General features: G+C 34.2%; 6 protein-coding genes across 6 annotated transcripts; 3 read left to right on the top strand and 3 right to left on the bottom strand.

The window, feature by feature from the left end:
• Positions 1-3,228: 3,228 nt before the first annotated feature.
• Positions 3,229-28,295, top strand: LOC143544766 (replication protein A 70 kDa DNA-binding subunit C-like). The gene is made up of 10 exons (XM_077036784.1): positions 3,229-3,242; positions 3,346-3,493; positions 3,611-3,878; positions 24,457-24,538; positions 24,612-24,742; positions 24,841-24,925; positions 25,023-25,158; positions 25,227-25,381; positions 27,841-27,961; positions 28,053-28,295. The coding sequence occupies exons 1-10, from the start codon at positions 3,229-3,231 to the stop codon at positions 28,293-28,295; spliced, it is 1,383 nt and encodes a 460-aa protein (XP_076892899.1).
• A 2,100-nt stretch (positions 28,296-30,395) lies between these two features.
• Positions 30,396-32,626, top strand: LOC143544767 (uncharacterized). The gene is made up of 6 exons (XM_077036785.1): positions 30,396-30,537; positions 30,619-31,057; positions 31,192-31,641; positions 31,770-31,888; positions 31,969-32,130; positions 32,235-32,626. The coding sequence occupies exons 1-6, from the start codon at positions 30,396-30,398 to the stop codon at positions 32,624-32,626; spliced, it is 1,704 nt and encodes a 567-aa protein (XP_076892900.1).
• Positions 32,627-32,858: 232 nt separating this feature from the next.
• Positions 32,859-35,071, top strand: LOC143544768 (uncharacterized). The gene is made up of 5 exons (XM_077036786.1): positions 32,859-33,321; positions 33,552-33,712; positions 33,818-34,131; positions 34,319-34,605; positions 34,689-35,071. The coding sequence occupies exons 1-5, from the start codon at positions 32,859-32,861 to the stop codon at positions 35,069-35,071; spliced, it is 1,608 nt and encodes a 535-aa protein (XP_076892901.1).
• A 13,279-nt stretch (positions 35,072-48,350) lies between these two features.
• On the bottom strand, positions 48,351-50,042 carry LOC143544760 (increased DNA methylation 3-like). Its single transcript, XM_077036782.1, has 3 exons — positions 49,969-50,042; positions 48,776-49,118; positions 48,351-48,692 (listed from the first exon to the last, which is right to left on the bottom strand). Exons 2-3 carry the CDS (start codon positions 49,080-49,082, stop codon positions 48,454-48,456), a joined length of 546 nt encoding a protein of 181 aa, XP_076892897.1. The 5' UTR covers positions 49,083-49,118; positions 49,969-50,042; the 3' UTR covers positions 48,351-48,453.
• A 1,432-nt stretch (positions 50,043-51,474) lies between these two features.
• Positions 51,475-55,512, bottom strand: LOC143544761 (AT-hook motif nuclear-localized protein 10-like). The gene is made up of 6 exons (XM_077036783.1): positions 55,389-55,512; positions 54,554-55,053; positions 53,957-54,009; positions 53,095-53,226; positions 52,812-52,973; positions 51,475-51,890 (listed from the first exon to the last, which is right to left on the bottom strand). The coding sequence occupies exons 2-6, from the start codon at positions 55,038-55,040 to the stop codon at positions 51,678-51,680; spliced, it is 1,047 nt and encodes a 348-aa protein (XP_076892898.1). The 5' UTR covers positions 55,041-55,053; positions 55,389-55,512; the 3' UTR covers positions 51,475-51,677.
• Positions 55,513-62,066: 6,554 nt separating this feature from the next.
• Positions 62,067-66,445, bottom strand: LOC143544777 (cinnamoyl-CoA reductase 1-like). Its single transcript, XM_077036793.1, has 6 exons — positions 66,325-66,445; positions 64,319-64,492; positions 64,029-64,210; positions 63,529-63,691; positions 63,139-63,328; positions 62,067-62,301 (listed from the first exon to the last, which is right to left on the bottom strand). Exons 1-6 carry the CDS (start codon positions 66,443-66,445, stop codon positions 62,163-62,165), a joined length of 969 nt encoding a protein of 322 aa, XP_076892908.1. The 3' UTR covers positions 62,067-62,162.
• Positions 66,446-72,089: the final 5,644 nt, after the last annotated feature.

A 72,089-nucleotide genomic window follows, 5' to 3' on the forward strand; every position in this document is an offset into this window, starting at 1 on the left:
CGAAATTGACTTGGGATGAGAGGATTAGGCATGATTTGATAGACCTAAACCTCTCCGAGGACATGATTGAGGATAGGAATGCGTGGAGAAGTAGAATTAAAGTTAAGGATTTTTAGAGAGAATTGAATACCTTAGGGCTTAGACTTAACTTATTTAGGTCACATACCATAATGGTATTTCCCTTACATATATTATTATTATTATTATTATAATTATTATTAGCTTTTATATAGCTGTTAAACTGTGATCTTATTATTAATATTATTATAATTAGTAGTAGTTTTTATATAACTGTTAAACTTTGATTTTCCTTTATTTTGCTTCATACACATGTACTTAGAGCCGAGGGTCTCTCTGGAAGCCCACCTCTTTATTCCTTTGGATAGAGGTACGGTGTGCCTACATCCCACCCTCCCCAGACCCTACTTATAGCTTTGCTGTCGGTGGGATTTTACTGGGCATGATATGATGATATGATATGATATGATTTTGTTCATTTACTTGTAATGACCCAAACTACCTACAAATTTACAAGATGAGTTTTTTGACCCAAACTATTTTCAATAGCTTGGGTTGAATTCAAACCCATTTTGTTAAAATCATTGGCATGAAAATGTATGGCAATTGTAGTATGGAAGCATGTTTATATTTTTAGCTTCTTTAGTTTTTACTTTTGATACCATTTTTGAACAATATGTATTGTGTATCATCTGCAGACTCTTGGGCTGGATTTGAGCATGTGTCACTTAATAATTAAACTGGTCTGGACCCTCCTGGTGTATTACAAAAAGCCCGATTTATGAAAGCCGGTTACTTTGTTGCAGGAATTTTGTACGGCCATTTTTGATGGCAAATTTGGCCTGCATTAGATATGAAAAGAAATATATGCATATGACTTTACGGTATATATTGATCTATTTTCTTTTTAATCAAATTTGGCCCGCACTAGAGGACAAAATTGATCTCTTTTCTTTTTAATCAAACTGGTCTGGACCCTCCTGGTGTATTACAAAAAAGATTTTTTTTTTGTTTGTAATTTTTTCATAATAACTTTTTAGACGCGGTTTTTTGTAAAAGAAAATCAAAACCAGATCATCATCATGTCATTTTCAGAATACCAATATAATAGTTTAATAAAGAAAGGAGACATACTCAAATGCCTAATTTATTCCGGTTACCTTGTTGCAGGAATTTTGTATGGCCAGTTTTGATGGCAAATTTGGCCCGCATTAGAGATGAAGAGAAATATATGCATATGACTTTACGGTATATATTTAACGATTTTGTTAGTATTGATTGGTATTATTAGTATTGAAATGATATAACACGTCGGGTCATTAATATTTACTCTACGATGGAAAGCTAAAACCACATATCTTATCCTAGGAGGTCCCCGAAACTAATGTCGAGCCAGTTATGGTTGTGGTTACAAAGAGCCTTAAAGAGATGGTTTTGGATTCTAAAAAAATAATGGTAACTTTATACTTGGTTTTACACTTACACATATAAATATTTGGCCTATTGATTTAACTGTTTTAAACATGGTTTTACACTTACACATATAAATATTTGGCCTATTGATTTAACTGTTTTAAACTTGGTTTTACAGTTTTACTAGAGGTCTATGCATCATGGTGTGGACATTGCAACAAGAAGTTGAAGCCTTTAAGAATGTGCTAATCAGGTACAACTACCACCTAATATTTTTTTTGCGGTTACAAATTTTGATACGGAATAATATTAAAATATAACGTTTTATAATGTTAACTTTTAATTAAAAAGTTAAACAAAAAAAAGATATTTTTTTTTTTGTAATTTTTTCATAATAACTTTTTAGACGCGGTTTGTTGTAAAAAAAATCAAAACCAAATCATCATCATGTCATTTTCATAATACCAATATAGTAGTTTAATAAAGGTAGGAGACATACTCAAATGCCTAGTTTATTTTTATTATTATTATTTTTAGCATTTAGCACCCTAAATATATGTTACAAATAATATTTAGCACCAAATTTCAACTTTTTTCGTGAGAAGATATGATTTAATGTTAATATTACAAATAATTTGGGTAAAAAAAATGTGTAATTATATTAATTAACTTGGAGGAGTTTTATATGGAAGGTATCTTTAAAATTTTAAATTAATTTATATAACTAAACAGGTCAACTTAATCCCCTAATTTTAGTCTCCTTCAAATATCCCCTAATTTTAGGAAATATTATTTAAATTATAACAACCGATTTTCCTTATTTACTATTTCAAATAATCAATACTATATTTCATAATATTGTAATATTTCTAATAAAGTTGGGTTTTTTTTCATATTAGAAACTCATTTTAACCAAAAATAAATATGTTTTTAGGAAATAATTTCATTTTTTTGTAGAAACTCATTTTTAACCAAGAATAAAGATTTTTTTATAGGAAATAATTTCAAATTACATTTAAAAAGTATATCACAAAATATAAAACATAACAACTCCCACTAATTTGGGTTTCAATATCTAAAAACACAATACAAATCATTATATTATGTGTTATATCAATATATATAAATATAAATTTAATGTTAATATTACTAATAATTTGTTTTTAAAAAAATGTGTAATTATATTAATTAACTTAGATTTTTATATGGAAGATATCTTTCAATTTTCAAATTAATTTCTATAACTAAACAGGTCAACTTAATCCCCTAATTTTAGTCTCCTTCAAATATCCCCTAATTTTAGGGGAATATTATTTAAATTATAACAACCGATTTTCCTTATTTACATAGTTCAAATAATCAATACTATATTTCATAATATTGTAATATTTCTAATAAAATTGGGATTTTTTTTTCATATTATAAACTCATTTTAACCAAAAATAAAGATGTGTAATTATATTAATTAACGAAAGAATCGGTTAAAGACGAGATTTCAAATTCACATAATCCTGAATTCAATAACACATAATCGGTTAAAGACGAGAAAAAAATGGTATAAATTCGTTTTTTTAAATAATATCTTTAAATTTTCAAATTAATTTCTATCAATAACATGTCAACTTAATCCCAAAATTTTTGACTCCTTCAAATATTCCATAATTTTTGCGGAATATTATTTAAAATTTAACAACCAATTTTCCTTATTTACTATTTTCAATTTTCAATCCTATATATAACACACAACATCTACTATCTAACACACACCCAAATCAACTCCAGAACAATATGGCAAACATGGTAATCAACAGGTTAGTATGTTTTTTTTCATATTCCACCCATTTTGCATTCCTTAACTATTACTTTCAACTATTTCATATGCTTATATGATTACCTTGAATTATTTCAATACAGATCGGTCGGTGACAAGAAAATCATTATGCTGAATCAACTTCCCTCATCAAAGGATTGTATGGAAGACTCAATCATCCGTGTGCCTGTCATCCGACTTTGGGAAAATCATATTCTTGATAAACCCGAGCAACTAATCTCCATTGACAGGGTCTTAATTGATGAAGAGATATGTTATATTATGTGTTTACATACATATGTGTTAGTTTCATTATATTTTCATATATATTGCCTTTATTAATTCATATTAATTCATTTTATATGCTAGGGAAACATGGTCCATGGAAGCGTACTAAAAAGATTTATATACAAGTTTGAGAGATATTTATCTGAAAATGCATGTTACATCATAAAGAACGTTTCGGTTGGTGACTACAGTACTAAATACAAGTATGTGGATAATGACAAAAAGGTGAATCTCTTCCTGAAGTCAACTGTTACACCTTGTGAAGATTTTGGTGGTGATTTACACGGATTCAAGTTTCAAAGCATTGATGCGCTTATTGATATGGTTACTAAACCGAACACCATTGTTGGTAAGTATTAACAAAACCCTTTTTAGTATTGAGATATTTAATCTAAAAAGTAATTAAATTTGTAATTTTTAATCTAACCCAACTACGTGTGTTTGTTGAAAATTAGTTATATTAATTATTAATAATAATACGATATTTAATGTAGTGTAAGATTACATGTATGTCATATATTTGTATCACAATTGTCTTTGTATATACAGCTGAGACTGTTATTGTTATTGTTATTGTATATAAATATAATAAAAGCTAGATTAATAAATATTACATATTTGATCATATTATTAATATACATAAAATACAACCTTAAAGAAAATGGTGCAACAAGTGAATAACATTGTATAATATAAATAAAAGCTTAGATTCTGTTTAAACCGGTATCTACCTGAAGCTGCAATTATAAATATATATATAAACAGAGCAGGCTAAACAACATATTTATGCATAGATACAATATATATCAATTCTGTTTGGGTCGGTTTTAGGTATAACTTTTTATAATGTTAACTTTTAATTAAAAAGTTAAACAAAAAAAAGATATTTGTTATAATATTAGCCCTAATTATACAAGATTATTGAAGTAATAATTGAACTTTAGTAACAAAGAAACAATAAAGTAAATGAAATGTGAGAATTGCAATTTTACTGGATGCCTATCTTTGTTACAAACACATGGTATTTATAATACCAAATAACTATTCCAAAACACTATTTAGGGGACAAGCAAATATAATTGGTGACAAATAATTATATAATTGGCATTTGAAATTTGGGGTCATACAAAATATTGTCGGCAAAAGATTGTCGGTGGTGATTCATAACACTCCCCCTTGGATGACACCATTTCAAAACTTCGGGGTCTTGAAGTACCGCCTCATTAAAAACCTTGCTAAAGAAAAACCCAATGGGAAAAAACTTTAGCTTAGGGAAAAAGAGTGCAGTATATAGTTCCCCTCAAATTTCAGGTCATTACATTGTCCGTACATGGCGCATGCCAATATCATGAACATGTTTCCTGAATGTTGCTGTGGGAAGTGCTTTTGTGAAAAGATCAGCTGAGTTGTTGCTGGACTGGACATATCTCATCTCAACCTGATTGTCTTTAATAAGGTCCCGAGTATACTCAAAATATCTTGGTGGTATATGCTTTGTTCTGTCACTTTTGATATAGCCTTCCTTCATTTGCGAGACACAAGCTGCATTATCTTCATAGATAAGAGTTGGAATTCGATCTTTCTCTAGTCCACAAGAAATCAATATGTGTCGTGACATAGATCTTAACCATACGAATTCTCTTGAAGCTTCATGCAATGCAATGACTTCGGCATGATTTGAAGATGTTGCAATGAGTGTTTGTTTCTGAGAACGCCATGAAATCGCAGTTCCTCCATTCTTAAATTAGTATCCAGTTTGAGATTTTGCTTTATGGGGATCAGATAAATAACCTGCATCTACATAACCAACTAACCCTTCTTTTGAATCGTTAGCATAAAATAAACCTAAATCAGCACTTCCTTTTAAATACCGAAAAATATGTTTAATGCCATTCCAGTGTCTTTTAGTAGGGGATGAACTGAATCTTGCCAATAAATTAACTGCAAAAGAAATGTCAGGTCTTGTACAGTTAGTAAGATACATAAGTGCTCCAATTGCACTGAGGTATGGTACTTCGGGACCAAGAATCTCTTCATTATCTACGCAAGGGCGAAATGGATCATTGGCAACATTGAGTGATCTAACACCCATCGGTGTGCTTAAAGGATTTGCTTTGTCCATATTGAAACGCTTTAAGAGTTTCTCAGTATAAGTTGACTGATGCACAAGTATCCCATTATGCATATGTTCAATTTGTAAACCAAGACAATATTTGGTTTTTCCAAGGTCTTTCATTTCAAATTCTTTCTTTAAAGGATCAATCGCTTCATTAATTTATTTTGTGTCCCAATTAAATTGAGATCATCAACATGCACAGCTATGATCACATATCCTGATGTTGTCTTCTTGATGAAGACGCATGGACAAATAAGATTATTTGTGTATCCTTTGCTTATCAAATAATCACTCAAACGATTGTACCACATCCTTCCAGATTTTTTCAGTCCATACAAGGATCTTTGTAACTTAATGAAATACATTTCCTTAGGCTTTGAGCTTAATGCTTCGGGGAGTTTAAATCCTTCGGGAATTTTCATATAGATGTCACTGTCTAGTGATCCATACAAGTAAGCTGTGACAACATCCACAAGACGCATCTCTAAATTTTTAGAGACTGCTAAGCTGATTAAATATCTAAACGTAATAGCATCCATAACAGGAGAATACGTTTCTTCATAGTCAATTCCTGGCCTCTGAGAAAAACCTTGAGCTACAAGTCTTGCTTTATATCTTGTAACTTCATTTTTCTCATTTCGTTTTCTCACAAAAACCCATTTATATCCTACAGGTTTCATTGACTTTGGTGTAATGACAATAGGTCCAATGTAAGGCCCCGTTACCGGTAGCCCTACTTTAGTGTTGGATTTACTCATAAACGTAGTTCTAAATGTCAGAGTTAATTAAAACTTTTCGCGGAATAATAAAACTTCAACCATAACATTTTACATGACCATCAAATCTTGTCTTATAAAACATTCATAGTCATTTAAAGCAGAACATAGTCTTTAAAACATCACAACATTTCTTCGAGATGCCTGGTATCTTCGATTCCATGCCATGTGTCTTCAATCAAGCGAGCTGCCTCAACCTATTTGCCTGCGTGCATACTAAAAGTCAGCTACGCTGAGTGAGTTCTAGATAATCACATAACTTACTTTACGTACACATATACGTGCCCGAAGGTACACATTACATACATAACCTGTACTTCATTCGTCTATACACATTTATAGCTAACCTTATGTTATAAAGGGCATTTCACCCTACATACCTCGGATATTGTTAGGGTCCGGTACCCTCCATCCTCGGATATTATTAGGGTCCGGTCTCCCTTCATCCTCGGATATTATTAGGGTCCGGTCTCCCTTCATCCTCGGATATTATTAGGGTCCAGTCTCCCTTCATCCTCGGATATTATTAGGGTCCGGTCTCCCTTCATCCTCGGATATTATCAGGGTCCGATCTCCCTTCATCCTCGGATATTATTAGGGTCCTGTCACCCTTTCTTCCGTACCTTCATACCATACATTTCTAAACACATAATTGTATGTTTCATACATACATACATCATTCAGTTTTCATGTATAATAATTTTATCATCAAACTTTTACCTGGCTGTACATGCAATATCCGAAGATCGTTCATGTACTATTTACATACCATACATATATAGCTTATACATCATACATACTTCATTCAAACATCAATCGTACACCATATATATCATTCATATATTTAGCTACCACCTGACGGTCCATGCCATATCCGAAGATCGTTCATGCACCGTCAAGCAATCATCATACATAATTCATATAAGGCATACACTTACCACTTAAAGTAAATGTATTAACTATCACATCGAGTATGCACACAGCCCCGAAAACATAACAAGGAAGTGGGGCTAGAAACTCACCTGAATGCGGTTACATTCACCGTTTATAGTAATCCCTTTCTTGAGTTGTGCACGACTAACTGTATAACAATTACACGTATCAATTGACTATCACTACCCATATTGTCTTTCTAGTTCAATTATTACCCACAACTAACGGGGGTCCGGGGGCAGCGCCCCTGGTAGTGGGGTTCTAGGGGCAGCAACCCCTAGCGGGGTCCAAGGGGCAGAGCCCCTGGCTGGGGTAAAGCTGCGAGGTAAGCTTGGAAAAATTTTATTTACATTAACTGTCTTAACACATTTTCCATTAGGGTTTAAATTTATTTTCTAATTCGTTAACTCATTCCTCATAACGAATTAAGTCTTCTTTGCTATCGAATTCATCACCTTAAATGTAAGCGAACATACGTTCTAGGCGAACTTAACATAAGCGAACCTAAGTTAAGCGAACTTAACATTTAGCGAACTTGGTGTCCGATGAACTTAGTGTCCAGCGAACTTGGAGTCCGGCGAACTTGGTGTCCGGCGAACTTGGGGTCCGGCGAACATAGAGTCCGGCGAACTTGGTGTCCGGCGAACATAGAGTCCGGCGAACTTGGTGTCCAGCGAACTTAGAGTCCGGCGAACTTGGTGTCCGGCGAACTTACCTGCAGCGAACTTAAGTGCAGGCGAAGTTACCAATAGCAGCTACGGTTCGCTCTAAACTCCTTAATCATATCCGTTTCATCGTGAAATCCTTGGATATGATACTGACCAAACCCGAGAGCATTCCCAAGATCTTTTTCGAGCAAAAATAGACCAGGAAAAGCATAAAGTTTGGACCTTTAGGCTTAAAACGTTTAATACTAGGTCTAAGGTTTATTTTAAACGAGCCGCTCCTATTTACAGGTCCTTTAAGTTCGTTTTAGCATCAAGTTTACAATTTTACGTTTCATTTACACTTGATCTATTCTCGTTCTATGTTTCAAGGTTAAACGTTAATAAAAACGTGAACTTTAAGGTAAAAGACATACCTTTACGTGTTTGGTGTGGCCGCGATTTGCTTGGCTATCTTGTATCTAGCTTGTGTATTAAAGATCAAATAATGTCTATCTTGATTTTGGCCTCGGATCACGTCTCTCTCTCTCTCTCTCTCTCTCTCTCTCTCTCTCTCTCTCGGCCGTATATGAGGTGGTGAGTGTGTGTGTGTTCTTGAGTGTGTAGGCAATATGGAAAGATGGAATGAGGATTAGGGTTTTAGGTTGGTTTAGGGGGTATTTATATTCCTTAAAGCCCATGGACCTAAGGCCCATTACCCTTTAATCCATCTTAATTAATCCAAGTCCATAACATTTTCTTTATTTAATTTCAATTAAATATTAACACACGATAATTAAACGCGACTTTCTTTATTTACTACTAGAATATTTTGGATGTTACAAGTCTTCCCTTCTTAAAGAGGTTTCATCCTCGAAACCTAACTATTACTTAAACAAACTAGGGTAGAACTTGCGCATCTCATCCTCAGCTTCCAAAGTAACATCCGATCACTTGCGATGTTTCCATATCACTTTTACCAGGGGTATAACCTTGTGGCGAAGCTGCTTCTCCTTGCGATCAACAATCTTTATCGGTTGCGCAATGTAGTTCAGTTGTTCGTCAAACTCAATGTCCATCAATGGCACGTGAGATGTGTTATCAGCTAGACACTTCCTTAGATGAGAAACATGGAAGGTTGAATGAATTCCTTCCAACTCATCGGGTAAATCCAGCTTATAAGCCACCTCACCAACGCGGTCTATAATCTTAAACGGTCCAATATACCTTGGACTCAACTTTCCCCTCTTCCTAAAACGAATGATTCCCTTCCAAGGCGAGACCTTGAGCATCACATTGTCACCAACGTTGAACTCAATCGGTCGTCGCCGCTTATCAGCATACGACTTCTGTCTATCTTGAGCAGCTTTCATTCTTGCTTTGATCTGATCCAACTTTGAAGATGTTTCTTGAACAACTTCTAAACTTCCCATCTCTTTTTGACCAATCTCTCCCCCAACACACCGGGGTTCTACATCGTCTACCATATAGCATTTCAAATGGTGGCATACCAATACTCGAATGGTAACTGTTGTTATAGGAGTACTCTGCTAGATGCAGATGATCATCCCAACTTCCACCAAAATCTAAAACACAAGCACGTAGCATATCCTCAAGGGTTTGGATCGTCCTCTCATACTGTCCATCTGTTTGAGGATGATACGCCGTACTGATGTTCAATCTCGTTCCCATAGCTTCGTGGAACTTCTTCCAAAACCTCGAAGTAAACCGAGTATCTCTATCTGACACGATCGATAACGGTACTCCGTGCTTAGCCACAACCTCTTTGATGAACAAGTTTTCTAACGTTTCTGACGAGATAGCCTTTCGTATGGGCAGAAAGTGAGCACTCTTGGTCAAACGGTCCACAATCACCCAGATGGTATCATGTTGCTTAGCTGTACGATGTAGCTTAGTTATGAAATCCATAGTGATGTGTTCCCATTTCCATTCTGGTATCTCCAAAGGTTGCATCTTCCCATAAGGCTTCTGGTGCTCTGCTTTGACTTGTAAACAAGTTAAGCACTTACTGACATAATCTACTACATCATTCTTCATTCCAGGCCACCATTAATCTCTTTTCAAATCTTGATACATCTTTGTAGCTCCAGGATGAATCGAGTATCTTGATTTATGAGTTTCATCTAAGATTCGACCTTTGAGATCTCCATGGCGTGGAATCCACATACAGTCAAATCTAGTCTTAACGCCATGAGTGTTTTCCATCAACTCATCTTGCTGGCCGTAAACTCTCTCCTTCTTCACTAACCCTTCGTTTACTAACACCTCCGACTGTACTTTGATGATTTCTTCAAAAAGACTTGAATTCATAGTCAGCTGATATGACTTTACCGTTGCAAGGACTTCCTTATTCTTATGACTTAACGCATCAGCGACCACATTAGCTTTACTAGGATAGTACTTAATATCGCAGTCGTAATCCTTTATCAACTCTAACCACCTTCTCTGCCTCATGTTCAGCTCTTTCTGCTCGAAGAAGTACTTTAAACTTTTGTGATCCGTATAAATAGTACACTTAGTACCATACAGGTAATGCATCGATATCTTGAGAGCATACACTACTGCTGCTAACTCTAAATCATGCGTCGGATAAGTACTCTCATGGACTTTCAACTGTCTAGACGCGTAAGCTATCACTTTTCCTGGTTGCATCAACACGCAACCTAACCCATGATGCGAAGCATCAGTACAAACAACCAAATCCTCATCACCATCGGGTAAATAAAGGATTGGAGCTTGCGTGAGTCTTTTCTTTAACTCCTGAAAAGCCTCTTCTTGAAACTTACCCCAACTGAATACTATCGACTTTCGGGTCATACCGGTCAGCGGTGCAGCTATCTTGGAGAAACCTTCGATGAATCTCCTATAGTAGCCAGCTAACCCTAGGAAGCTTTGTATATCAGTCGGATTCTGTGGAGTCTTCCAATTCGTTATCGCCTCAATCTTAGCTGGGTCCACGGTAATTCCTTCAGGATTTATCACGTGACCTAAGAATTGCACTTCTCGTAACCAAAATGCACATTTTGAAAACTTAGCGTACAACTTCTCTTTCATCAGAGTCTCCAGTACCTCTCTCAGATGCTCAGCATGATCAAACTCGCTTCTGGAATAAATCAATATATCATCGATGAAGACGATAACTGACTTGTCCAACATTGGCTGACACACCCTATTCATCATGTCCATAAATGTTGCGGGAGAATTCGTTAGACCGAATGACATTACGAGGAACTCGTAGTGTCCCTACCGCGTTCGAAACGCTGTCTTAGGGATGTCTGCCTCTTTCACCTTCAACTGATGATAGCCTGATCTGAGATATATCCGTGAGAACCAACTTGACCCTAGCAATTGGTCAAACAGATCGTCGATCCTTGGCAAAGGATATCTATTCTTTACCGTAAGTTTGTTCAACTCGCGATAGTCTATGCACATTCTCATACTCCCATCCTTCTTCTTCACGAACAAAACTGGCGCGCCCCAAGGGGAAACACTTGGCCTTATGAAACCTTTGTCGAGGAGTTCTTGCAGTTGGGACATAAGTTCTTTCATTTCGGACGGCGCTAGACGGTACGACGCTTTCGCGACGGGCTGGGCTCCTGGTACTAAATCTACCTGGAATTCTATCTCTCGCTTCGGTGGCAACCCCGGAAGATCCTCAGGGAATACTTCTAGGTAGCCGCACACGATAAGAACATCTTTCATTTATGTCGTCTCGGCCGTAGCGTTGACAACATACGCCAGGTAGGCACCACACCCTCGTCTTGATAACCCTTCGGCCTTTATCATCGAAATGACGTTAAGCCCTAAACTTTTCTTATCACCATAAACCGTCACGGCACTGCCATTCAAGGATTTTAGTTTTATCCTACTCTTACATACTATCTGAGCTTCATACTCGGATAACCAATCCATTCCCAAAACTACATCGAACCCTCCTAAGGTCATAACATACAAAGAAACAGGAAACTCATGTCCCTCTAATTCTATCTTACAATCCTTCACCGTTTTCGTTACTTTCACCGAGGTGTCGGTAGCGGTTTCTACTATGAAGGTTTCAGACACTCAGCAAATTTTCATTTTAGCTAGTTTACTAAATGTCGTAGCTACAAAACTTCTATTCGCACCCGAATCAAATAATATAGAACAAAAATACCGTTTACTAAGAACGTACCAGTCACAACATCAGGAATCTGCCAAGCTTGTTCCTGGGTCAGCATGTAGGCTCTAGTCCTCGGCCTCACTTGATCAGCATCTTTCTTTCCACTACTTATAGCTCCACCATCAGTATATTCCCTTGCCATATGGCCTGTCTTACAACACTTATAGCTTGCGGGTTCTGCATTGCATTCAATAGCATAATGCCCCATCTTCCCACACTTATAGCAGGCATTTATCCCCATCCTGCACTCTCGACCATGAGCCCTTCCACATTTGTGGCACACGTCCGAACTAGTACCCCACTTGCACTCGCCTCCATGCACCTTTCCACATGTCTTGCATGTCTTTCTTTCCCACACCTTCTGCTTCTTGTCCTTAGGGTTCCATAACTGCATACATGGGCGCTTGGCAGAAGCGACCTATTTCTTATCCTTCTTCTCTTCCACAATCACATCATCTGCCGACAAGTCGTCATAAACCATTTCTGCGAGTCCTACAGCATAATCAAAAGTACCCGGTTGATATAATGCTAAATATATAAGTTTCCATTGTTCATTTTAATTAATATTTTAATAGTTTTTGTTCGTTTCTAGTCGAGATTTGTAAATTACTAACATTTCTATGTTTCGTAGGTTCCGGGATTTTATCGTGATTAAAAAGGGAGAAAAACGAGCTAAAACGAGCCGAAACGGATATCAGAAACGCGTCAGGAAGAACCAGAACAGAGAACCGGTCAAACCAGGTTGGGTTTTGACCGGCCCCCATGGAGAAGCACGTCGCGCCGCGCGAAGGGGGAAGGCCAAATGCCCTTAGCGTGGCGCCTAGGGGCTGCTGATGGGTTTTTAATTCGTTTTTGCTTAATGTCGGGCCTTGTTTTCGCTATTTAAACACCTTTAACTTAAACCTGACATAACCTGAAAGCCATCAGCCGATTTTGGAGAGTTCTTGGAGCTATTTTACGCGTTTGTTGGTGATTTTGAAGGCGAGAGAACATCCGGTGAAGAGCTGCACGTTCACGTTCGAGTTTACGGGTTTTATCATCTTCGATTCCCCGTTTCTTACACTTTCACCATGTTTTCGTTATTATTTGTTTTGTTTGATTTAGATTTTAATATGCTAGGCTAAACTCCACAGGCTGCCTAGGTCGTGATGAACCTTAGTTCGGTTTGATTTTATTTGGATTTTCGTTTCGTTATGGATATTATGTTCTAAGTAAACGGTTGAGTTTGATTTAGTTGATGCGTATGATTGCTTGGTTTTGTTTACTTGAATTATTGTTTCACATTGCCCTTGTTGATTGTTTCATAGGATAGGGTTTTGTTAGGTCATTTACTGTGTGTTCTTGACTAGTTTATGATTGATATCGATTAAGATCATATAAACAATAAAATCAATTAAACAAATAAAAGTGAGCTGCTAGTCTAAAAAGTTGTAAAGTGATAGGCTATTAATAGATCTTTGCTTGTCGGGATTGATAGATTTAGTTCTTCGTAAGGAGTCCGTCTAGATTTGATTGTCAGCTTAGTCTATTAAATTAATTGGGTTTGCTTTGCTATCTTTTGAATTTCGCGCTGTAAGGTAGGTTTTCGTCATAAAATATACTTAGACATAAGCAACTAAATAACCGTAAGGAAGTTTAATATAAAACTGGTGAATCTTAAAACTTGTTAGAAATCCATAGGCGTCTTCTTGAAGTTCAAGGGTCCTGTTCGGGTTTTCTGTCAAGGGTCTATCTTATGATCCCGGTTCCATAACTTGCAGTTTTCCATTTAAATTAATAACCGTAACTTTGGGGACTCCGGCCTGGGTAGTTATTTTAATTATCTGAATTAATCCAAGTTTTCTAAATTGTTTATTAGTTAAAACTAATTAGGGTTTTAAGTTTTATTAGTTAATTAATAAGTAATGATTATGTTTTATTATTATTATAATAATTAGGGTTTTGTTTTATTATTATATTAATTAGTTTATTAATAGTTTAATTAAAGTAATCATTAGTTAATTATTATTATTAGAGTTTTAATTAATTATTTTTAAAATCCCCCTCAAATATTATTAATAGATAGTCGTGTCTTGTAGTTGAGTCTAATTTGCTAGTTTTGTAATTTAAAGAGTCTCGTGGGTTCGATATCCGGACTTACTTAGCTGTGCTAGAGTCGACCGGTTCACTTGCCTGGTAAAGCTAACGTGGCCGCTGATGCGTTAAGCCGTAAGAATGAGGAAGTCATTGCAACAGTGAAGTCATACCAATTGATTATGAATTCAAGTCTTTTTGAAGAAATTGTCAAAGTGCAACCAGAAGTGCTGGTAGATGAAGGGCTAGTAAAGAAAGAAAGGATTTTCGGTCAGCAAGACGAGTTGATGGAAAACACGCATGGTGTTAAGACTAGGTTTGACCGCATGTGGATTCCACGCCATGGAGATCTCAGAGGTCGAATCTTAGATGAAGCTCATAAGTCAAGATATTCGATTCATCTAGGAGCTACGAAGATGTACCAAGATTTGAAAAGAGACTATTGGTGGCCAGGAATGAAGAATGATGTGGTAGATTATGTCAGTAGGTGCTTCACTTGTTTACAAGTCAAGGCAGAGCATCAGAAGCCTTAAGGGAAGATGCAACCTTTAGAGATACCAGAATGGAAATGGGAACACATCACCATGGATTTCATAACTAAGCTACCTCGTACAGCTAAGCATCATGATACCATCTAGGTGGTTGTGGACCGTTTGACCAAGAGTGCTCACTTTCTTCCTATACGAGAGGCTATCTCGTCAGAGACGTTAGCAAGCTTGTTCATAAAAGAGGTTGTATCCAAGCATGGAGTACCGTTATCGATCGTGTCTGATAGAGATACTCATTTTACTTCGAGGTTTTGGAAGAAGTTCCATGATGCCATGGGAACAAGATTGAACATCAGTACGGCGTATCATCCTCAAACAGATGGACAGTCTGAAAGGACGATCCAAACCCTTGAGGATATGCTGCGTGCTTGTGTTTTAGACTTTGGTGGAAGTTGGGATGATCATCTGCATCTAGCAGAATTCTTTTACAACAACAGCTACCATTCAAGTATTGGTATGCCACCATTCGAGATGTTATATGGAAGACGTTGTAGAACTCCAGTATGTTGGGGAGAGATTGGTCAAAAGCAGATGGGAAGTTTGGAAATGGTTCAAGAAACTTCTACAAAGTTTGATCAGATTAAGGCAAGGATGAAAGCTGCTCAAGACAGACAGAAGTCGTATGCTGATAAGCGGCGACGACCGATCGAGTTTAACGTTGGTGACAATGTGATGCTCAAGGTCTCGCCTTGGAAAGGAATTATCCGTTTCAGGAAGAAGGGAAAGTTGAGTCCGAGGTACATTGGACCGTTTAAGATCGTTGATCGTGTAGGTGAAGTGGCTTACAAACTGAAATTTCCTGAAGAGCTAGAAGGAATTCACTCAACCTTCCATGTTTCTCAACTGAGAAAATGTCTAGCTGATGACACGTCGCACGTGCCATTAATGGACATTGAGGTTGATGAACAGTTGAACTACATTGAACAACCAATCGAGATAGTTGACCATAAGGAAAAGCAACTACGACGCAAGGTTATACCCTTAGTGAAAGTGATATGGAAGCACTGCAAAGGATCTGATGCTACATGGGAAGTTGAAGAAGAAATGCGTAAATTTTATCCAAATTTGTTTATGTAATAGTTAGGTTTCGGGGACGAAACCTCTTTAAGGAGGGAAGACTTGTAACATCCTACTTTTGGTTATAATAATAAAATAAACTTGGTCTATTTTATAGTGGGTCGCTATCGGTTTAGATAACTAGAATATGAGTTGGGCTAGTGTTGGGTTAAATGGATATGGGTTATGGACTTGGGTATGAAAGAAAGAAGGAAAGACCATGGGCTAAGCCCATGATCCATAAATATATAAGCCTTTAATACCCAATTTTCATTCATTTACACATATTCCATACACCTCTCAAACACACACTTAAGCTCTCTCTCTCTCTCTCTAGCCGAAATCACCAAGGAAAACCGATCCCGATCCAAGGTAATGATACTATGATCTTGTATGAGCTTAAATCCGTTAGTTATGGTCACGAAACGACGAGCCGACACTGTTAAACCGTTTAAGTCGCGAGATCCGGATGGAATCGAGTATAAACCGAACCTAAGATGAGCTTAGGGATCACCCTAGCTCAGATCTGGTTCGAACGGGATGAAAAACGGTGAAAAACGAGTTAAAACTCCGGCGAATCCGCGGTTTTCCGGTGACGGCGCCGGAAAGGCAGCGCCGGAAAAGTAGGTACGAGGTTAAGGGGGATGTCAGGGAATGTTCTGACATTCCCTGACCTAACCCTAATTCGTTAACGGTAATCGGACGAATTAGCCTTGATTCGTTATCTAATTCGTTAAGGAAAAGAATGACGAACTTCAATTCGTTAAGGTCTAGTTCGTATAAGGATCAGTTCGTTAAGGTCCAATTCGCTATAAGGACCAGTTCGTTATAATGCCTGATTCGTTACAAAGGCAGATTCGTTATAATGGTTAATTCGTTATGAATTCCCATTCGTTAAGGACTATATAACGAATTAGAACTTTGAAAGAATGACAGAGCAGTCCCTGGACTTAGAAAAGAATGATTTAATTACAAAGAAGCCCTTGGACTTTAAGTAGCAAATTATTTAATGATTCAAAATCCTAATGGAAAATGTGTTAAGACAGTTAATGAAAATAAAATTTTTCCAAGCTGACCTGGCAGCTTAACCCCAGCCAGGGGCTCTGCCCCTTGGACCCGCTAGGGGTTGCCGCCCCTAGAACCCCGCTGCCAGGGGAGCTGCCCCCAGACCCCCGTTCGTTTAGGGTAATAATTAAACTAGAAAGACGATATGTTTAGTGATTGTTTATTGATACGTATAATTATTATACAGTTAGTCGTGCACAGCTCATACATACATACATCATTCAGTTTTCATGTATAATAATTTTATCATCAAACCTTTACCTGGCAGTACATGCAATATCCGAAGATCGTTCATGTACTATTTACATACCATACATATATAGCTCATACATCATACATACTTCATTCAAACATCAATCATACACCATATATATCATTGATATCTTTAGCTACCACCTGACGGTCCATGCCATATCCGAAGATCGTTCATGCACCGTCAAGCAATCATCATACATAATTCATATAAGGCATACACTTACCACTAAAGGTAAGTGTATTAACTATCACATCGACTATGCACACAGCCCCAAAAACATAACAAGGAAGTGGGGCTAGAAACTCACCTGAATGGGGTTACGTTCACCGTTTATAGTAATCTCTTTCTTGAGTTGTGCACGACTAACTGTATAAAAATTACACGTATCAATTAACTATCACTATCCATATCGTCTTTCTAGTTCAATTATTACCCACAACTAACGGGGTTCCGGGGGGCAGCGCCCCTGGCAGTGGGGTTCTAGGGGCGGCAACCCCTAGCAGGGTCCAAGGGGCAGAGCCCCTGGCTGGGGTTAAGCTGCGAGGTCAGCTTGGAAAAATTTTATTTACATTAACTGTCTTAACACATTTTCCATTAGGGTTTTAATTTATTTTCTAATTCGTTAACTCATTCCTCATAACGAATTAAGTCTGCTTTGCTATAGGATTCGTCACCTTAAATGTAATCGAACATACGTGCTAGGCGAACTTAACTTAAGCGAACCTAAGTTAAGCAAACTTAACATTCAGCAAACTTGGAGTCCGGCGAACTTGGAGTTCGGCGAACTTGGTGTCCGGCGAACTTGGTGTCCGGCGAACTTAGAGTCCGGCGAACTTGGTGTCCGCTGAACTTAGAGTTCAGCGAACTTGGTGTCCGGCGAACTTACCTGCAGCGAACTTAGCTGCAGGCGAAGTTACCAGCAGTAGCTACGGTTCGCTCTAAACTCCTTAATCATATCCGTTTCGTCGTGAAATTCTTGGATATGATATTAACCAAACCCAAGAGCATTCCCAAGATCTTTTTCGAGCAAAACTCGGCCCGGAAAAGCATCAAGTTTGGACCTTTAGGCTTAAAACGTTTAATACTAGGTCTAAGGTTTATTTTAAACGAGCCGCGCCTATTTACATATCCTTTAAGTTCGTTTTAGCATCAAGTTTACAACTTTACGTTTCATTTACACTTGATCTATTCTCGTTCTAAGTTTCAAGGTTAAACATTAATAAAAACGTGAACTTTAAGATCAAATAATGTCTAGCTTGATTTTGGCCTCGGATCATCTCTCTCTCTCTCTCTCTCTCTCTCTCTCTCTCTCTCTCGGCCGTATATGAGGTGGTGAGTGTGTGTGTGTGTACTTGAGTGTGTAGGCAATATGGAAAGATGGAATGAGGATTAGGGTTTTAGGTTGGTTTAGGGGGGGGTATTTATATCCCTTAAAGCCCATGGACCTAAGGCCCATTACCCTTTAATCCATCTTAATTAATCCAAGTCCATAACATTTTCTTTATTTAATATCAATTAAATATTAACACACGATAATTAAACGCGACTTTCTTTATTTACTACTAGAATATTTTGGGATGTTACATCCAAAAACCTTTCGATTGTTTAGTGAGTTTAATTCAACTTGCATAGCATCTTTCCATTTGTTCCAATCTTGTCGATTTTTACAATCATCTACAGATTTTGGTTCAGGGTCATCATTTTCTTCCATGATATCACTTGGCACAGAATAAGAAAATATATCATCAATATTTTCCATTTCATCTCGATCCCACATTATATGTGATTGACCATAGTTGATTGACAATTCCTTATTGGAATCATTTATTTCTTCCTGAGGGAATGTTATATTATTTAATCTTTCCTGATGGAAGGTTCTGTCAATCATTCCATCCTTAGGGTCAGTATCCTTTTCGGAGCCCTTTCTTTTTCGAGGATTTTTATCCTTTGAACCGATTGGCCTTCCACGTTTTAAACGTTTTGGGATTCATGAGGTGCATTATTATTATTTTTATTTTGCTTGCTTGGAATCTCAACTCGAGATGGAGCATTAATAGCTGGTATATGAGATTTAGTAACCCTGTTTATATCAGTAAATGCAACAGGTAACTTATTTGCAATTTCTTGTAGATGTATTATTTTTTGAACATCTGTCTCACTTTGTTTTGATCTTGGGTCTAGGTGTAATAATGATGGCACACACCATGATATATCTCTTTCTTGTTTTTTTTTTCATTTCTCCCCCTAATGCCGGGAATATTGTCTCGTTAAAATGGCAATCAGCAAAACGTGTTGTAAATACATCACCTGTTAAAGGTTCAAGGTATCTTATGATGGAAGACGTTTCATATCCAACATATATTCCCAACCTTCTTTGGGGACCCATTTTTGTGCATTGTGGTGGTGCAATAGGAACATACCTAGCACACCCAAAAATTCTAAGGTGCGAGATATTTGGCTCATTTCCGGAAACAAGTTGTGTGGGAGAGTATTTATGATTTGCACTTGGTCTCACACGAATTATTGACCCAGCATGCATAATTGCATGACCCCAAATAGAAACAGGGAGTTTTGTCCTCATTATTAATGGTCTAGCTATTAGCTGTAGGCATTTGATCAACGACTCGGCTAAGCCATTTTGTGTGTGTACATGAGCAACAGGGTGTTCTACAACAATCCCAACAGACATGCAATAATCATCAAAAGCATGTGATTTAAATTCTCCCGCATTATCAAGCCTTACTCTTTTAATAGTATAATCGGGAAATTGTGCACGTAATTTGATAATTTGAGCAAGAAATTTTTCAAAAGCAACATTACAAGTCGATAATAAAGAGATATTAGACCATCTGCTGGATGCGTCTATTAAGACCATGAAGTATCTAAATGGTCCGCATGGTGGATGAATTGGTCCACATATGTCACCTTGAATTCTTTCAAGAAACATTGGTGTTTCTTTATCGACTTTTAATGGCGAAGGCCTTGTAATTAATTTACCAAGAGAACAAGAGGTACATTGAGACATTTTATCTATTTTGTGGATCTTTTGACCTTTCAGTGGATGCCCATATGTATTTTCAATGATCCTTTTCATCATTGTGGATCCTGGATGGTCTAATCTGTCATGCCATAAGTTTATGATACAAGAATCGCAACAATTTTCTTTGGCTATCATATGTGCTTGAGGCACATTTATATATGTGTAATGCAAACCAGAATGGAGCATTGGCAATTTTTCCAATATTTGATCTTTGCTTATGATATGCAAATATTTTTCATTACTAACAGTTCTTGACTGAGTATCATATCCATTATGATATTTTTTTTTGAAACTCAACAATTTCTTGTTGATTTTGGGGAAAATAAAGCATTTTCTATTTTGAGCTTTGTACCATTTGGTAATGCTAAATTAGCTTTTCCCACTCCTTCTATCAAGTTTGTAGGACCTGATATTGTATTGATGATCCCTTTTGTTGGTTTCAGTTTATAAAAATATTTTTTAGATCTAAGTATAGTATGTGTGGCTCCACTATCCGCTATAATTATATCTTCTTCATTTGTTTGATCTTGTGCTCCAGTGATTTTCATTTTAAATCTTGAGAGTATTAAGAAAAATAATAAGTGTATAACAAAGACATTATGATATTTTAATAAGAACTTTATTTAATTGAAAAACAAACAGTACATGAAGGAAACTACATAACTAAAGATAATGAGAAGCACACTTAATTATTGCATATAATTATTCTCGTCAAGCAATATTTATTTCAGAGATCCACAACAAAGTCTGCAATGCTCATATCAGCATTGTGATCATCAAAGTTATCAACGTGGTTCACTTCTTTCTCTTTTCCTTTGATAGAGGCTTGGTAAAGTTCACACATATGTGAAGCTGTGCGACAAGCCTTTGCCTAGTGGTTTGTACTTCCATATCTAAAACAGGGTGTGCCATTGTTTTCGGACCTACCAGATTCATTCCATTTATTGTGGTGGTTGGAATTGGTATTCTGTGGGACATGATAATTATTGGCTCTCTGGTTACGACCACGGCCACGACCACGACGGTAAGAATTAGTGTTCCATTTGAATGAATGCTTACGATCATTAAAATGCCTTTTGTCAAAATGACCACGACCACGTCCATGGCCTCGTCCACGACTTTGTTCCCATTTATTACCAGAATTTTTATGAAAATTTTTGTGAGCAACATTTGCTTCTTGTATTGCTAATGAACCCGTGGGATGAGATTGATGATTTTTCATCAATAATTCATTATTTTTTTTGCTACAAGGAGAAATGCATTTATATTAGAGTATCTCCTAAAATTCTACAATCGATAATGTGTTTGCAAGGTTATATTTGATGCATGAAATGTGGAGAAAGTTTTCTCCAACATATCTCCTTCAGTAACAGTTTGCCCACAAAATCGAAGCGTTGAGCATATTCTGAACAAAGCAGAGGTGTACTCATTTACTTTTTAAAAATCTTGGAACCTGAGATTGTTCCATTCATCTCTAACAGTGGGAAGTAGAACTTCCCTTTGATGATCAAATCTTCTTTTTAAATATTCCCACAAGATGCATGGATCCTCACAATTTGAATACTCAAATTGTAACATCTCATCAATGTGTTTGTGGAGGAAGACATCGGCTTTTGCCTTGTCTTGATCCTCACAATTATTTCCCACTGTTATCGTATTCAAAACACCCATTGATTTGAGATGTCGTTTGACATGTGCCGTCCATGACATATAATTATCTCCGGTGATATTGAGAGCCGGAAATTCAAGTTTTGCGATGTTTTCCATTTTATTACTAAACACAAATAAGATAAATATTAGGATTACATACTTATTAAAATTGAAAGAAAATACCAAGGTAGAGCTATAAATAGATAAAGAAAAAGGAAAAGATTAAACTTTCTAGGTGGGAGGTTACAAATTAAGAACAATAAGATTATAAGCATTATGGTAGTTAACATTAAAACGGGATGAATCATCTTTCCGAATATTATCTTGAGTATTCCCGAGAAGAAAGTTTTTGTATTTGTGAAATATTTGAGATTGATAATTGGTTATTTATAGTTGAAAATTTATAACCATTTGTATGTGTGTGTGTGTGTGTATAATATTAATTATTTTAAAGTAAGATAATAAATAAGAAATTAAATAAAGTTTATTTTATAAAATATATAATTAGTATGCATAACAATAAGAATAGAATTGTTAGTGAAAATAAATCTAACTTTTAAATGAAATATTAGTTTGCATATATAAATAAAAGTTAGAATAGTTATCAAATTTTAATAACAATGTTTATACATATTACTGTTGTTACTTAGTATATGTATATGCATATATATATTTCCAATGTACATAATTAAAGAAGTGTTTATGATGCTTATGTGAATACCTTTGTGTCTATTACCTTTCTTGATTAGGATATAAGTGGCTCGTGCTGATAACGTGTTATAATATTAGCCCTAATTATAACAAGATTATTGAAGTAATAATTGAACTTTAGTAACAAAGAAACAATAAAGTAAATGAAAGGTGAGAATTGTAATTTTACTGGATGCCTATCTTTGTTACAAACACATGGTATTTATAATACCAAATAACTATTCCAAAACACTATTTAGGGGACAAGCAAATATAATTGGTGACAAATAATTATATAATTGGCATTTGAAATTTGGTGTCATACAAAATATTGTCGGCAAAAGATTGTCGGTGGTGATTCATAACAATATTTTTTGTTTGTAATTTTTTTCATAATAACTTTTTAGACGCGGTTTGTTGTAAAAGAAAATTAAAACCAGATCATCATCATGTCATTTTCAGAATACCAATATAGTAGTTTAATAAAGAAAGAAGACATACTCAAATGCCTAATTTATTTTTATTATTATTATTTTTAGCATTTAGCACCCTATATGGGAAGATTAAGATAAGAACACAAAAGCAAGGAACTTTAATCTTTTATTTTTCTGAACACTAGAATCTAAACCAGTACCAGATCATTATCATTATCATTTTCAGAATACCAATTTCGTAGTTAAAAAAATAATATAAAAAAGGTGTAAATACTCAAATGCCCAACAATTTTAATACTTAGCACCCTAAATAGGAAGATTAAGATACGAACACAAAAGCAACAAACTTTAATCTTTTATTAAAATATAACTTTTTATAACTTTTAGGTATCATTTCTTTTTGGGTCAATTCTGTTTGGGTCGGTTTTAGGTTAAAATCGAACCAAAAAACTAAAAATTCGGTTTTTGGGTTTTTAAAGCCATTCGGTTTTTACGGTTTTCAAAATGGGATTAGTTTGGTTTCGATCTTTTCATTTTTACCATATGAGCTTGAAAAAATGGGTTTAGTTTGGTTTCGATCTTTTCATTTTTACCATATGAGCTTGAAAATTTTCGATTTTTTCATTTTACCCAATATAATGTATTAGGGTCTATATTTACTTTTTAATTAACGATTAATTGATTATTACATATTTGGAACTATAACCTTTTGGCTACAACATTTGTTGATTTATTACCAATTACTTAATAGTTATTTAAAAAACTCAAGACCAAACCATCGTTCTTTACCAGGCTTGGTTATTTTGGTTCGGTTACGATAGGATTTCCGGTTACAGTTCAGTTATTTCAGTTTCATGCACACCCCTAACTTGACCCACAACATGTAAAAGCAGGATACATTATAATATATAATACACATATGGAGAGGTTCATTACAGAAGACAGAATTATTACAATTTGCAAATCCTTTAATTTTTCTGTAAGTAGTAAATCATTTTAATACTTTGAATTCTAGCATACAAATCTCTAGGTTATTAATTTGTTCATAACTTTGTTTTCACTTTAAAACATTTACGTATACATGTTTAGGTATGTGTACATAAACTGTAGAAAATATATATGCACATGTACGCATAACCTACATATGTGTACGCATATTCAATAAGCCGTAACATTACAGATGCATTAGCAAACTTATATATAAATTAAATACAACCTTATGACGCTTAATTTGCTCACCCCTAATATATTTTGTTTTATATGAGGGTATTTTTTTGGATTTGTGAGTAACATTGTATATATATGTGTAACACAACAATAAACCCAAGTTGAAGTTTTTTAATGCCAAAAATATCTAACATATTTGTTTTTATATTGTCTTACTTTCTTTGGACCTTATTTATTTATAACTGTCATCACTTATTTCTAATCTAATTTTTTCAATACATATGTGATTGGCGCTGTAGCTAAATATCAACCAATTGAAGACAAAGTCAAATCTAATGGTGTTGAGACCAAGATGATGTATCTAACATTAAAGGGTTTAAGGTAACTTCATTTTTATTTCAAATTTTAATAAATGTTAAATTTTTATATGATAAAACTTGCTCACATTTTTTAGAAACAACAAGGAATTACCTTTAACTCTATGGGGATCATACGCGGTTGACATGTCAAATTATATTTTGTCAAATTCTGATCAAGCTCCAGTAGTTGTGGTGTTACAATTTGGGTTATTCAGGATACGTGAAGGTTTGATACGTTGATTATTTCTTATTGATAATTTTAAACTTAGATACCTTTTAAAAAAATAATTTTTTTAATACTTTATTATTTTTGTTTATTTCAAGGGCGTCCACCTGTTTTCAATTCGCTTAATGTTAGTAAGATGTACATCAACAAAGAAATACCTGAAATCAATGAATTCAAGATCAGGTTTTGTTTTCATTTATATTTACTACCGGTTGTTTTTTTGTTAATTAGTATAAAATTTATGTCACATTTTATATAATATTTATTTGTCATTTATTAGGTATCTTGGTTCATTGCCTTCTGAACCTTCATCAAGTAGCCGTCTTTCTGCACCAACTATTCGTGTTCCGTTTCGCGAGGAGTTTCTTAACTCAACCGAGTTCTGTCAAATCATTGAACTCGAAGAATTTTATAAGGTAACTAGATTTGTTCAAAACATTTTTAATACTTCATTACTAAGATTTGTCTTTCTATGTTTTTTCAGCCTAAACAGGTTATTATATGTGGAAAGATTCTTCCTATGTCATATATGCAATGGTATTACGTGAGTTGCAAGGTTTGCACAAAGTTGGTCAAATATAAGGTCAACAAAGAAGGTGAAATTGAGGGATCACCTATTCTGAATCAGTTTCGTGGGAAGTATATTTGTAATCATGTAAGGCCCCGTTACCGGTAGCGCTACTTTCGTGTTGGATTTACTCATAAACGCAGTTCTAAATATCATAGTTAATTAAAACATTCGCGGAACATTAAATACATTCAAACCATTACATTCCATAGCCACAATTCTTGTCTTATCGAGCATTCATAGTCATTTAAAAACAAAACATAGTCTTTTAAAATAAAACATCATAGCAAAATCTTCAGTTGCCAGCTTCGTCCAACTCTGCCATGTGTCCTCCTCAAGCTACCTGCCTCATTCTACTCACCTGCGTGCATACTAAAAGTCAGCTAGGCTGAGTGAGTTCTAGTTAATCACATAATCATACGATACCTTCTTACATTTCATACTTAACCTCTTAACTTTCTTTCATACACACATAAGTGCATATACTTTCATTCTTACCTTCATACTTTCTTTACATTCATAATCATACGTTTTAAAGAGCCTTTCGCCCTATAACCTCACAGATATTATAAGGGTCTGGTCCCTATCATCACAGATATTATAAGGGTCTGGTCCTTAACATCACAGATATTATTAGGGTCTGGTCCCTAACATCATAGATATTATTAGGGTCTGGTCCCTTTGTTTCGTGTAACTGTACCGTACCTGTTCATACATACTTTCCTTGACAATACATACGATCTCCGAAGAGCGTTCACGTACCATCATCATAACACACATACATTATGCATACATCATATATTCACACATACATCATATCTATCATCATACTTATCAATCATATCTTAACTACCACCTGACGGTACATGCAATATCCGAATATCGTTCACGCACCGTCAAACAATCATTATACATAAATCATACAAGGCATACACTTACCACTTAAGATAAGTGTATTAACTATCACATCGAGTATGCACACAGCCCCGAAAACATAACAAGGAAGTGGGGCTAGAAACTCACCTAAAGGCGTTGCGTTCACCGTTTACGGTTATCCCCTTCTTTAGCTGTGCGCGACTAACTGTATAATAATTATATGTATCAATAACTATCACTACATATATCGTCTTTCTAGTTTAATTATTACCCTCAACGAACGGGGGTTCGGGGATAGCGCCCCTGGCAGCGGGGTTCTAGGGGCGGCAGCCCCTAGCAGGGTCCAAGGGGCAGAGCCCCTGGCTGGGGTTAAGCTGCCTGGTCAGCTTGGAAAAATTTTATTTTCATTAACTGTCTTAACACATTTTCCATTAGCATTTTGAATCATTGAATAATATGCTACTTAAAAGTTTAAGGGCTTATTTGTAATTAAATCATTCTTTTCTAAGTCCAGGGACCAATTATGTCATTCTGTTAAACTTCTAATTCGTTACTTATCCTTAACGAACTGACTTGCCATGACGAACTGGTTCTTGTAACGAATTGGAACCTTTAACGAACTGGTTACTTACACGAATTGGACTTTTAACGAACTGGACTCTTAACGAATCAGTCCATGTAGCGAACCAGTCCAAGTAGCGAATTGGGCCTTCTAATTCGTTATCTCCCTTAACGAACTGGTCATAATGAATCAAGGATACTTCGTTACCCTTTTCCCTTAACGAATTGAACACGAACTGAAATCAGTTCGCTATGTTCCCATGGACGAACTAGCTAGCGAATCGCCTTTAATTCGCCATATTCCTGTAGCGAACTAGGGTTAGGTCAGGAATGTCAGAACATTCCCTGACATTCCCCCTTAACCTCGTACCACTTTCCGGCGCCGTCATTGCCGGAAAGCCGCCGGAAAAACGCGATTTCGCCGGAAAAACGGGTTTTAGCTCGTTTTTTTCACCGTTTTTCGTCCCGTTCGATCCAGATCTGAGCTAGGGTGACTCCTAAGCTCATCATAGGTTCGGTTCATACCCGAATCCACCCGGATCTCGTGACTTAAACGATTTAACGGTGTCGGCTCGTCGTTTCATGATTATATCTAACAGATTTAAGCTCAAACAGTAAAATACTATCATTACCTCGGGTCGGTTCTCAGTTTCCTTCTTGATATCGGTTTAGAGAGAGAGAACTAGAGAGAGAATCTTAAGTGTGTGTTTTGGATGGTGTAAGGGATATGTGTAAATGAATTAAATGGGGGATTAAGGGTATATATATTTTTGATCATGGGCTTAAGCCCATGGTCTTTCCTTCATTCCTCCATAACCCAAGTCCATAACTCATATCCATTTACCCAACACGAGTCCATATCGTATTCTATTCAACTAAACCGATAACGACCCGCTATAAAATAAACGAACTTTATTTTATTAATATAACCGAAAGTAGGTTGTTACAAATCAAAAGTGCAACGGCGCTATTGTTGAAGCTGTACCAAGGTTTTTAAATTTTGTTCTTAATTCTACTCTTTTAATAATATATCTATGGTACAACTACTTTTTGTTTTATCTTTACTAAAATAAATATCTGTCCATATATGTAGGTATCGTATTAATCTTGCAGTCCAAGATGTCACTGGGGTTGTCGATTTGAGTTTATGGGAGGGCCATGCTACCAAACTTCTTAAGATTAGTGCTTATGACTTGCTGCTTAAAGTCATAAATGTATGTTTTATAAAGATTTAAATATTTTTTTTATGTTCGTACTTTATACGTATCAATTGTTATTAATAGTTAATTACTAACTTATACGTAGGGGCGTCCTGATTCGGACCTATTTCCTGAGGAACTGAAGAACCTAGAGAATAAATTGTTTGCTTTCAAGATTTCCGTTAATCAGTTTAATTTGGATAATCAAGGCTCTCAAATTAACATATCCAAGATAACTGAAGATGCTTTTATATTAGCGGAACTTCAAAAGAAAGTTAACTCTAACCAGGTACTAACCATCAGTTTGGTTCAACAAAATTTGTCGTGTGTTTTGGTTAATAATTATTGATAAATTTTTTTCCCCATTTTTATACATTTCTACTATAATTTGATCAACATTTCTTCAATATGTAAATCTTTTACAAATATTAAGAAGTGGATTGAATTGAAATGAAATCCATTACTATATTTACCTAATGTAAATTCAAATGTAATTATTTATTTTATGTTAGGAAATGAAATGCATTTTTTAAGAGCTCCTGCATTTGTGGCTTTTAACTTTAATTTACAAAATTAATGGTATTTTATTTTCATCAATATCTTAGTATCTTTCAATTGTTATTTTAAACTTTCCATGGTCAAACATCGCTTTAACATATAGATTTTTTGTAAATTCCAATTCAATTGATATTCAAATATATAATTTTTCTTAAATTTGTTTGTTTAATTCATTCAATAGCATCAAGAATCCGACTCCACTGCTGTTGATGCGTCCGTTGACACGTTTAGTGTAAAGGTATGTCACTTTTCATTTTAAGTTACTTTCCTCTATTATACAAAAACAATCTAACTAATATACAAGTAAATATATTTTACAACATCCATTTATATTTAGTATTTGACATATTTGTTAATATATCTTTTTTCTATTTATTTTAATAGGATGTTATCTCGGTGACCGATGACAATCTAAAAGCAGTGGAAAAAAGTACAGGAAAGACCATCGCATCCAACAATGAAAAGACTTCCCCGACCTGCTCAACTCCAACTTTAAAAAGGAATCTTATTGATGTGTATGATGTGGATGATCTTCCGACTCAGTCTACAACCAAGTCTCAGTCGGTGGCAACTGTTGGTCGTGAACAAAATGACAAGCCCAAGCTCTTGATTCCCAAAATGGAAAAATGAGGAAAACCCACATTTAAACATTTTTAATTTATTCGTACCGTTTGCTTTGAATGCTTTGAATTTTGAGTACTTATCGACAGTTGGTTTTTTTTTGTTTAAGCACGCACTATTTTAAATTTAAAATTCAAATGGTTTATTTTTTTATTATTTCATGTTTTAATTGTTATGGTTTATGGTTTTGTTATTTCTTTACAAAAGGTTGTGACGTTCAATAACATGCTTTTAAATTATAATACAAAATTACCATTTGGTAAATAATAAATAGTACTATTATGTCTTTCTACTAAGAATTGTTTATTTTACAATAAATAGCCATATACTATTTGACTTTACATTAATCAACAAAAGTTCATAAAACAAAATTTAGTTATCTAATTTTCACAAAATAAGCATAATACTTCAATTTTTACCTTTATTATTGCAAATAACTTTTTTGTTGTTTTGTTTTTTGTAGTCGGAACTTCAAGAAGACCTATTCATGACATTACCAATGGTATTAATTCAATATTATATCTTATTATTAAGATTACTTTATCACTTTCAATAACTTATTTGTTAATTATGATCTACACATAAACAACGAGAAGTCAATATATTAAATATTATTACAAAAATTATGATCTATACTTAAACTTACATTTTTTCCCTTTAGCTGTCGAAAACACAAGAAGACCTTTTCAAGACATTACCAACGGTTAGTAATTTACGTTATTGTTTATTATACTCACTATTGGTTATCCATTTACCATCTACTTTTTTTCATGCAAATTCAAATATTTACGTGTTTTAAATTTAATAAATCTAAACTTACATTTTTTTGCCTTTAGCTTTCATAAATGCACAAAGACCTTTTGAAGACACAAGTACCAATGGTTAGTAATTTTTCTTTTACGTTATAGTTTATTATACTAACTATTGAGTATCAATATACAATTTACTTTTTCATGCAAATAGAAACATATAGGTATTATATTGTGTATTACACGTGCTCAACATGCACGAAAGGTTCAAAAGCTAAATTTAGACAACAAGAAACGAAAACATATCTCACCGTCATCAAGTATTCAACCAACAACTCTACGCCAGTCTCCTGAATATGTCACACAAATAAACAAGAGTAACATAATTACTCCCATCAAATTCAATCTTCACTAATAATCGAACTAAAACTAACCATTCCTTTTTTAATGTATTCGTTATTCTAGGTATTCAAATTGATGTATCCATCTCACAAGATAATCGTAGATAGAGGAAAACATCAATGAATATGAAAAGGGGTAGAAAAATATCAACCACATCAAATATCCAGTCTTCAACTACAAGTCTGTCTTCTCTAACGACACAACAGTCAAATCAACAGCCTCAACTAATTGTTGTTGATATTTTTTCCGGCGTGTCTAAAGGTTGTTAAACAACTACTACTTACGTTGTTCCTTATATAGTTTGTTCATTACATTATTGTATTAACTTTATAATATAAACAGATTACTTGGATCATGGTGATCAAAATGTTGTATGTGTGATATGTCATGCAAAACTTTGGAAAGAGGAAGTGAAGAGGGGACAAAACAAAATTGCAAAAGGAAGTTACTCGCTATGCTGTCGTTATGGGAAGGTCGAATTACCAGAATATATCCCATCCAACCCTGGATATGAAAACCTATTTCGAGGCAGTGACGCAACAAGCAAATATTTTTTGAAAAACATTAGGCGTTACAACTCAATGTTTTCTTTTACCTCAATGCGAGGTAAAATCTATACAGCCATTAATCGAGGAAAAGGTCCATTTGTATTCAGGTTGAGTGGTCAAAATTATCATTCGATTGGAAGCCTTCAACCTGAACCTGGATGCAAACCCAAATTCTCACAGTTGTACATATACGATACCGACAACGAGCTTACAAACCGACAAAAAATATTTTGGTATGTAATCACACTTACAACTATAGAATAAAATATCTTTGTTTTAGTATCACGTCACTTTCTTATGCATGCGATATTACATTTGTGAGAATTTGGGTATATATTCATATTTATGTGTTTGTGTTATTTTTCAGTGACTCTAAGAATATGTCAACTGAGGCTGCAAATGCAATGGATCTTCAGATTATTCAACGTTTGAAAGAAATGTTAGATTCACAAAATGTTTTAGTTAAGACGTATAGAATGGCAAGAGATTCTTTGCAAGAGAACCCTCATATTGATTTAAAATTACGTCTTATTGCAAACCGACAAAAGGATGGAAGAACTTACAACCTACCAACAACATCTGAAGTTGCAGCTTTAATCGTAGGAGACATTTCCGACTCCCTTCAGCCTCGTGATATTCTTGTAACTACTATGGATGGGAAAATAATACCTATAAGTGAACTACATCCTTCATATGTCCCTCTTCAATATCCAATCATATTTATCAACGGTGAAGATGGCTATCGAGTTAACATATATCATAGAGGTGTTAACGTGGGTGATGACAGCAAACGACCTTTTACTACAATGAGGGAATGGTTCGCCTTTAGGATTCAAGATAGGCTTAACCAGTTCTCAATTCTTTTAAACTCAAGGAGGTTGTTACAACAGTTTTTAGTTGACGCTTATACGATGATTGAAAGCGAAAGACTTTTTTTATACGTAGTCAACAAACAAAACTAAGATCATCAACGTACGATAACCTCATGAATCTAAGAGATCAGGGAACATCCAGTGTTTCAAAAGTGGGACGCGCCATCATATTATCTTCGTCCTTTACAGAAGGTGCTCAGTATATGACTCAAAACTACCTGGATGCTATGACACTATGCAAATGGTTTGGATACCTGATTTTTTTATAACAGTAACGTGCAACCCAAAGTGGCCAGAAGTTACAAGATTTCTTAAAGACACCACTCTTAACTCAAAGGATAGGCCCGACATCTTGTGCAGATTGTTTAAAATCAAGCTTGATGCCCTGTTAAAAGACCTGAAGGATAAAGCGGTCCTCAGCAAAGTACAAGCAAGTATGAATCCTTTACATATGTTTCTTTCATCGTATTTACAGTTTTGTAGAAACATATAACTGAAACCCGTTAATGTTTTTTTATAAACAAAACTTTTCATGCAGTTGTTTATACAATCGAATTTCAAAAGCGTGGTTTGCCTCATGCTCATATGTGTTTATTTATGCATGTCGATCATAAGCTTCCCGTTGTAGAACACGATGACCCTTTTATTTATGCAGAGATTCCTGATAAGAATGAGGACCCTGAATTACATTACCTTGTGAGTGAATTGATGATTCACGGTCAATGTGGTGCCCATAATCCGACCTGCTCGTGCATGTTTGACAACAAATGTTCAAAAAAAATCCCAAAGAACTTTCGCGATGCAACATCTGTCGATTCACAAGGTTATCCCCAATATAGAAGACGCGATTCTGGTCAATTTGTTCAAAAAGGAGACATTCAATTAGATAACAGAAGTGTGGTCCCCTACAACAAGTACCTATTAAAATGATATCAAGCACACATTAATGTTGAATGGTGCAATCAGGCGTCATCTATAAAGTATTTGTTTAAATACATCACAAAGGACCTGATCGAGCTACTGTTTTTTTTTTTCAAAAAACGACACACAAGCAAACTTGGAACAACCAGATTTCGATGAGATCAAACAATTTTATGATTGTCGTTATTTATCTGCTTCTGAGGCAGCTTGGCGTATTTTCGGCTATGATTTCCATTACAGGATGCCTTATGTTACCCGCCTACCTTTCCATCTTCCTGGACAACAACATGTAGTTTATGGTGCGGATGATGATCTTGATAATGTCTTGGAAAAAGTTGAGAGCGTCTCTTCTTTCATGTTTACTGGTTGGATGAAGTGCAACGAAAAGTATGCTAGCGCTCGTAAATTGACTTACGTTGAATTACCTACTGAATTTGTTTGGCATGCTCAATCCCGACATTGGGAACGACGAAAATTGGGATTTTCCATAGGAAGAATTCATGCCGTGTCTCCTGCAGCTGGGGAAGCGTACTTCTTACAAATTCTTTTGAACAGAGTTAAAGGTCCACAATCGTTCGAAGAAATTCGTACCGTTAACGGTCATCTTCAACCTTCGTTTAGAGACGCCTGCTACTCTCTTGGATTGTTAGAAGACGATCAGGAATACATTAAGGCAATTGAAGAGACAAGCCATTCATCGTTGGGTAAGGAGTACGCACGTTGTTCGCTACAATGTTGTCAACTGACAGCCTTTCTAGACCAGAGCATGTCTGGATAAATAATTGGAAATGAATTTCTGATGACATTCTTTACAACCAACGACGTCTTTTAAAGTCACCAGGTATCAATATTTTGGAAGTTAGTTTTACAATATTTATATCTATATATATAGTCATTAATATTTGGAAATTAATTCGTTATTCTATTTTAACAGAGTTATCGCTAACCGAAGATCAAAGCAAGAACCTCACTTTATTTGAGATTGAAAAAATCTTGCTGCGTAACAACTCAAGCTTAAGAAAATATCAAACCATGTATTTCCCCGATGCCGAGTATATATCTATTGCATCTAATAGTTTGATTCAAGAAGAATTGGCATGCGATCAAAACTTGCAAAAATTAGAGTTCCAAACTCTATTTAATTCAATTACTAATGAGCAAAAAAATGTTTTTGATCCTATAATGATGGTTGTTCAACAGAATAAAGGGGGTGTGTTCTTCGTATATGGGTATGGTGGAACAAGTAAAACTTACTTATGGAAGACCTTATCAACTGCCATAAGATCAAAAGGCGAAATCGTCCTAACTGTTGCTTCAAGTGGAATTGCTTCGTTATTGTTAACCGGAGGTCGCACAGCACATTCCAGGTTTCATATTCCGATAAATCTTAATGAGGATTCTACTTGCTACATGGATCCAGGTACAGATGAGGCGCAGTTATTAGAAAAAACCAAATTAATAATTTTGGACGAAGCTCCAATGCACCACAAACATGGCTTTCAAGCTCTTGACAGGTCTTTAAAAGATGTTTTATCTTCTAATTTGCTATTTGGAGGAAAAGTTGTTGTATTTGGAGGAGACTTTCGACAAATTCTACCTGTAGTTCAAAAGGGCACTAGACAAGACATCTTAAACGCCTCTCTATGTTCTTCTTACATTTTGAGTGAATGCAATGTCTTGACATTAACAAAAAAACCTAAGGTTAACTATGGGTACGCCGTCATCTGATGTTGAGGAAACCAGATTATTTGCTAAATGGATTTTAGATATAGGTGAAGGTACTATTGGCGGTCCTAATGATGGTGTTGCAACGATAGATATACCTGACGATCTACTTATAAAAGATTCAGTTGATCCTATATCAAAACTTTTTGACTTTGTATATCCTGATATTCTACAGAATTACGAGAACCAACATTACTTTCAGGATAGAGCAATACTTGCACTAACAAACGAATTGTTGATGAGATTAATGATAGTTTGCTCAAGTTTTTTCCTGGTGATGAAGTCGAGTACTTAAGTTCAGATACCATATGCAGTTCAGAATATATCAATGACACTGTTGATACAGCTTTATACTCTCCAGAACTGCTTAATGGTCTAAGAATATCCGGACTACCAAACCACAAACTGGTGCTAAAAGTTGGTGTTCCTGTTATGCTCCTTAGAAATCTTAACCAGAAAGAAGGCTTATGTAACGGTACTCGACTACAGATTATATCTTTAGGTACTCGTGTAGTTGAAGCCAAAATTATTTCTGGAACTAACATTGGTCAAAGAGTTTTGATTCATAGATCGCCACTGACTCCATCAGACAACAAAATAGCCTACAAGTTTCAAAGACGACAATTTCCCCTTGCAGTATGTTTCACGATGACGATAAACAAAAGCCAAGGTCAATCGTTATCAAGTGTAGGTTTGTACTTAAAAGAACCCGTGTTCTCACATGGATAACTATACGTCGCCTTGTCAAGAGTTACAAGCAGGAGTGGGCTAAAGATTCTGATTCTTGATAAACAAGGTAATCTGACCAATACAACAACAAATGTTGTGTACAAGGAAATTTTTTCTTATTTATAAAATACTTGTGTAATGTTTTTTTTTGTAATTCTTATAATTTTAATGTAATTTGTAATTATATTAACAATATATGACAACTGTGTTCTTGATTGTATTTTGCTTAATGTTTAAATATTAAAATTTTCATTAACTGCCCGTGTAATACACGGGTCTTAAACTAGTTGATTAATATAACAAAATATCAAGAAAAAACACGCAATATCAATTAAAAAAGATCAATGACAAATATAAGCAAAAAACGCAACGATAAATAAAAAGACACAATGATTTTTTTCTCAACATTTGTTTTTTCGTTTTATTTATTTATTTATTTTAGAACGAGGAAGTCTAGAGAAACATTTTTGTATTTTTACTATTTTTGTTTATATCTTAAATTTGGAGTTATGATTCTTCTATTTTATTTTTTATGAGTGGTGTTTTTCGTGGCCACAAGTCATTATCATTCTTCTCATTTTTGTCCTCCTTTAAGGGGAAGGTGCACTCATATGTATTACCCATGCATCGATCAATCATGTCACCTTATTTCTACCATTAATTACCCACACACCACAAAATTATGGTCAGCGTACATACCCACAAGTACCCTAGAACTTTTTTATTTCATTTTAATTCTTCAATTGTCAACAATGAAACAATTTTATATGACAAACGTTTGCCTTGGATTGAAGCCATGCACATTACCTACATGGGGTGGAGTGGTGTTGCCATGTGGTTTGGAAGCCATGAATCCTACCCACATGGGTGTCTCATCCTCTCTTATAGAAAAACTTAACCATGTTGACGTCTGAAGTCTAATGCTCAGTTCCAATGCTCATTTACTTTTCTTTTATGACGTTTCAAGTTAATTGATATTTTTCTTATCTTGTATTGCAAGGTATGTTGTTTATATTGTCCCTTCATACTTGTAATGTTCATCTATTTAAGATGTTTATGAAACACTAAAACAAATAAGGAAGACTTATAACTAAAGCTAATACTCTCCAGATGTTTGATACATTCTTTGTAATATGGATTACTATCTTTCATTCAATCAACCAAACTTAATTACCAGAATGCGTCATTTTACTTCAACTATTATTACATTTGGTTGTGTATATTGATATTTTTATATGTATCTTGTTATTCATTTTAATATGTTAATTGAATTATATATTTTATTATAAATGTCTTCAAAGTCAAAGAATGTTAATTTTGTTCAGGCCACATCTTCCAACGACAAGAGTAATTTGATTGGTACTGTATTTTTATATATTATACATGCATTATTCATAGTTTATATTATGTTCTCCAAGGTTATTTTTTTAAACATGTAGCTTCACCCATATGCACGGCTAACATATATAAATGTGAATCAATTTACAATATGTTATAGATGATTCTCTCAACATTTTCAAAGGAATATCAAAAGGTGTTTTTTTAAACATTAAAATCAAATGTTGTTGTTAATTATAAATTAGTATTTCAGTAAATATATATCTAATTTATATTGTTACTAATTTGGCTTTAATAGCCTAATTAGATCACGGTGATAAGACGCTCATGTGTGGAATGTGCAATGCTTGCTTATGGAAAGCTGAATCCAATAGAGGCAAACGAATGAATGGAATACAACATACTCACTTTGTTGTAGTAATAGAGTAGTGCAACTTCCAGAGTTAAAGTCATCACCATTGAGTTACATAATACGTTTTCTTGGTCATGATAGTACGTGCTAACAAGTTCTTTTTTAATAACATTAGACGCACTAATTTAATGTTTTTGTTAACATCGATAGGTTGCAAGATTGATAATTATGTTAATACAGGAAATGCGCCATACACCTTTAGACTTGGTGGAGAGACTACCATTCTTTGAGAACTCTTCTTTCTATCCCTAGACAAAACCAAAAGTTCTCTCAACTATACATTTACGATACGGAAAATGAAATATCAAATATACAAGCCGTTTTTCGTTATGTAACATCATTTATTATTGTTAATTTTTTTATGAACAATCTAAATTGTAAGTAATTTGATTAAATTGTTTTTAACACATAACCATTTTCTTAAGCAGTGATTCATAATCAACTTCGGAAATATTAGATAAATAAATAATTAATTACTTGAAGATACTGTTGGATTCTCAAATCCCTTTGGTTCAAGTATACTAGATGGTAAGGGATTGTTTTAAAAATGATCCCCGGTATGGATTTAAATTTGCACATTGTTGGGACAAGGCAAAAAGATGCAAGGACTAACAATCTGTCAAAAACTTCTGAAGTTGCAGCATTAATCGTTGGTGATATTGGTGACATAATAGATAAGCACAATATAATTGTAACAACTCAAAGCGGATCTATAGAAAGAGATGAAATATATCTACGAGACCCGTTTTGTGTATTATTACAAACAAAAAAAAACAAATATGATTTATAAGGAAATATTTAGCAATCTATGAATTTGTAATTTTTAAAATTTTAAATTATGTTTCCAAACAATGTACTATGAATCTTCTTTTTTGTATGTTTATGTTTCTAAGTACTTTGTTTACATACGAATATGAATTGCAATTACATTAAACAATCCTCCCAGTAAACATATAGCAAAAACTTTTGTCATCCTAAATAATATGTCTTTAGTTGACGATTCCTATATTTCCACATGTGTCGTACACGGGTAAATAACCTAGTAATCCAACAAAACATTTACACCAAATATTCGAAAAAAAACGACATTATATAATCCAGAAAATAAAAAATCAAGTTAATTCAATAACAAACGTTAAACCAAAAACATCAAAACGGTATAATCCAATAATATGTATGGTGGAAGTTAATGCCAAACATATTATTGGTTAAATAAATGGGTGGGTTCGGTTATGGTGGGTTTGGAATTATCTTTAACCAAAACGACCCGCATTTCGTGGTTTTAGAAAATTCATTAAATCAACCCATCTGTTATGTCAGTTATCGGTTAAAATAATTTATGTTATGTCGGTTTTGGTTCGACTAACGGTTATGGCGGTTAAGTTGCTCACCCCTAATAGCCCATTTGATTCACTGACCTTTGCCAGGGGCGGATTTAGGACTTATGAATGATGGGCCGGTGCCCACCGTCCGGCTGCCGGAGTATCGTTTGTGTACCTACGCGTTAATATATGATGAGTCAATAATCAGCTCATGCCCAGCGTCGGTTGCCGCTAGTTACCACAGTTGTAAGGCCTCGGTCCTGGTGCCCTACTTTGGCGTTGGATTTACTCATAAACACAGTTCTAAATATCATAGTAAATTAAAACTTTTCGCGGAATATAAAAACATCAACCATTCATTACATAAGTCTTAAAGTTTTAAACAATATAAAATATGTTTTTAAGTTCAAACATCGCTAAATAAGTCTTCAGATGCCAGCTTCTTTATTCTTTTGCCATGTGTCCCTCTTCAAGCCAGTTGTGACATCCTACTCACCTGCATGCATACTAAAAGTCAGCTACGCTGAATGAGTTCTAGTTAAACAGACAACATACATTACATTCACATACTTACTTATATGTATCCGAAGAAACATATTACTTACTTAACCTATTTATATTTCTTTTGTGCATACATAAGTATATACCTTCATTCTTACTTTCATTCTTTCTTTCTTTCATATTTTCATATTTTATCTTACTTTACATACATACTTATACGTTTTAAAGAGTCTTTCGCCCTATAACCTCACAGATATTATTAGGGTCTGCCACCCTTAAAGAGTCTTTCGTCCTATAACCTCACAGATATTATTGGAGACTGCCACCATCCTTCACATATATTATTAGGGTCAGCCAACCTCCTTCACAGATACTATTAGGGTCTGCCACCCTCATTCATAAACTTTATTAGGGTCTGCCATCCTCGTACCATACAACCATACATACTTTTCTTTATGTATATACTTTCATACACACTCTTAATCTTTTCTAAAGTATTCATATATCATTCATACATCAATTATAAACAATCACATATCATACACTAACCACTTAAGGTAAGTGTATTAACTAATCACATCGAGTATGCACGCAGCCCCGAAAACATAACAAGGAAGTGGGGCTAGAAACTCACCTGAACTTGGTTCCTTTCAGAGTTAATGGTAAACCCTTTCCTTAACCGAGCGCGGCTAACTGTATAACAATTACACTTATCAATTAACTATCCCTACCTATATCATATTCCTAGTTTTAACCCTCAACGAACGGGGGTCCGGGAGCAGTGCCCCTAGCAGTGGGGTCTAGGGGTAGCAGCCCCTAGCAGGGTCCAAGGGGCAGAGCCCATGGCTGGGTCGAGCTGCCAGGTCAGCTTGGAAAAATTTTATTTTCATTAATGGTCAATTACTAAAATTTCATCAAAAACCAATTTTTTATTAAATACTTAAATGATAATTTACTCTTGGTAAGCATCATTCGCTATCTCATTCGTTATGAAGAATGATTCCATTCGTTATAACGAATGGCTTGATCTGAGTCTTATCGAAACGAATGAGTGCATAACGAATTACTAAGGCCATTCGTGATTTTTTTGAGTCGAATGAGAGGCTCATTTCGTTACAAGAGCACACGAGTGTATCTTATTACGAATGGTTTGATTCGCTGTCTCATCATGACGAATGAATGGATAACGAATGAGTAAGATCATTCGTGACTTCTATGAGACGAATGAGAGGTTCATTCGTTATGAGATTGCACGAATTTATCTTATACGTTATGACTGTTCAACGAATGACTAGCCATTCGCTTATCATAACGAATAAGCATCAGTAATATCCAACTTTGACCTAATTTGTTAAAGTCAAAATTGATAAGAACTTCAAACAATCAACATGCACCAGATTTGCGATTACACCATGAAACGCGATGAAACAACACAAATTTGGCATCAATCAACTCGCAAACACATCGCTTACTAATCCCAGTCATCCAAACATCTAAACATTGTGTTTTAATGGTGCGTTTGATCGATATATATAAACAGTTTAATATTCGATTAATTAACCTAACAAATGTTAACGAATATCAGCGAGAATCATTACGCTTGATTCGTCTTTACCATTTTATATAGATCTAGGAATACTAAACGAGCCGAGCATAAACAAACAAGTTTTTCGTTATAAAACGTACCTTAGATGAATCGGTTTTACGAACGCAATCTACTCTTGGTGTATGTCTTTCTTGACAAGATGCTCTAACACCCACGAGCTCGGGTCTTTTCCTTCGGATCTTGGTTCAAGATAAAGGAGGGTGTTTGTGTGTGTTTTTGAAAGTGAATGGAGGCTAGAAGATAAGAATGAGGGTTTTAGAGAGGTTTAAGGGATTTATATACCCTTAAGCCCATGGACCTAAGGCCCATTACCATCCCTTACTCCATATTTAAAATCTCCAAGCCCATACTCTAATAGTTTATTTATTTAAACTGAATAACGACACATTATTAAATAAACAAAAATTATGTTATTATTATTATCGAAAGTATGATGTTACAACAATGAAGAGAGAAGAGTTCAAAAACTGATGTTTAATATTATTTTCTGATTACCGGAAGTGAAAGCTGTGAACAGGGTAATTGATAAACGCATGGGGAAGGTAAATGAAGTGATGGGTTATATGAAAAGGTCCTACTAGGGACACCCCACACCCAGGGTCGGCCCAATAGTGTAAAGGACTAAAGCTAGGGCTTTAGGCCTCCAAACTTATTAGGCCTCCATTTTAAAAGAAAATTATTTGGAATATATATTATTTGTTCCCTGTTTCCTGTTGCACTTCGTTGGTGTAGTATGTTGGTTGAGTTGTTGTGTTACCAGCATGTTGACCCATTTTAGAGTCTCTACAGCTGTTTGCCTTTCTTTTCTATTTTTAGTTGCAATTGCATATCCTTCTACTTAGGAGGGGACATGCCCCTTTATCCCTAAATAAAAGTCCATTTTTCTTTATGGTCCAAGCCTCCAACCATAGAATTTCGAAGGAGCTATCATGTAAATATTAGCCATATGATTCTAATAGAATGCTCTTGATGATTCTGATAGAAAAATCTGAGTTCTCAAATAGAAAAAGATGTCAGTTTTCATGAAGTTTGGTGCAATGAGTGTTTATAAAGAACATTCATGAAAAGAAACTAACATGTCTTAATTCTTAGGTATATTCTTATTAGTTTTTTTGTAGATCTCCCGTTGAATACCGATCTAAAAGTGACCATAAACTATTTTGTTTCTTGTGAAGATTTGTTTTTCAATGACCTATTTATGCATTTCATTCTTATTTTTATTTTTATGGCCTCCGTCTAGTTTTGTTGTCTAACACTTGTATACAAAATGAGTATTTTTTTTGTTACGCAATCATACCTAAGATATTTATGTATCAAAGGTTTCAAACATAACTCACAATGAAATGTAATATATCGAAACTGTTAACCAAACAAAAACAATGCAAAAAAGACCCATATTTTTTACTTCGCTTTAGGTCTCCAAAATTGTCGGACCGTCACTGCCCACACCCCCCCCCCCATACGCCCCGTACAGGGCTATACGGGGGGCCCAATACGTCCCGTATAGAGCTACACAGAGCATATATGGGGACATATACACTTAGTATAGTCCTATACAAAGTTATGATAAAAATGGGTGATGTTCTAGAAAACCGCATATGAAAACCTATATATTTTAATAATTGGGGCAATTTCATATATACCCTTGCAAAAATTGAAAATATCATATATACCCATACAAAACTAAAAATATCATATATAACCTTGCAAATTAACAAAAATATCATATATATCCAATTCATTTTAAACAATTTAATATTAGACCATTTTACCCTTACTTAATTAAAACATAAGCATATTGGTTTCAACAAAACACAAAACAAAAACCAGTTTTCTTCCTGACTTCGTCTGCTTCACCACACCCCTTACCCAATTTACAATTTATTCTTCTTCACCATGAATGAACCCATTTTCAATTATTGTACTTCACATAAATAATTTTACCCAATTTTGCGCAGTTGGTGGCGGACAAAACGTGGACAATCTTAAATGAATCCAGCCCGACACCTGTCAGATCGGAAACTTCCATCATTGTTGTCGTCACCCACATGAGCAATCTCGGGCTGCCATGAATGTTTAAGGCGATAAAGTTAAGGGAAAAATGGCGGTGGCGGGTACACCAGAAGTTGGGAGGTGGAACCCATGCTCGACACCCATCAGATTTGTAGCCGCAATCATCGTCGGCCACCACATCATTGGTCCAGTTCTGTCCATCCGCCAACGCTCTTTGTTTCCTGCCGTCTTGGTGGTAGTAGTAGGGTGTGGAAGGCTGTGATGGTGGTGAGTACGACGGTGATGGTGGCGGGGCTGGTTACCGGCGTCAAACTGGTGTCGGCAGGAAGGGACTAGTCGACTAGAGATGTGGAAGGTTGTGATGGTAGTGAGCCACCAGTTATTATATTTGTAATTTTATTGTTGTTAAGATTTTAATCTAATTAAAATCAAAATAAAAAATATAAAACATAAGCAAATCAAGTACTCCGTAATAGAAAAAGGTAAATTAGTCATTAAGTAAAAATTCATTGAAGTTGGGTATATATGATATTATCATTTTCGGTTGGGTATATATGATATTATATATTATATGGCCAGAGAAGAGTGAAATTCAATGGTGGAATCCTGACCATTGATAACGATTAAGCAGTTGCTTATTTTTCATCACATGTAAACTAGGTTTCTTTCCCCAGCGGTTGATGGCAGGCAGTTGGCTCGACGGTTTTTGGCTCCCCACGACGCCTCCCTATATACCGCCTCGTGCCTTGAGAGTTTAGAGAGTAATCAACCAAGGAGTATAGGAAATCGCTGATTTCAAGTCACCGGTCTTCAATCTTCTACTTCCTAGAATCGGAAAATTTCCCGTGACTGGTTTTCAATTGTTGGAGAAGCAGACGGTTAGAATTTTGGTTTAAACCACATGGATTTATGAAACCGAACAACAAAGGTTATAATTTTGGTTCTTATTTTGTACGTCAATTTATTTATTTATTTATTTTTATGTATCTAAAGTCCCTTCTTTCAGAGTATAACATTATGTAAGTTGTTGATCTGTAGGGAGTATAACCAATTCTATAGATTCATTCACTTCACTTAAGCGTTGGCTTATAAAAAGTAAGCAATCATTGAAATAATATTTCTGTTATTGGTGTATTAGAAATACTCACTCTTGCAACAAAGCTTATGTGTTGGTGCTACTTTTTCTACTGTGATTGTAATGTTCTAGACTCACATGTATTTCTTTGGTTTTTTTTTTTACTTTCAAAGCAAACATATACATTATAACTGCCTAAGAGTTGAATTTGCTCCGATTACTTTTCAAGTCAAGTTTGCCTTTTAAATTTAGATGGTTCTATAATGTTAAAGTTAGTGTCATTATCATATTTGATGAGTAAAGATAATGTTCATTACCATATATATAGATCATAATTTCATAACGGTTAAATTCATTTATACCTTTATTAAAAAATCAACCCTGATTTTGTCTTTCCATTGCTTTTCAATTAAAGTTTCACTTTTGGATTTGCATGGTATTGGGTTGACATTGTTTAAAAACAGTATGTTATGATTATTATTTGTTCTTGCAGTTTGCAGTGCACGCTGTTTAGTTGGAGTACATTACTTCTCAAAGCGTGTTTTGTTACAATTAAGGTTCAATGTCTCTTCTCCACCTTTTTTTTATATTTATTATGTTTTCATAATGTACATTTTCATAAATATAAAAATGAACTACATAGGTCTACAAAAGCAACGTTTGTTCAGATTTCAAGATGCAACATACCATCACTATTACAACTTTGCAGCCCACACTGACTTAAAAGTCATAACAAAGGATTCGAAAATGCTTATAGGTACAAGTAATAGCACTTATTATAATTACAAAACTAAAAATGCTAAAATTACTATTCAATTACATTGATGGTGTGGAAAGGTACTAAGAAAGACCCACCAGTACAGCCCAAAATTTAAAGAAAAAATTATTTGCAGATAAATTACAACGTTTTCGAAAGAAAAAACATGAATGGGGAGAGAAAAACAGTGACACTAGCTGAGTACAAGATAATTGGCTTGAGTGAGAAGCCGTGTTGTATGTTTTTTTTCTCATTCATGTGCATTGATCTAAAGGTACAAAAACATGGGACCAAAAAATGGACTACATTTGCTCAAGACTGTTGGATTGTTTTTTTTATGATTATTTTCTTAACTATATTTGGGCATTTGTAATTATATACATTGGTCTCTTTCACTTAATACAATGGCATTGATTCTAATTTTGATTTGGTTTGGTCAACACATTATACTAACTTTTATGCCTTCTCTTTTTGTGGGTAAAGACCCTTTTCATTTTATGTGCTTGTAAAGACCCTTTGTCATATGTACACTACAAGTGATGAAAAACGAATTTTTTTGAAATAATATTTAAGTATGTTTTTCTAAGTAGCTTGGAGGATTGAAATTTATGTTAACTATTGAGCATTCTCAAACTATTCCAATAAAGTAACCATTAATCATTCTTCGAATGCATGGTCTGGCCAAGTTTTTGATGTGCACTCAATTGTAGCGGTGACTTCACTAATTGTTCTTTTAAAAATTATTTTTATAAATGATGCAAGAATATTATTGTTTTTTTAGGTTGTTAATTCACGATAATGACTATTGAGCTCTCGCCATAGAACTTCTATTCACGATCAGTCTCCATAATTTGAGTTGGTTGACTTTCTGATTGAGATGGTTTATGACACGGAGTATGAAGGCATAATGAAGTGGGTCACCTTTTCAATTTTAAATAACCTATTGGTTTTTAAAAAATGATCTTCTCCACACTTTTGTATATGCACATTGGATATTTAGTTTTTTAGGTTTTCTCTATATTGTTGCATAGCAAGTCGTTTTTGGATCTCGCTCTATCGCACAGGTTTCTTAGAGAATTCTCATCCAACCCCTCATATTATGTGAGGGGGTGTTTTTATAGTTTAGAGAGTGATTTAGGGTGTTGTGAGTGTAGGGTTTTTATATTTTAGAAAGCATAGTGATTTTTCTGTATATTTGAAAAGCTACTGTTCACCCATATAATTTTTTTAATATATTTTGAAAGTGGTTGTGAGTGAAGGAAAGAGAAACAGTAATGATAAAGGTATAAAAAAGTACTATTTAATTGAAGGAAAGAGAAATTGTAGTGTGTTGTAGTGTAATTTTGGATTTAGAGATAGAGGATTGGATGAGAATGCTCTTACATGTAGTTGGAAATGCATTTCTTTGATGTAGGAGATTAGTGCAACACCACTTGATTGCTCCTTTGTTAGAGGGGCGTTTCAACGGGTTAAAATAGTTGAGCGTGTCTAAAGGATATAGTTTACTATCATAACACTGTTGTTTTAGTATTAGCTCATAAGTCATTAGTTGAGCGTGTCTAAAGAATTTAGTTCACTATCGTTGGCATGTTCGTCACATTTTATAGAATGCGTTGATTTGGGGGGGGGGGGGAGACAAGAATATGTATATGGGTTCATTCCCGTCATCTCAAATTAGTTAATCGGTCAATTTGGGTCTAGGACTCTACTCAAATTAGTTAACGGGTCATTAATGTTTAAAATGAAAGTTAACGAGTCATAGCGGTTCTCAGCAAAATGAGTTCGAGTCAAAAGTCAAAACAGACCATTTTTTAAAAATAACTTTCAATCTGGTTGATGACATAATGGTTTTACCCAAACCAAATTAATAGTTTTTAAAATGATTATTTTGACCCGAGCTTGTTTTGACCGGTCATTGCCTAACCCACTCAGTTTTTCATTATAGTGCATACATTTTTTTGGTAGCATACTTCAAGGTAGAGGTGGGCAAATAAACCGTTGACCCGAACTGACCCGAAATCGAACCGGTTTGGAACCGATTGAAACTGTAGGTTCGGAACCGGTTTGTAATTTTCTCCACCAAAAATGGTTAATCGAACCGAAACTGGGCAAAAACCAGTCAAACCCGAACCGAAACCGATTGTAAACCGCTTTTGACTTTTGTTGACCAAACCGAACCAGTTTCAACCAAACTGGTTTTGATTTTTAAACCGGTTTATGCACTACTTCAAGGTAGTACTAAACAAACTTCAAGGAACAAAGGAGTTTAAATGCTATTAGTTGATCGTAGAAGATGTGATCCAAAGTTATAAAGCTAAATTAATCCGAAAAATCAAGCAGAGTGTGACAAATTGTTCTCCAATGTTAGCTGTGGCTCTAGACTTTGCAAAATATGCAATACAATAAAAGATATTTATATTCACTGTTTAATTTGCCCCTCACACAAAAGTTTGAACTTAGATTATTTTTTTACAAGTTTTGACCGTCTTTTTATCTCAAATTTAAAATAAGAAAATAATAAGTTAAAGAAATCACTATTAGTTGCATGTCTTGTAAAGGTGGTAAGAGTAGCGTTGTATGTTTGCAGTTTTGCTTATTCATGTTACTGAATAAATGTAGTTACATTCTCGTGTTGATGTTCCCGTCCACCGGACGGGTAAAACACTAGTTTACAAGGTTTGCAAGGATATATATGAAATTAATCCTTAATAATTTGTCGTTATCTACAGTTTTAAAATGTTTGTATCTTTTTAATAGATTTTTGATAAATTTGTGGACCATCTACAACCAAGGCTAGCGACAAATAGTTAGTAAATTTTGTTATATTGAGTTCTAAAAATATTAAGTTGTTTTTTTTTCCTTTTCCTTTAATAACTTATATATTTGATTTAATGTTTAAATATTGAACATCTTGTTTATTTTATTTGATAGTTTTATATATAACTTATTTTATTTGAATTAGGGTTAATTTTTAACAAAATTTAGATAAATGGCGTGTGAAGAAAAAGTCCTATTTACTCGTTCATGTGTCCCAAAAGTTCATCTCGCTCTGGACCTCCGGAATAGTTGGTTGGCTCTTTTTTTGAACCGACCAATTTTTTTAACCAATCCATTTTGTGTCCCCCACCCCACCCGAGTAGCAAAATTTCCTGGATCCACCTCTGATGTCTGCAAAACCCTGCACTTTGCATCCGGTCGTCACCTCCTCGTTACCCCAACTGTTATATAAAAGGTTATTAATGTAATCTTGCCTCCAAGTCGTCGTTCATACTTCATACCCAACGCAACCCTGAGGTTTACACTTTATCATCGTCGTCTTCAGCCGATTTTTGTTCCAAACTCTCACGGTTGTTCATTGACACTCTATATTGCAAAATTGGAGTTCGTTTTCGTCTTATGGCGGGTGGAATTAAGCGGATATGTCGACCTAATGAGCAATTCGACCCATTGTTTGAACCCCCACTTTATTATGTGAAGAAAAAAACTATATTAAAGGTTTTGATTCAAATTATTGTAGGTTTTATAAGTATTTTATAATTTATAGGCAATTTTATTCTTCTGATGACCATGTTATTTAATTTAGAAAAAACCACCAATATTTTTTCTTGTTTTAAAAATATATATTACAGACAGAATAAGCATCGGTGCAAAGGTTGTCATCGGTCGTTGATCACTAGATAGTATTCGTTAGTGAAGCGTCCATTGATAATCCTAAAATAAATTCCACCAATTATCCTTTGTTGGCAAATTACCCACGCTCAATTTTCCCATAACTTTCATCAACGGATTCCTATCTTCACCAATTTTCCCACAAGGGCGAAGCTTAGTGAGACCGAGGGAGTGGGTCCCGGGTCGCCCTATATTTTTTCCCTCAGTAGCCTAAATTTACCTCTTTTCGTCTGAAATTTTTTATACGTTGTGTATAATTACTTGTTTTTAGCCCAAAAATTTTGAGCCCAACCACTCCAGGTTACAAAATTTTTATATACGTATTGAACCCTCACCCCACCCTCGTTTTTGTCCAAGCTTCGCCACTAGGAAGACAGATCTGACCATTGATGAAAGTCTCTGAAATGTAGTAAAATATTATGTTTGTATGTTTATTTTTCTTTTCGACTTAAAACTTGTACAAAATGTTTTCAACATACAAACTCGTCTTAAATATATTTTTATAAACAAGCAAAGATTTTATAACTTAAATATATTTTTATAAACAAGCAAAGATTTTATAAAAAAGTGAATCTAAAATCCAAAATAACATACTAAACAACCCATAGTCACCCGCATATACTAAAACTTGATGTCCAACCTAACACAAAACACAATCTGAATGCACTCAACAAACCCAAGTTACATTATTACTCGCATTTCATAACAATGGCTTCAAAAATTCCATCTGATCTGAAATTAGGATAAAACAGCCTCGGATCGACAGGTCCAGGTAGACTAAACGAGAGAGTAAACGGGCCAGGTGGTGATTGCTGTTGAAACTTCATTTCAAAAACTCGAGAATGTCTAGTAACGGTTTTCCCACCAGTTGATGTTTCTCCTCTCACATGAACCATCCCGTTTCGTTCAATCTCACAGCTAAATTGACCTGCAAATTACAAAATTAAAAAAATTAAAACAAAACACAAATGAAATTACAAAAATAAAACAATAATAATAATCATTATGCACCAGGATCTTTCTTGACACCAGGTAGAGCAACTTGGAAAAAGTACGCGTTTTTGCTTATGCCGATGTCAAACGCTCCTACCGAGGGGCCCACTTCACCCTTTCTAGCGGTTCCAGACAAGATAATCGAAGCGTTTGAGTTTTGATCTTCGAGCTTTGGGATTGATATAAAGGGCATCACAAAAGGTCCATTTGAGCTACAATCAATTCTTTGTTTTTTGTTCAGGTTTTCTTCGATAACAGTGGATGGATTCCCATTTTCTTTTGAACCTTTGGTTGTCATTGTGTCCTCTGAGTTCTTCAAAACCATTGTCTTTTGTAACTTGTGTGGTTATCAGACGGTCTTCTACAAGTGGTGATTTGATCTTTTGTGAGGTACATATGTCATAGAATGATAAAAACAAAAACAAAAAAATACTATGCTTAAATATAATAAAAATAAACACGTTAACTTGAGATCAGCTCGCCAAAAGCTAGAATTGAGTTACGTTTAAATGAGCCCGAGCCTAAAAATAAGCTTGTTTAATAAACAAGTCCGAGTTCGAGCTTCTTTAACGAGCTGATCTCAAGTTGCTCACGAGCGCATTGGCCCGTTTACACCCATACATAATATTAAAAATATATATTTATTTTAATGATTATTATATATAAAGTTTGATAAAACTAAGTACCTGAATAATATGCATTATGTTATTACAAAACTATAATTAAAAAATAAATAGTAAATACCTACAAGCATATATAAATATTAATCAATTTAGCTCGGTTCGGCGTGAAAAACTCCTCACGAGCCAAACTCAAACTCCCTGTAACTCGATCTTGCAAAACTACTCGGGAACTGAGCTCGAGCTTTTAGAAATAAAGCTCAAAACAAACCGGGCTTGAGGTCAAGCTCTGTGTAAATTAAACGAGCCGAGCTGGGGCCTAGTCAATATTTATTTCTTGGATTCATTACAAATCTATGAACTACACAAATTTAAACCTATAGAGCAACAAACAGATAATTGAAGTGTTTTTGTAGGTTAATTACCAAATGCAGACATGGATAACCACATTTAATTTCAAATTGATATAAACCCTAATTCAGGTATCACTTTTTCGATTAAAAACTAGTAGTAAATTTACGCAGTAAAACAAGTAATCGCTTTAAGACAAAATTTGGTAAGAATTAAGGGCAAGTATGAAGGGATTTTTACCGGGTTTAACTCTGAAGGCGTTGATGGAGATATCAGTGAGGCATTTCGTCGAACATCTGGCCGGCGATAGAAATTAATAATAATAAACAAACTGTTTTTTTTTTTTTTTTTTTTTGTGTTGAGATTTTAAGAGAATAAGTTGAAATGGCGTGAAGATTTACGTACTCTTCCTGATTACTTTTCTGTTTGGTGATAAAGAATGAAAATTAACTTTGGTAAAATTGGATAGTTAAAAGTTTGTATCGGGTTTCGGTCCCAACATTTCTAGAAATTGGGGGTTCGGTTTTACCGCGGTTTTACTGTGCATCGACTTGTAAAAAGTACGGTTTTTTACACTGAAAGACCAAGACGTTAGAAAATATATTAAGTTAATAAGTTAAAAACAATAATAAGCTTAATATTAAAAAAACAAAAGGAAAATTCCTTCCAACTTTTATCAAATAATATATATGTTGTATGTAAAATTATGATCATAAATTTATATATAAAATATAATTATATTCATGTAACACTTAAGGGTAAAGTGTCAATATCGTTCATAAAGTTTAGTTACTTTTGCGACTTTCATCTAAATAGTTTTTTCTTTTGCAAATAGTTCATTCAGGTTTTCCTGATCAAAATCGATGACCCCCGTCTATTTTTACGTGTTTATTTCTATGTTAAATTAAGAACTTATAAATTACTCGCTAGGATTTTATAGGAGCTTGAAAGAAACCAAGCTCTAGCTAAACAAAGCTTTCTCGTTTACACCCCCAGTTATAAAATGAAATAAGATTAACCCAATTAAAATGTGTTTTTTTTCATATTTAGATATACTAATGAAAAATCACATACGGTAGAAACTCTATAAAATAATACACTTAGGACCACCAAAATTTATTAATTAAAAGAGTTATTAATTAATCGATAAATTAATAATTATTAATTTATATATTAATTAATATTTTATTAATTTATAGTAAAATACTTAGTTTACAAACACCTTTCAAGCTTCCACTTAATTATTGTATACAATGCATGTATATCAAATGAACGGCCCAATTTGAAAGAAACCTTCAATATCTCACCTTATTATGCTTCTTGTGTTCAATGTATCACTTCGCGAAACGAAGCTATTAAAGCGGCAATCACATTGAACAATTTCTTGTTGAGCTATGAGAAAACAACACCAGAAGTTCTTACCATGCTAAGGAAAATTAGAGACGAGATTCAAGGGGAAATTGATTTCAACAAAAACAAAAGACAATTGAGTCATTTTTCAAGAAACCTTCATAAATCATTCATGTAATATGCTATATATAAGGAATTATTAATTTATATTTTATATGGGGTCTAAAGAAATTATCAAAAATGTATTATCTTATAATTTTAGCGAATTATTAGTTTAGCACCCTATCCCCAAGTCGAGACCGGCAAAAAATATTATCTTAGAGAGTTTATTAAATAATCGAGTATTAATTTATCGAGTATTAATTTATCGAGTTTCTACTGTCATAGGAAAACAATATATAATGAGGCTAGCATCAAGTGCATGCACCAAAGGAGTTAAAAGAGAAAGTTGAACTAATCATCAATAATAATTAAGACATTGGATACTCAACATTGGGTACTTAACTCAGTTGACTAACAAGTTACAGAGAAAACACTAGACTACAATTACAATAATACCCTCAACCACTAGTCCATAAATACTTGAAGCTGCAAAAAGATCACTTCCATGGCATGCTTGCCATGCCCTGAGGGCTACTTTCATTGCCACGGTTCATTGAACTCCCGGGCCCATCTGATGACTCGCTCATGGTGCCGTGAGATGGTGAGCTGCTCGGCCCAGTGCCATGGTTAGCCGGTGTGACCTTTGGTGTGACATGGTTAGCTGGCATCGGGTCTTTACAATTTTCAGGAATAAAACTTCCTACTATAACCTGCACCACAAGATTCAAAAATGAAAACATGCTTGCTTACTTGCACCACCATTAGGGGCTATAAAAACGTTTAAACCGACCAAAAAGAATACTCAAAAAAACGATAAATCCATATAATTTTAGTAAAAGGCGAAGTATTTTTTTCACATGGGAAACAAATAATTATAATACGATAAGTGTTTCTAGGAATTTATTGCACAATAGGTCCTTGTTATGCTTGTAAACGAACCGAACATTCAGTGAACAGTTCATGAACCGTTTGACAAGAAGGTCATTTATTTAATCAACACATGTTTCATGCGTTCATTCATGTTCGTGAACGTTCATTTTATGTCTGTTCGTTTACATTTATTTATGTTCATTAGTTTACATTTGTTAAAGTTACGTTCATTTACATTCATTAGTATAGTAATATACATTTTTTGACCAATCACAACTTAATCTAGTTCTAATGAATATATAAAATAATTATATTATTGTCCTTCACATTACTTTTAACTGGTTTGTCTATGTTCAATTATGTATGTTCATTCACGTTCGTTTATAGTATTAACGAACAAACACGAACAAGAAAACCCCGTTCGTTTAATTGTTCGTGTTGGATCATTTGCTCAGTTAAAGTTAAAGAACGAGCACGCTTCGCTCATGTTCATTCGGTTCTTTTACAATCCTAGTTCCTGAGGTATACCACATTACAGACTTGATACATTGTTTCTAAAAGTTACATGTTCGTTACAAAAATGAGTGTAAAATAACCAAAATACCGTTACTATAAAAAAACCTTAAACTAACAAATATCTAATTATATTAAATTGTGGTATTTTGACCAAAACCAACTGAACCGGACTATGAACACCCTAACCACCATCCAGCTTTTAAGTTTTATCAATGACAAGAAAATAGTCAATTAGTCAACACTACCTGAACAGGAGATGCTGCTACTAAGAGTCCAGCTACAACACCACCAAAAACCCGACCATCGGCTCCTGACAACGTGATGCTTAGCCCACCTGTCCTCGTACGCTGACCGTACGCTTCGGATAACACAAACGAACCAACAAGTGACAAAATGTCAAACCGCCCCTAGAGAATTATGGAGGTATTTTCATATAAAATTCTTCATAAGATATTAATAATACATTATACACATCCTTTCACACGAAACCTTTAAAATATTTGGATGTGTTAATAAAATTGGACAAACCTCATAAGTTGCGGTTCCACCAGATGTTGCAGCTTGACGAAGTGTTACATTAGTGATAACACCAATGCCAGACATGATGCATATGGCTCTTGGTCCATTTTGTGAGAATGACATGATCTTGTTTAACACGTCCTGTAAAGTAATAGAGTTTGTACACGATTATCAAAAGAAACGTTAAACTGTAAACATTAGGCGTACACAAGTGTTTGACTTTATTTTATATGAATAATTACAGAAAAAGACACCACAGTTTGGAAACTACCAAAACAATTGCATACCCTCACCCCTCACCCTCCCTCAGCCTTAACTAAGGGTGTCGACGAGCCAAACCGATCGTGAGCTACACGAGATAGGCTCACTAAAAGATTGGATCCACCCAAGCTTAAACAGGCTCGAGACCTAATATAAGTGTGTCTAATAAATGAGTCACGCCTGAGTTTCAGTTATCCAGCTCGAGCTGGCTCCAGAGCCTAATCGATCCCCTATTATTTTAATATTTTTTTGAAAATATTTGTATATATTTAGTGTTGTAGTAATTGCTAGTCGCGCCGTTCAAAATAAAAAGTAATTGCTAGTCGGCCGTGGGGTGGGGGCTAACGAATAATCGGCACCTAGCGAGGATTTTTACAACCATATAGGAATAATTATAATACATGTAATTATTGAAAAAAATAACTAAACAATATATACTATGCTATATATAACTGTTATAGTTAGAATATGTAAAAATAATTATACACAAATAAATTAATAATTAATCAACGAGCCGAGATCAAGCCTAGGCTCGGGTCGTTTACACCCCTACCCTTAACAAACGAATATACTTAGAAAAGAAGATAATAAAAATAATAAAGATAATAACCTCTCCAGGCTGCACAGAAATAATATGTGGAGTAAAACCAATTCCAGCTGATCCTACAAAATAAAAAATTTAATAAATTAAAAGACAAGCTTTCCATTGTAATAAGAGGAATAATAGCAAATTGTATGAAATAAATTCAATATAAAGCACCATGCATCAATACTTTATATACAAGAATAGATCAAGTCACAAAATAGACCATATCTTGTATGAAAATTTTATATTTTCAATAATATCCACCCACAAATAGGTATACCAGATCCTTAGTTTCAGTTATTGCAGTAGAGACCAGATCCTTAGTTTCAGTAAAAACATATTCTTGTTCTTTTCTTTTCATCCTAAGTTTCAGTATGCATATATAATTTACAATCCAGTATTGAAGTCAACCAAACAGATATTAGAGTCACTGATAGACAGACACTGCAAACAGTCAAATCAAACAAAAACAGACAGCAACCAGAGCCCACCCGACAGAATCCTATGAAAGTCAACAAAATACCATTCCATGTTCCACCATCACATGTCTAAAACAGATAATTATATATACCACACCAATAAATTTGGATATGAACTAATCAAATCTTTATATAGACATACCGAAAGATTCTCGTTTTTGTTTCTTATTTGACGAACCCGGAGGCCTCCCTCTAAACTTCTTCCCCGATCCGAATCCCTCATCCATCGGGACCGAACTAACCGGCGCAGCCGAAATAGGCGGAACCACATTCGCCTGCTGCTGCTGATGTTCAAACGCCCCGTTTAACGACCCGCTGGCAGTAGCGCTGACAGATGTCAGCTTTACCTTCCTCGCGGCAGACGGCGAAATAACGCCGTCCGGACCGTACTTCCTCGGCCTCCCCCGCTTTTTCACCGTTACTTCACCGCCACCGTGATGCTCGTTAATATTAATATTCTGGTGAAACCCTAAACCACCACCACCGCCACCGCCAGACATTATATCAGTACTATCAACACTGTAGCCAGGGGGATACCGATTCACCGGCGGCTGAGAGGTCGCCGGAGCCGGCGAGGTTACCGGCGGCATTGATGGCTGAAACAGCCGTCCTGATTCTGATCCGTTCATGTGTACAAATTGCCTGCAATAATCAAATCAAATTCACTCATTAGAACACAATTGATTCATACGTCATACTGAATTAGCTAATTAAACAGCTAATTTACCATAATTGATTAATTTCTCAAAGCCTAAAAAAAGCCCTAATTTGAAGTAATTGAAATAAAAGGGGGAAATAAAAATGAATTATTACAATAGACGGAGAGACGATAAATCCGGAAAATGATACTATTATTATTATTATTATTGTTCTTATTATTATTTTTACTAGTAGTAGTAGTATTCAACAAATTTTACAGTTACTGAAGATATAAAAATAAATCATAAGAAAAAAATTTAAAAAGAAAAAATTCTTACCGATAAAAATGAGAATTTTTGTGAAGAAATTACGAGGGGATTAATAATATATGGAGAAGAACAAATTCTAGGGTTTTGCAGGTAAGAAAATGAAATGAATTGATTAATAAATAAATTGGGAAATATTATTTTTAATAATTAAGTTTTTTGAAATTCAAAACACATCCACTTTTCCATGACTTGTGTTTTACGGACCCTCTTTTTTTATTTAAAAAGGAAGTCGTTGTATTGCTTTGGAGAACCATATCTTGATCATATCTTATTGGTAATAATTAAATCATTATTTTTGGAATAGTAGTATTTTTAATGGGTATTTTATTGGTAATAATTAATCATTATTTTTAATTGATTTTTGAAGATTAGTGTATATCCGTTCATATATTAAATAAATTGGGAATAATTGAATCACTATTTTTCGGAATAGTAATAATTTTAATGTTATTTTATTGGTAATAATTAATTATTATTTTTTAATTGATTTTTGAAAGATTTGTGGCTCAATGGTAGAGCACTCACTTTACAAGTGAGAGGTATGGGGATCAAACCTCACTACCACCAACTTATATGAGAGATATGAGGGATGACCCTGGCTTGCTAGGGTTCGAGTCCTGATCTCACCCGATTTTACCGGCTCCTCGCTGTCGTGCCGTTTGGCGGGCGTGGGGGTCGGGTTTTATCCGGTGAATCCCTCAATAGGTGGACCGCTAGGGGCTCCGTCCGTCCTGACTAATGACCGGCTCGGGCTACCTTTAGCCAATGGGGACCGCGTACAGGGTACCCAGCGTTACTTAGTTGATCGTTCAAAAAAATGTCTTTTTGTGTCTTGAATATTTGATGAATATCCGTTCATATATTAAATAAATTGGTTATAATTAAATCATTTTGAAATAGTAATAATGTTAATGGCATATTATTGGTAATAATTAATTATTATTTTTAATTGCAATGTCTTTTTGTGTATTGAATATTTGATGAATATCCGTTCATATATTAAATAAATTGGTAATACTTAATCATTATTTTTTAAAATAGTAATAATTTTAATGTTATTTTATTGGTAATAATTAATTATTATTTTAAGTGATTTTTTTGAAGATTTTAAGTGTATTGAATATTTGATGAATATTTCAAAATAAATTGGTAATAATTAAATCATTATTTTTTGGAATATTAATAGTTTTAATGTTATTTTATTGGTAATAATTAATCACTATTATTATTAATGAATTTTGGAGATTAGTGTCTTTTAGTGTCTTGAATATTTGATAAATATCCGTTCATATATTATATGATAAAGGCTATATTTTTGTTTATACCCGAGTTAATTTTGTGGGATTTTGTTTCTAGTTATATAGTTTGATAATTTTGTTTATACTTACTTAAGAGGTTGATGATTGTGTATGCAATTTAGTATGTGTATTGAGTGTATCCATCCTCATTTTATTAAGAACCGATAAAAATCAAAGCCTATGTGATAATTCGCTTGGATAATTAATGTGGGTCAATCTCATGACTCGGGATCCCTGATCATTCTGAATCCTTAGCCTTCGGGATCATGATTTCGACTTTTTTAAGAATTCTAAGTACTAACGATTTATTTCAACCTTGGCTTTGATTTATTCTCGCAGGTGACCGTTGATGACTTAATTAACCTTAAAGACTTTGCTAAAAGTACATTTATATTAAAATTATATTAAAGAAATATCTCTAATGTACTCACATCATTTTTTTATTAAGGAAAACACTGTGGAACAACAATGAATTTCAAGTTTGATCCAATTAAAACACTCGTATTTATTTTTTTTATCTTAATTAGATTACTTAATTTTTTATTTGTCGTAATTAGGTAAATAAACTTTCAATTTGTGTTTTAAGGCAAGGACAACTATTATATTAGCGTAAGTGGTATATTTAGTGATAAAATAAATTGTTGGTTTTAACGACATTTTAGTTATATATGAACATTTATATATGTACAATTATCAACTTTTTTGTGCATTAAAGCTTGTACATTGTGCATAAAAGTTCTTCAATTCTTTTTATTTTACTTTTAATCTTATACCTTTCATATTTTACAAGTGTGTCACAAAACATTTTCTGTTTTTAACTTCCACTTTCAACTTTGTATCACAATACTTTTCATCTTTTATAATTTTTTGTTTAACGCTTTAGTCTAAATTTTGTGTGTTAACATGTGCAATGCGGATGTGTGGTTCAACGTATTTACGTATATTTTTCTTCGTTCAAGATTTCGGTCAAAATTCGACTTAGTTATTCTTTTCTACTGTTACATTTTGGTCTAATTATTGTGTGTTAACACACCACAACGGGCAGACGTGGTTGAACGTTTTCGTGTTTGCTTTTCGTTGGATTTTACTATACTACTGCAAAATGCGGGTCTAACACCCCCATTATCACATTACACATGAGTTCGATAAAACATTTTAATGTTACTTTTTTATGGTTTTATTTCCCCCACAGCAACGCGGGGGACTTAACACTAGTATGATACAAAATTAGAAAATATAGTATTAAGCCATGAGGTATACATTCAAGCTTCTTAACTCCACATAGACACCACATCATCTAATTTACCCCACTTCACTCCACCTCACCCTAAGAAAATTGTTTAACCCCTTATTTACCTATCTTTATTTAATGGTAAATTGATTCTTAAATTATTGTGGTTGCGTGTGAAGAGGATTTTAAGGCCCATTAACGATTTAACCCACCATGCATTTAATGCCCATTAACCCATGAAGGGAGTGGTATGCCACTCGTTAACCTTGTCAACTCAGCTTTAACACCCTTAAGCGTTAAGGTATACCCCTAGACCTTAGAACACTCCTTGAAAATCAAGTGATCTAATTCCGTTATATTTAAAGTTGAGTGACTTAACTAAGATAAATTTAAAGTTTAGTAACTTAATTAAGATAAAAATAAAAATGTAATAATTTAATTAAAACAAACTTGAATTTATTTGTTGTTTTATAAAATTGTCTTTTTACATAAAAACCAACCTACATGTAGTTTTCAACGGCATAAAATAATCCCACTGCCGTTTCAAGAAAAGTTGTATAGGGGTCTAGTTTTCACTGTTCAGGTTTATTGTTTTCTTAAACTGTAATAATAACCCCAACGGAATTTTTTCAACTAAAACATAAATAACTGATCTCATGTGTCACTATGTGCTACTTAAAAGTGACATACTATTACCGTTTTAAATATTTTCTATCAATAATTTCCTTTATGATCTACCCTATATCCGGGTCTTCTATGTTTTTATTTCGGTCAACATAACATTAATATTGAATCAACTAGTATTTAAACAACACTTCCAAATTATGAAAGAGCATGTTTATATCTTTTTGTTGATGTTTTTTTGTTGAATGGTGTACACTAACTTATTGTAACATTAAACTTTTAATATCTAGATATTGTAAATGAATAGCGTTTTGATCCGAAAGTTGAAGAAGTTTTGTGTACTTGAATTTGTTATATAAATTTATTATGTTTGTTGACATATTTTTCCACCCGTGTGTAACACGGGTCTATACCCTAGCCGAATATGCAAACTATGAAAGTGATTATGATGATTATCCCGAAAGTTTGTTGTCCGATGATGAAGTAGAAAGTAATATATAAATGCTTTAGATACTGTTGATAGATTTAATAAAAGTAGTATATAGTCAACATCTTTTTAGACTTTCTAATAATTATATTTATGAACTTTAGATGTGTTGGTTGTACCTAACAACTTAGTAATGCTTATATGTTAGTAATTATTAAACATGTTATGTTAAGTTTATTTTAATTAAATATTGTGTTGTTTTTAAATTTTCAGGTGTTTAGAATATGTGAGTTTGTGTTGGTATAATTTTTGAAGACTTTGATGATGTTTTAATATCAAAGAACATGGTTAGTTATTTCGTTAATGTCTTTTGGTGGTTCGATTTAAATTAAGTTATTGTAATTTTGAAGTTTGAATCTATAGACAATGTAAATTTATAACAGTTTGGTAACAAACTATGAACAAGTATTATGTTAACTTAAACGTATGTTTAAATTGATTTTGTGTAGTGACATGTTATTCCACCAGCGTGTCACGCGGGTCTATACCCTAGTTTTCTATCAATAATTTCCTTTATGATCAACCCTATATTCGGGTCTTCTACGTTTTTATTTTGGTCAACATTACATTAATATTGAATCAACTAGTATTTAAACAACACTCAAAATCCTCCAATAAATATTAAAATGTCATTTTTGATAAAGTTAGATTATGAATCAGCTAAACGATTAAAAGACGAAAGCCTTAGAAGAGGCTCTATAGCCAACCGTTGGTTTGAAACTAAAATCTTATTTGTAGAATATTTCATTAACTTCGTCTTTTCATCACTCTTCAATATTTCATATCACTTGTCATTTTCACGTAATTTTAGATTCACTAATATGTGCTAGCCATGGTATAAGCTAGCACACGAATGGTAATACATAAGGATGATCAAAGTTACATTTACTCGTCAATCCTCACAACTCAAAAAGATAAACCTTTTATTTTCAAGAAACAATTTTACTATTACAAGAATAAGCATATGAGTCCAAAAATATATGTTTATTTTCTTCCAAGTTTTTCTAGTACAAATAAATGGCATAGAGCTACGTATTTGGGCATGGTTTTTGAACAAAAATAAATATCAACCCGGAGTTCGGTAAAAACGAATTGTTCGTGTGTTGCTTGGTTCAATTGATTTCCATCATTGAAATCTATCCATTTTGAGGACAAATCTCTTCCATAGTAGCCACCATTCATTAAACCAAAAGATGACGTCACCCTAAATTGTACCGAGCTTAAAACATCTCATACAAACCAGACCTAATGGGTGAAGAGGCGGAAGAAAATGCGCCTAATGTGGATTTTTCACATATACAAGTTAATGAAGATTCATGGCCAAACATGGGAAATGTGTAAGTAATTTTAATGGATACATGAAGTTCTCACAACTTCATTGACACTACTTTAGCTAAACCCTATGGTGGTTAAAGACAGCAATTAAAGGAAATTTTGTGTATTACAAGATGGTAGCAGGTTTCAAATGGAGATAGCCAGATAGGGGTTGCTTTTGAGGTTTTAAAACCGGTTTGATAGATCTTAAGGGGAACCGGTTTAAAAATGGCGGTTTGGGTCAGTTTGGGTGAAATCAGTTTTAGACCTAAACCGGTTCGGTTTGCCTAAAGCCGGTCCCAAACCGGTTTGAAAATGGCGGTTTGAGTCGGTTTGGGTGAAATCGGTTTTAAACCTAAACCGGTTCGGTTTGCCTAAAGCCGGTCCCAAACCAGTTTTTTTGTACACCTCTAAGATACCCACTTGTTTAAGGTACACTTGTCAAGGATCAGACATACCTACTTGTTTAAGGTACCCGTCGAGATTTCTCAGTATATATATTTTTCTTACCATTCTCATTTTTGTATATGTTTTAACCACTTCAACAAATTTAAATAATAAGATAATTAATTCATATCATCTCCATAAAATATTTGAAATATCTAAAATATAAAATTTTCATAATGAAACAAATTCCAAAAAATAAGTTCATACTTTATAGCATAGAAAATATAAATAATATCACTAAATAAATATCCCAAAACAAAAGTTCATACTAGAATACAGGATGGTCTAAGAAAAAAATAAAAATTAATATTTCAGTTATTCAGTTGAGGCATTCGGGTTTGGGTATATGAATAACAACATACAATGAGGCACAACTCACAAAGAGCCAAAACCACAATTACAGTAAAGTACTAAAAATAATAACAATATATTACTGATAACACATAATGATAAAAAAACTATAATAGTAATTAACTCTTTCTGGCCTTGCTCAGGGGCGGATTTACTCTTAACCGAGGGGGGCGCAGGCCCGCACTGAGATTTCTTTCAAAAGTGTAAAATGTAACCATAATCGTACTAGGCCCTCATTGTTTTTTCTAGCAGCCCCCACACATGAAATTGAAAGGTTTAGTTCTTAAGATTATGTGTTATGGGTGGATGTTGGTTAACAAAAAGTACCGCCATCATTTATTATATATGAATGGGCCAATCACCATGCGACAAAGTTGAAAGAGGAAGGTGGTGGGGGACGCCAACACTTTTGCGAGCAAGGGGGTGGCGCCCGGGTGAACATGGTGTTTGGCACCCCGAATGGTGACATGGATGATGGGTGTTGCTCTCTGGTGTTCACAACACTTAGTCTAATGTAAAATACACGGCTTAATCTAGTGTTCGCTTTTCTCGGAAACATCTTTTCATGATTGTTGAATTATGAGAGATGTCTAATACATTTTTTATTGGCTTTTATAGGAATTAAATTGTGATTAATTCTTGGCTGTACAGTTGTACTCAAGGCTTGTCGAGATGCGACTAGTTTTTTACCCAACCCGTTTTGTGACTCATTTTGGCCCCACTAATGAAAAATCCTAGATCCGCTCCGCCACTAACCTTGATAAATGGTCAAAGACTCTGTATTACTATCTAAGATGACTAACACACAAGCAACCATCAGGATGGCTATCAATTTACCAAATGTCTATGCACTAACTTTTACTAATAGTTGACTTAGTTAAAATGTGTAAGCTGGCCAACAAATAATCAACCTTTAGTTGTTTCATCAACTTATTTTTGCAAGGATACAAACTTTTAATTGATATATCTTATTACATAATTCATTAGAGAAGTATGAAGTGTATACCGAATTCAAGAATATAAGATCAAATTTAATCCTTACCCAGAAGACCAGTTTGGGCGTAATTCTCAACCGAGTCAACAAGTGTTTCTTCAAGTGGTCTGTAACTCCAACCTAACTCTTGTAGTTTCTGAGACGTAACCGTAGACTTATCTTTCGACTCGGTAAATCTACCAGCAGGTTTAAGTAAAATGAAGTTAGTATGGCGGGAAGGAAACACACACAAGATCAAAAAATTTCAAGCTGAACATAAATTGAATAATACTTAAGTGTCTATGATTCGTGCTTCTGGTATTAACATTCAAGGGTCCATAACTTTATCAAAAGAAAATTTGTATCATAAAAGCTGGCATGGCAAAGATAATAAACATATGAACCCATTTATCTTGTAAAATGAAAATATAAACCCTAAAATTTTGATTTGAAAGAGTTAATACCATAGAAAACCACAATGCGTCCGACAACCTAATTTTGTTTCATTAAAAATACATGAAAAGGTCAGTAGGTCACTATACTAAACGTTGCATATTAACGACTCTAAACTAGTCTAAAACGCATGCATATTTATATTTTGTTTAAAATAAGGACTTGTTAACTCTTAAAGTAATTGTTGGTTAATCATCGATCTCGTTAAAGTTTCGTTAAATATTTCGTTATGTTAGTATAGAATAGATAAACTTTGTTAGAATGTTCTGTTAACAAAGTTAGGGTACAAAGTGTAATTAGTTAATAGTTGGTGTATATTGTTGTAATTAGTTAGAAAATAAACGAAGGTTGCGTCGTTTATACGAACCATCGCGACGGTATATTGTAACCGCCGGTGGGTATAAATACCTCCGACCACCATCATTGTAAATCAACCCGTTTCAATTACAAATCAATAATACAAGATTCGTTTATGTTATATTTGTTGTTATTTACGTATTATTGTTCGTTTAATCGATCCCGTGGCCCTCAGTAATAACATGCTATAAGTTTTATGCAAATTGTGTGTGTAAGAAACTCACTTCTTTGGATACTTGTAGTCAGGAAAATGTTTCTTCAAAATTTCTACCAACTCCTTTGAACTTATCTGGTGGGATGTGCATATGTATCTTCCATTGGCCTCGGGTTTTTCATATACTAAAATCAGCGCTTCTGCTAAATCACGCACATCTACAATAAACCGCAACCTGTTCTCTAGTTCTTCATATCCTTCTGCACATATGTATATACTATGGTTAAAAAGAGGGTTAATTCTACCAAAATACATTAGAGTGAAACTTTTTAAAGTTTGTTACATAAATGTTACAAATTTACAAGTTCAATAGAATGTGGTTAAAAAAAGTAAGCTGTATAAATTGTGAAATATGAACAACAAAGAATAGACATATGGGCAATATATAAATGGTACAAACCTTTAAGAAGCTTAATAATAGCCAAGTTACTAGCATTTACCGTCTTCTGAAGCATAGGCCCAACAACAAGAGTTGGACACACAGACAAAAACTCAATACCATTTCTTTTTGAGAATTCCCAACCCTCACTTTCCGCTTTTGTTTTAGAAAGACAATACCAATCCTGCATAACACAATACCAATAGTCAAATAAGAGTTATACTAGAATGCCTAACATGTATTAGTTTTTATAATCAATTAATCATATATAAAAAAGTAACATTTTTGGACAAAAAAAATGTTTCTAGTCGCTCCAATCAACCCATACAAATGTTTTAATCCACCTTCGACCCATTACCCGACCCATCCATATTGACGCCTAACATATAAGAATGAGTATCGCGACAAAAGTGGAATGTAAATGCCGAAAATACCATTCAATGTGGCACTTTTTGTCCAAAATCGATCTTGCATTCTTGAAAAGTTTAGTAATTTGGAAGCTAAAATATTATGTGGCTTACGTTATTTGATCTACAGAATTCTTGGTCAGACCAGAAAGTCTCATCCATTGGTTGATCCTGGGGTCTTTCAGGTATGAACGCAATAGCAGCCGCAGATGACACATACAGAACTTTCTTAACATTTACTTCACAACATGCTTTAAGCACATTCAGTGTACCCTCAACGGCTGGCTTAATCAGTTCTACCTGCAATAAGAGGTTATTAATTAATACTTGTAAAGATTTTGGTTTTAAAAAGTCAAACCGAATAAGATCAAAATTCAAAAGTCATACTCATATGTGAGCCAAACTTGCCTCAGGGTTGGATACAGAACTAGGTGGAACAGGACTCGCGGTATGAAACACACCATCACAACCAAAAATGGCTGCACGAAGGGACTCGTAGTCTAGAAGGTCAGCTTTGAAAAGCTTCAGGTTCTCAGATGCTTTCTCTAGGTTCTTCAAATGACCATATTTCTCGTCCTCTGAAAACAATCGTGATAAAATAACTTACAACCAAACTCTGTAAAAATCCCACCAAAATGTAAAGTATATCTAACATGGAAAGTATTTATGCAAAGTATATGAATATAGAGAGAAATAATGAAAAGAGTATGGAAGAGTTCATTCTTATTGCTGTATAATATAACATATTTAACACAAGAGACCTCTATTTATAGGCCATATTATGAATACGGGTATAATGATAAAATGATTGTCCACCAGCGCCGGCTCTTGAGGTGTGCGACAGTGTGAGCCGCACCCTTGACCGAGGTACATTATCTTTCGGGGCCAAAATTTTTTTTTATATTTTTTTAATGTATATATTTAAAAAAAATAATCCTTTAATATATTGTATTTTGATCATCTTAAAATTATCAGGCACAAGTATTATTTTTTATTTATAATTCATTTAGTAAAGTTTAGGTTACCGGGCACAAATATAATCTTTTATTCATGATCCATTTGGTAAAGAATGCTAGGAGAGCTTCACGAATAATCGGTTAGCTGTTAGCTATTAGTCTATTACTAATTTACTATAGTTGATTTTATTTATATATTTTTACTATATTTTTTGTTATAAAGTTAACAACGTTTAGAAAAAAAATTAGCTTATATATTCCATTACTTGTTAGGGCCTACGAGCTTTTAATTTTATCTCGATCGAGGTATATAAATTTTCAAAGATGACCCTAATGTCTAACTTAATTAAAGTTACAAAGTGGTATTGATAAGGCTATGCGTAGTGGATGGGCTACAAATGAGGGCGAATTGCGGCGCGTGGCACTCAGTCAGCACGCGGTGAGAATTTGTTTTTGGGGTGTAATGGTGTAGGGCTACAAACTGGACCCACAGTATCTTTTAATTATTTTCTTTTTATAATTAAACTAAACAAATAAAAACCAATTTATTTAAATAATTAAATAAAAATGTATTAAAACTAAAAAGAAATACAAAAAAATACATAACTAAAAAAATACATAACTAAAAAAAATACATAACTAAAAATTAAAAAAATGCATAACTAAAAAAAAACTAATATCCAAAACATTCGCGCATTTTTTCAATTCGTTGTCGTTGCAATAATGCGGCCTCTTCGTGTAACCCGGCCGCTTTGAGGGATTCATATTCTTTACTCGTTTCCCGCAATTTCTACATAGCGGCAATCTTTTCGTGTTGTTTGTTGGTTTCTCTCATGGCATCGTTGAGTTCCTCGGCACACTGTTTGTGTTTTTTGATGATTTCTCTCATGGTAGCGGTAACTTCCACGGAATTCGGTTGGTTCGGGTTGTTTCTATGATTCATTTTGCTAGATTTTTTGAAGAAGGTGTATGTTTATATAGATATGAAATGGAGAAGAAGGATATGAAATGGAGAAGGTGTATGTTTATATAGGTATATAATATATTGTTTTAATTATTTTTTTTTATTGTTGACCGTTTGACAACGGTCAAATTATTAAAATATTATTATTCTTAAACAAATTTGGGCGACAACAACCCTCCGCCCCCGCCCCTTTCGCCCAAAAAACGGCCGGGTGGGGGGGGGGGGCGCGTTCCAACCCCTTTTCGCCACTTTTCGTCCCAACCCACACCCCACTATGCATAGCCTAACCACCTAATTTTAAAATACCAATCATCAAAATTGTTTAGCCCCCCTCCTTTACAACAACCCAAAAAGCTAATGGATGCAATTTTCTTAAAACATAAATTTGAGAGCATAACTACTGAGCATGCCACAACAGGAAGTAAACTAAAAACATAAACAATTTCTGCAATCAATTAAAATATATAACGAGTAAGAAATTATGACTTACTAGGATTTCTGACGGTGCCATGAACAGTGTAGTTGTTGGCAAGCAGAAGCTTAACTAACCATGATCCTATGAAGCCTCCTGCACCTGTCACACACACGATTCTTCCCTTCTCAGCCGCCATGAGATTGAGAACCTCTTTCTTCAATTTTTTTAATGCAACAACAGGTGTAGACTAACTGGGTGCCTCATGTGCTGTTCTTCGACTTATAATTGCCGCATGGACATTTCTTTTTCTTTTTTGGGTTACATGTGGACCACGTGGTGGCACAACAACTTTTACTTTTAAGTACCATAATATGAGTCTATGATCAGTTAGTTTGACTATTATTTTTTATATGTTAAGCCGGTATAACTTTTATTACGTCATGTTCTATGTAAATTAAAATAAACATGTACGTTCGTCTTTTGTTGGATAAACAAACGGTTCACCAACGCTATACCAAACGGAAATTTTTGTCTGTGTCTGTTTATTAAAAAATTGAGTTTGTTCATTTCCGTTTGTGTCCATTCGCTAGTATTGTAAACGGACACTAACACACACTAATGGACAAACAAATACACGGACACTAATGGACACCAGTGGGCAAACAAACACTAACGGACACTAATTAACATTAATGGATAAGCAAACATAATTGACTCTAACAAACAAACACAAACGATTACATATTAATTCAAAAAGAAAAATCATAAATCCATACAAGTTAACCCACAAATTTGGAATTACACCACATGATATCCAAAAATACTTAATACTTAACATAATAGAGTTTGCTTTACTTTTCACATGGGTAGCGGTATGAGGAATGGGATGAATCAATGTGATGGAATGAAAAAATGGGTGTTTTGTTGGTCGATGGAATAGAATCAACCATTACACAAGGAATCTTATTCTATCAAAACCGTTCCTTCTGACCCTTCTTTTTTTTCCATTCCATTCCACTTTCATCCTACTCTCTAACAATACAACCTAAGAATTGCCACCGCCACAACAAGACCACCACCTGACCGCCACCACCATCGCCGCCACCACTTGATTGCCACACCGTCTTCGTCACCACCACAACCACCGCTTGAGCACCCGCCATCATAACCACCACCACAAACACTTGACCACTGCTACCACCGCCACGGTAATTACCTACACTCTGGAAACATATGCGTATTGAGGTTGTGTAGGAGGTTTAGTATAGTGTAGTTAAAAGTTGAATTCAAATCTGTATGTGTAGGGTTTAATGAAAGTATATTTGATCCAGTGATATGATGTTTAATACCTACACACAATAATCAAAAAATTACACAAACTGGCAATGATTTCTAAGACACAAACCCCACCAAAAAAAATATGAAAAGTACATGTGTATGAGGTTTTGTTCACTGTAGGTAACAGTTGAATGGTGTATGTTTCATATTAGCCCATGTGTAGTGGAGGGGTTACAATTGGGGTCGAATTGTGACACATGACGCCCAGTCAGCAAAGGGTGTAAATTTGTTTTTGGGGTGTAATGGTGTAGGAACTACAAGTTGGGCACACAGTGTCTTTTTTTATTATTTTCTTTTTATAATTAAAAAAGTTAAATAAAAACCAATTTATTTAAATAATTAAATAAAAATGTATTAAAATTAAAAAATAAATACAAAAATACATAAAACTAAAAAAACACACAAATAATAAAAATAAATTAATAATAAAAAAACACACCACAACAAAATACATATAAAAATACAAATAAAAAAACTAATCTATTCGTCTTCATCTTCGTCTTCGTCCCCGTCCTCGTCTTCGTCCTCCTCCTTGTCTCCGTCCTCTAATCCGTCCTCATCTTCGTCCTCAACGGGACGATTATCCCACACGTGTTGACCCAAATCCGCCTTCAGTTGGTTATGTATATCACTTGATGTGAGCTGGTGAATGTTATACGTTCGTTGGTCTTGGGTTGGTTCAGGGAACTGTTCTGGAACACTTCCTGTAGGTCTCGAAACCGGATCAAACAACAAAACAAACTAAATACTAGTTGTTCTTGGATCAACCTCACAACTAGTTGGCGAAAACAACTAGTTGGACCGAGATCTCGGATCTTGTATGTGTGTAGAGAGAGGGCCGAAACTTGAAGGTGGGGTGAGGGGTTAGAGAGAGTTTTTGGAGTTAGAGAATATGGAAGACTTGGATAAAATGAAAGTGCAAGAGTTGTTTGGTGTATTCCATACACACACATTACATAGTGTGGTATGTTATACACCATTTCTTTAATAACAAGCCCAATAGGCACCAAGTACACAAGGCCTCGGGCCCAATACATATAAACGTAAACGCACATAAACGAAAACTAAAATGATACAAATACGAAAGACTCAATAACCAAAACTGGGCCTTACAATCTCCCTCTAGTCTTTTGGTATTTGTATTATTTCCTTCTCACCACTCGCATTTGGACTCATAGTCAAATACACTATCTGGATCATCTTCAAAGGGCTTCTTTTCAACAAGTAATCTAGCAAACTTGTTGAACTTTCCAACGATGGCGTCCGTGTTGTTATGACAGACATCTTCGACTGTGCAAAGAGGCGACTCCACAAGTTTCTTCAGGTTGTGGAGTCCAAGTCCAGCCAGTTCAAGCTCATCAAAGAATGTGAGCTCATGATTGCGAGTGCAATGTATGATAACTTCTCCGTATTCGTTGTCGAATTCCCATGTAATGAAGTCGTGAAGAAACTTCGATCTCGTTCACATGCTTCCCATCCTGCTCATGCTATAGAATTTGGTTCCTTTTCTTGAGTTTCTTCGAGCACGTGCAGCAACATGAGTGACAACATGCTTATCAACAGCTGGCTCAACATTCTCCCTAACTGGTGTATAGGAATCGGGAGAATAATTGATGCCATCATCACTTTCATCATTATTTTCATCCACGACTTTCTCGAACAGAAGGAATGGTACCTGCAAAGAACAAAAGTTAAGTAAAGAGGCGAGCTCAGCCTCCACCGCAGCCTCAGATTCCCTCGTTTTCTTAGCCTCCTTTGATAGCTCAGCATCAGCCGTCTTATTTCCGATAGTCTCACCGCTACCAATTCCACTACCACTACCATCACCACGAGTATCATCATAGCTATCATACTCATCCTCATCCTCGTCATCTCTCTCTTCTGACTCATCATCGTCTCCATCCAAGCACTTTTCAAGATATATTTTATCGGGTCAATACTTAACAAACAATGCAATGAGGACCTTGTTGTAAACAAAAACCCATTTTGACTATATACTTAAAATTAAAATAAAATTTTAAAATTAAAAGAAAATAAAATTAAAATTTTAAAATAAGTTTAAAGTAAAATAAAGTTTTAAAAGGTTTAAATTAAAATAAAACAGAAAATGAAACCTCTTAGACAAAAATAAAATTTATACAAAATTTAAAAGAAGTTTTAAAATAATTACAAAGATGAAAACAAAAGTAAAATAACTTAAGAAATAATAATAAAATAAGATAAAATCAAATAAGTTAGAAGTAAAGATAAAATTTAAAAATAAAGTTAAAAATAAAAAATAAAGTTAAAATGAACATTAAAATTTTCAAATTAAAAATTAAGACATGCACAAGATTTATATAGACCTTAAAGAAAATAAGTTTAAAATTTTAAATATTAAGAAAATAAAAAAAAACAAGATTGTAAGATAAAGTTGAAATAAAATAAATTAAGATAAAATCAAATAATTTCAAAAATAATTTAAAAATAAGTTAAAATAAAATAAGATAAAATAAAATTAAAAGAAATACAAGTTAAACTAATTTTAACATGTAAAAATAAAATAAAATAAAACTTAAAAATGAACTAAAATTTAAAAACAGAACAAGGAGAAAATTAATATTATATTAGTCATATTAATTAATTTACAAAACTCTATGTTACTTGTTTTTGGTGAGAAAGATCACGACATGGAATCATATTGTCTATAGCGTCTTAGATCACACTTTTATTTGGATATTATTATGGCAAGAACCCAAAGTCGATTGTAGATATGTTGATCCACTTTAAACTTAACAAGTATTTTAATTTCACCATGATACGTTAAGGTATAATTAGGCACAATACTTATGTGGTCCCCTGTTAATCCAACTTGTTACAAACTCCATCATACCGTGGGCATACTTTGTGTTTATCAGTATCACCCCGAATTGACTCCGACCCCCTAATGATTGATCAAAACATTTTGAGCTTCACAGACTTTTTGCAAACTTTTCTTTCAAACAATATGTAAAGGTTGAACCATGGACTTACTAGCCTTGTTGACTTATGCCTTCATATAAAGTGTTTAGGACTTACTTGTTTGCCCCACGTTACGTGGTTATAATATACCCCTTTTTGTTTGATAAAATTATCAACAATTTTGTTTTTGATTTTGAATACTTTTTGAGTATTTTGCAGTTTTCCTGCTTTTTCAATAATTTTTGATATTTTTCAAAATTTGAAGCTAAAGCAAGAAATAATTTTCCATTGTGACCAATCACTAACGGGCTCGTGTATAACTGACTATTAGGATTTTTGCCGTCATAAATATGACATATTTGGAGTCGGCAACCGCTTCATAAGAGTGTAACAACTAGCAAAGACAGATATTTAAGTTTATATCACTATGATACTTACTCATTTGTTAAGCATATCTACACATCGAGCGATGATCTTGTTGGCTTTTAATCTACTCTTTTCATGTGCTAGGATCACCTAAGACAATTTTCTATCATTTTCCAAAGGTCGGATCGATTTCTCAAAATTTTATGATATTTTAATATTATCCGACTCCCTCTAAGAAGGAGCTTCCTCTAAGAAAGAGAATATATTTTAGATCTTTTTCTGATTTTCTTAATTAAAAATAAAAAAACATATAAAATATTTTTGGAAGTCAAGTGACTTAATTTTTTTTTATTTACTTAACAAAAGTAAAATCTTTTTGGTAAGTTAAAACTCATTTTCTCCCTCTAAAATTTTGACATATCTGAAAAATATTTACAATTTTCATATACAAAAAGATAAAAGAAATATGAAATAAAATGAAATGTAAATTAAAAAGAAAATTAAAAACGAAATAAAAGTAAAACAAAAGTTTCAAATTTTAACATTTTAAATAAAAAAATAAATATGAAAATAAAAGTTTAAAATTTAAAACAAAAGAAAAATTTAAGCTAAATTAAAAGGGAAACTAAATTAAAAGAACTTAAATAAAATAAACTTTTAAGAAAAAAAATAAAAATAAAATGAAATAAAACAAAATAAAATTAAAATATTTTTAAAATAAAAATAAAGAAAAATAAAACAAAAAAAAAGTTAAAACTTAATTTTGTATAAAAGAGATCATGCCAAGTGACTCAACGAGAAACAAAAATCTGGCACGATCAAAGGCTTTAGTAAACAGGTCTACATAGTTGTCATCACTATCGACCCTTTCTATTGTGACAAGCTTTCGGTTCAGATTTGAGAGATGCTTAGCAAGTTGTGGTTCAGTTGTTCCACCAGATTGACGTCGTCAAACGTCAGGACTCCATTTAACACTCTACCCTGTTTAGTGATATTTTCACTCATATCTCCAGCAAAAGAAACGTGTCCGCCATCGAACGGTTTAATGTCAAACAGCAAGGATTCGTCTCATGTCATGTGTCGAGTACAACCACTATCCAAATACCAAATACTATTTACATAACGTCTTGGCTGACCCTACACAATAGCAGTTTAATTAGATACAGGTTCCCGAGACTTAGTTGTCTCGGGAGGGT

Source organism: Bidens hawaiensis, unplaced genomic scaffold, assembly GCF_021521415.1.
Source record: "Bidens hawaiensis isolate Kalapana, Puna unplaced genomic scaffold, B.hawaiensis_p1.1 tig00013745_1, whole genome shotgun sequence".
Classification (NCBI taxonomy): domain Eukaryota; kingdom Viridiplantae; phylum Streptophyta; class Magnoliopsida; order Asterales; family Asteraceae; genus Bidens; species Bidens hawaiensis.

Bases quoted from the DNA above. Each gene is read 5' to 3' on its own strand.
- LOC143544766 (XM_077036784.1), top strand. The intron at 24,539-24,611 runs GTAACTTCATTT...CACATTTTTTAG, and splicing joins CTAACATTAAAGGGTTTAAG to AAACAACAAGGAATTACCTT. The intron at 25,159-25,226 runs GTAACTAGATTT...ATGTTTTTTCAG, and splicing joins AACTCGAAGAATTTTATAAG to CCTAAACAGGTTATTATATG.
- LOC143544767 (XM_077036785.1), top strand. From the start codon at position 30,396: ATGAATATGAAAAGGGGTAGAAAAATATCAACCACATCAAATATCCAG. The intron at 30,538-30,618 runs GTTGTTAAACAA...TAATATAAACAG, and splicing joins TTTTTCCGGCGTGTCTAAAG to ATTACTTGGATCATGGTGAT. The intron at 31,058-31,191 runs GTATGTAATCAC...GTTATTTTTCAG, and splicing joins AACCGACAAAAAATATTTTG to TGACTCTAAGAATATGTCAA.
- LOC143544768 (XM_077036786.1), top strand. From the start codon at position 32,859: ATGCCTTATGTTACCCGCCTACCTTTCCATCTTCCTGGACAACAACAT. The intron at 33,322-33,551 runs GTAAGGAGTACG...CTATTTTAACAG, and splicing joins GACAAGCCATTCATCGTTGG to AGTTATCGCTAACCGAAGAT. The intron at 34,132-34,318 runs GTCTTTAAAAGA...AAAAAACCTAAG, and splicing joins GGCTTTCAAGCTCTTGACAG to GTTAACTATGGGTACGCCGT.
- LOC143544760 (XM_077036782.1), bottom strand. From the start codon at position 49,082: ATGGTTTTGAAGAACTCAGAGGACACAATGACAACCAAAGGTTCAAAA. The intron at 48,693-48,775 runs GTGCATAATGAT...TGTAATTTGCAG, and splicing joins TGGTGTCAAGAAAGATCCTG to GTCAATTTAGCTGTGAGATT.
- LOC143544761 (XM_077036783.1), bottom strand. From the start codon at position 55,040: ATGAACGGATCAGAATCAGGACGGCTGTTTCAGCCATCAATGCCGCCG. The intron at 53,227-53,956 runs GTTATTATCTTT...ATTACTTTACAG, and splicing joins TTTCTGTGCAGCCTGGAGAG to GACGTGTTAAACAAGATCAT. The intron at 52,974-53,094 runs GTTTGTCCAATT...ATAATTCTCTAG, and splicing joins GTGGAACCGCAACTTATGAG to GGGCGGTTTGACATTTTGTC.
- LOC143544777 (XM_077036793.1), bottom strand. From the start codon at position 66,445: ATGGCGGCTGAGAAGGGAAGAATCGTGTGTGTGACAGGTGCAGGAGGC. The intron at 63,329-63,528 runs GTTTGTACCATT...ACATATGTGCAG, and splicing joins TATTATTAAGCTTCTTAAAG to AAGGATATGAAGAACTAGAG. The intron at 62,302-63,138 runs GTGAGTTTCTTA...ACCTGCTGGTAG, and splicing joins GACTACAAGTATCCAAAGAA to ATTTACCGAGTCGAAAGATA.